The sequence below is a fragment of the Rutidosis leptorrhynchoides genome, chromosome 6 (genome assembly GCF_046630445.1).
Source record: "Rutidosis leptorrhynchoides isolate AG116_Rl617_1_P2 chromosome 6, CSIRO_AGI_Rlap_v1, whole genome shotgun sequence".
NCBI lineage: Eukaryota > Viridiplantae > Streptophyta > Magnoliopsida > Asterales > Asteraceae > Rutidosis > Rutidosis leptorrhynchoides.
This window is the reverse complement of record NC_092338.1, coordinates 48,082,499-48,143,446: the sequence shown is the minus strand read 5'-3', so window position 1 is coordinate 48,143,446 and position 60,948 is coordinate 48,082,499. Positions and strand designations below refer to the sequence as shown.

General features: G+C 34.9%; 2 protein-coding genes and 1 non-coding gene across 3 annotated transcripts; all 3 read right to left on the bottom strand.

Moving 5' to 3' along the window:
* Positions 1–10,516: 10,516 nt before the first annotated feature.
* On the bottom strand, positions 10,517–13,327 carry LOC139852817 (ran-binding protein 1 homolog b-like). The gene is made up of 4 exons (XM_071842154.1): positions 13,105–13,327; positions 12,856–13,007; positions 11,041–11,166; positions 10,517–10,870 (listed from the first exon to the last, which is right to left on the bottom strand). The coding sequence occupies exons 1-4, from the start codon at positions 13,257–13,259 to the stop codon at positions 10,794–10,796; spliced, it is 510 nt and encodes a 169-aa protein (XP_071698255.1). The 5' UTR covers positions 13,260–13,327; the 3' UTR covers positions 10,517–10,793.
* A 5,289-nt stretch (positions 13,328–18,616) lies between these two features.
* Positions 18,617–19,462, bottom strand: LOC139853613 (uncharacterized). Its single transcript, XM_071842993.1, has 2 exons — positions 19,145–19,462; positions 18,617–19,099 (listed from the first exon to the last, which is right to left on the bottom strand). The coding sequence occupies exons 1-2, from the start codon at positions 19,460–19,462 to the stop codon at positions 18,617–18,619; spliced, it is 801 nt and encodes a 266-aa protein (XP_071699094.1).
* A 39,082-nt stretch (positions 19,463–58,544) lies between these two features.
* On the bottom strand, positions 58,545–58,638 carry LOC139856497 (small nucleolar RNA SNORD25). The gene has a single exon (XR_011761975.1). It is a non-coding gene; the product is annotated as a small nucleolar RNA SNORD25 (small nucleolar RNA).
* Between the last annotated feature and the right edge of the window lie 2,310 nt (positions 58,639–60,948).

Here is a 60,948-nt window from a genome sequence, read left to right as displayed (position 1 = left end):
AGCAAAGTCTATGAATTTGAATCTCAAAATTTTGAACTATACAATTACCCTTCGACTGTTCTCGATGATTCGCGAACAATTATATGTAAATAGATACCTATATATACTATAACCTGAAAGCGTAATAAGGTATTAATTGTATGATACCGTACATTGAACTTATTGGTTTATATATCAATTTGAATATATATGATAAGTTGGAATAGTAATTGTATGAATAACTTGCGACGTATATTTAAAACGTGGTTATGAATATTGAATATAATTAGTTCTAGAAAACTAAATTTTATAATATTTATATATGAAATGATAAAAATTTACTATCAAACGATGCTTTTTCTATTTAAAAATTTTACGTATTAAGTCGTTTTATTTTTATGATATAATTTTTGTAATTTTTTTTAAGAAACGAAGTTAAATTAAAAATGTACAATTTGTAAAGCATAACGTACAACAACGTGTAGCTTAAATAGTTGAATTTAAATTAATTCATTTACTATTCATTGAATAGTATATGAAACGAAATTAATTAATTTACTATTCACATTAAAGCGACATGATAGAAATTATTAATTATAAGTTACATAATATAACCCTGAAGTATTTAATAAATACGACTTTTTTTAAACATTTACGATTCAAATTTGATTCTAAATATATTATTATATTATTATATTTTATTTCAATATTATTATATTATTATATATATTATATTTAAATATGTCGACAAGGAAAACAACAAAAATGATTATTATTTTATTATTTTATTATATTATATTAATGTTTTATTATATTATTAAATTTAAAATATCTACATCTATATCTCTATATATATACGCATATGGATAGATAGATGGATTACACTCAATCATTTTTTTTTATAAAACACACTTGTTACTTCATAGTATCAATATTTTATTATTATACTTAATATTATTATTATCAATTTTATTACTATTAGTATTATTATTTTTATGATACAAAAATAATAATATACATAAAATACAACGACGGGGTTATGTTCGGGTGATTTTGAAAACGAGTTTCAAGTGGGTTATAGCTAAGGAGGTTATGGATAATGTTCGGGTGTATTGTTCGTTAATCTCAGACCAACTATGCATTCGTTGTTGTCATTGCATCTACATATTTTGCCTACAATATTGAACCACAATATTGAAATGTGAGTTTCATAAGAACCCTTTTCTCTCAATATTTTTGGGCTGAGAATACATGCAAATGCTTTATTAACTGATTTACAATATTTATATGGGTGAGTTTCATACGATCCCTTTTTAATTGCTTTTGCAATATATATTTTTGGGCTGAGAATACATGCACTTTATTTTAAACATAATGGATACAAGTACATACTAAATTCTACACCGAGTTTGAACCGAAAATCCCTTAGCTTTGGTAACTGTTAACTGCCAGTTATAAGAACTGGTGGGCGCGAGTAGTAGTATATGGATCCATAGGGTTTGACATCCCCGTCTGTTCCAGGTATAGAAATCCTATCCTGAACTATAAAACAGACGTATGCTATTTGAGTGTATTGTACATGTTGGTTGCATGTTAAACGAGGGGTACTTATTATATAGACGTTAAAGCTTAGTTACCAGGGTGCTCATTCTTGTAGAATATTTTGATAACCATTTATGGAAGAAACAACTGAAATCTTGTGATCCATCTTTATATACAGATTATGCGAAACATATAAACTATGAACTCACCAACCTTTGTGTTGACACTTGTTAGCATGTTTATTCTCAGGTTCCCTAGAAGTCTTTCGCTGTTTGCTTATATGATATACAAGCTATGTGCATGGAGTCTTACCTGACATATTTTTCAAGAAAACGTTGCATTCACCAATTCATCACCATGTACCTTATTTGACTGTATTGTCAACGAAAGCACTATTGTAAACTATTATATACGGTGATTGTCTATATGTAGAAATCATCAGTTGTCGAAAACCTTTGATTTAAATATACATTTATGGTGTTCCTTTTCAAAAGAATGCAATGTTTACAAAACGTATCATATAGAGGTCAAATACCTCGCAATGAAATCAACGAATGACGTGTTCGTCCATATGGATTTGGAGCGATCGTCACAGTTGGTATCAGAGCGTTGGTCTTAGCGAATCAGGTCTTGCATTAATGTGTCTAACTGATAGATGTTAGGATGCATTCGTAAGTCTGGACTTTGACCGTGTCTGCATGTAAAAAGTTTTGCTTATCATTTCTTGTCGGAAATTACCTGTTTATCAATCTTACGTCTTGACACGTGTTTTTGCATTTATTGCATACACGGTGTATATACAAATCATATCCTATCATATCTACTACAGTGAATCTTATTTGGCGCTTTTCGAAATTTCCTCCGTAAATTACGGAATCCTTTTACTATATATACGTATGCGAGAAGACGAAGGTATCATCCAGTATTCAACCCTCAATTTATACCAAGAATCATTTCATAACTTTCTGTGAACACGTAAGATGGCCTCCTCGAATAGACCAAGTCCCTCCAACTCCGAAGACAGCGTGACGGGACCGCATCGACCGATCAACTACCGTGATTTCTTTAGAAAGTGGAGATGGGTTAGCGAAATACTTACCCTATGGAGAAATGAAGAAGGTACTCCATACCACGAGCCGAACCTACCGCCTAACGTCGGAGTACTCGATCCACTTACTGGCGAACCTGTTCGCAACACCGTTTATACTCTTTTTGCGAGAATTTTTCATCTTGAAGCTACCATTAACGGAACCAGAAAAGATATCCGACCTCACACCGATAACCAACCAGGGTTAGTAGAAGAAGTTAAAGAACTTCGAGCTCGAGTGTTAACTTTAGAGAGCACGGTACACAATTTACAAACACCAGCAGTATCACCAACACCAGTAACATCACCATCCTCAGCACCAACAGCACTAGTACCACTGACAACAACACCAACAGTACCATTACCACCACCAACAACATCCACATCACACGCCTCAACATCACGATCTGTACCTCGGATATCAACATCATACGCACCATAGATACCAAGGAGTATCAACAACAATAAACGATGAAGTATTGATTCATAACTTCATCGGAGAAACATTCTACGGCGATTATGTAATTTCTAAAGTTTAGAGATTATCTATTCAAGCCTTAACCATAAATCAGATAGATTAGAAACCTTGATCGGAATAGTGAATGATTTACAAGTTAGACTTGTTATATCACAATAACAACAATACCCTTAGCCTCACCAACACAGTCAGTGCTGTCAATATCGTTAGAATCGTCAGCACCTCTAACATCACAAGCTCCTCTAGGTCAAGAATTACCGTGGACATCATTACGAATCAATAACGCGTATATTGAATCAACGAGTTATAAAATAATAACTCATTCCCTCCGAAGAAATTATATGTATATCTTATATATATATAAATTTTAAACCCTAATAAATCTTTCTGTGCTAAGCTATTATGTATGAAACTTAACTACTCTGTTAATTCATATTACTAATATGATATGATGTACAACCTTCGTTAACTACAATCTCTGTTTCAATTCAATGAATTTCGTTTCATAATAAACCAAGTGTATTATTCAATAACATGGTTGATTTTACACTTTCATCTTCGATGCACTCGAAACTTTCTAGAAAACATCAATTGCACCTTGCAAAGTTAGCAAGAATTCCACGAATACCAACATCCTTTATTGAGGAATATTAATAAGAATAAATAATGAAGTATTGATTTCATTAGTGAAATACTCCGCGAAAATTATGCAATCTCTAATGTTTTAGAGATTATTCATTTCTAATTCAAGCCAAAAATCAAATGAGCTTAATATGATATTAACTCATTAAATCTGTATTACATCTGAAGAAAATATACATACATATATTTTCATAAAGACTGTAATAAAAATTCTTTTGTACAAAATGTTAATTGTGAAATCTTTAACGGGTAGGTAATACTCGGGAAATATATAAGTTCGCAATTAATATGTTAGATTGTACATTCTTCAACTTTGATTCACAAATCTATCAATCATGCTCACAATGATACCCAATCATCTCATACAAATTCAATTACACATTCTGATATTGACGGATCAGAATCCAATTCATAACTCTGAACCGGTGACATCATTCTTAGATCTCTACATCTTTCAAAGCTATACTTTGACTTCAAAACCGTGCAAGATCCTTTAGCGTTGTTTTTACCGAAAATAATCTTGCAATTCCTTTTCAAGGTATCTAGTGTTATCACCCTTGCAACCAGTAAATTTCGACCTTTCAGATTTGTAACCTTGACATATATGATATTGTTACCGGGGAACCTTTTATGTTCCACCACATTTACCAACAACTTCATTTGTTCTTGACCTTCTGAAAAATCCGTATACTCATTATAACCCTATCATGTACTCATCCACATCTCTTAACAATAATTGCCATACGAATTAAAGGAAATTAGCAATCAGTATTTTGAAATCTTGCAGCACCTCTACGCCAACAGTTACATACTTTGAATGTGAAGTTTCTGAAAAACACCCTGAACTGCGAACTAGTTCTAGAAATGCTGATGAAGCAGCAAAAACTGTAAACGACTTTAACAGTCAAAAGTTTGATGATAAAGAATGGTATGATGGTAAAGCTGAGAAAAGAGGAGGTTGGAACTGGAAAACGGATTGAGCAAAGTATGAAGGAGGATAAATCACAAAGATTGAACCTGCCTTCAAAGAATTCAAATGATTCAGTATCTGCCGAAGCCATTAACGAATACCTTACTCCTTACTCTAAAACCCTTACGGATAATATTCTTCATCATCATCTTATCTTGAATATTCTAAGATATCATCGTATCTTTCATTATAAATATCCTCAATATTTCTGAGGATAATTTCGTGACTATCTGAAATTATTCATTCCTTCACGCTATCTGTGTTACATCATAAAAGAAACTGTGTTAGTTTCTAAATTCTGAAAAATTCAAGTTTAAAATATGAATGTTATGAAGTAGTGTTGAGAACTGAAGCATGAATTAGTATAATATAATGACGTCAGGCCAACGTGATTATATTACAGTAAGTCATGCTGAGTTTCTAATGGAACGTGATGAAGGTTCACAGATCCCACCCTCATCATGAACCATGTTACATAACTCTTTCATTCTATTTAACCTCTAAAATTATCAAGAAAACATATTTCTTGATGATTCGGCCTTTTCCAGATATTCTGGTAATTTGACAAATCAAGATCGTGCCATTACAATTTCTTTCCTTGAACATTAATTATGTTCATTCCGAAATCCATACCTACGAATTCTGGACCATTATTCGCTTGACTTAAAGTCGGGAAGAGAGAACGAAAGCATGGAGCTCCGAAATATAACGGAGGATATAAAACCCTGGAACAACCCCGAAATTACAAACCGTGTATATCAATACGTATAGCAATATAAAGACACGGGAGAATGAAAAACACTATAACCCCAAGGTAATGGTAGCAGAAAGTAACTTCCTCTAGTGGTAGATGAAAAAGAAGAATGACAGATATGAAAGTTAGGAGTATATCAAGAATCAGAACTGGATTAAGCATTTCACAATCTATTGAAAGTATGAAATAAGGAAGAAGATTATAGGAGTGGTGAAAATAAATGAAACGGAAGTGGTCAATTTATAGCGAAATATCAGATATAGCAATCGAGGTAGATTACGCATTCAATCAAAGGAAAACTTAATTTCCCTAATTCCCGAAGAATCAAATCTTATTTAGATTATGAAGATTTTCTATTCCTTAAATTCCGGAAATCAATCGTTACTACATCAAAAGTTAAGACGAATCTCTATTCCTTCAAATTCACTATTATGCGATAACTTCTCTCTTACGCTTCGAGTAATCGGATTGTTATATCCATATTATTCAACGGTGATAAAACTCTATTTATCGACTCATATACGTCATGAAAACATTGTTATTGTTAGCCATTACGACCTCACTCAAATTTCGGGACGAAATTTCTTTAACGGGGGGATACTGTGATGACCCGGAAATTTCTGACCAAATTTAAACTTAATCTTTAACGTTTCCGACACGATAAGCAAAGTCTATGAATTTGAATCTCAAAATTTTGAACTATACAATTACCCTTCGACTGTTCTCGATGATTCGCGAACAATTATATGTAAATAGATACCTATATATACTATAACCTGAAAGCGTAATAAGGTATTAATTGTATGATACCGTACATTGAACTTATTGGTTTATATATCTATTTGAATATATATGATAAGTTGGAATAGTAATTGTATGAATAACTTGCGACGTATATTTAAAACGTGGTTATGAATATTGAATATAATTAGTTCTAGAAAACTAAATTTTATAATATTTATATATGAAATGATAAAAATTTACTATTAAACGATGCTTTTTCTATTTAAAATTTTTACGTATTAAGTCGTTTTATTTTTATGATATAATTTTTGTAATTTTTTTTAAGAAACGAAGTTAAATTAAAAATGTACAATTTGTAAAGCATAACGTATAACAACGTGTAGCTTAAATAGTTGAATTTAAATTAATTCATTTACTATTCATTGAATAGTATATGAAACGAAATTAATTAATTTACTATTCACATGAAAGCGACATGATAGAAATTATTAATTATAAGTTACATAATATAACCCTGAAGTATTTAATAAATACGACTTTTTTAAACATTTACGATTCGATTCTAAATATATTATTATATTATTATATTTTATTTCAATATTATTATATTATTATATATATTATATTTAAATATGTCGACAAGGAAAACAACAAAAATGATTATTATTTTATTATTTTAATATATTATATTAATGTTTTATTATATTATTAAATTTAAAATATCTACATCTATATCTCTATATATATACGCATATGGATAGATAGATGGATTACACTCAATCATTTTTTTTTATAAAACACACTTGTTACTTCATAGTATCAATATTTTATTATTATACTTAATATTATTATTATCAATTTTATTACTATTAGTATTATTATTTTTATGATACAAAAATAATAATATACATAAAATACAACGACGGGGTTATGTTCGGGTGATTTTGAAAACGAGTTTCAAGTGGGTTATAGCTAAGGAGGTTATGGATAATGTTCGGGTGTATTGTTCGTGAATCTCAGACCAACTATGCATTCGTTGTTGTCATTGCATCTACATATTTTGCCTACAATATTGAACCACAATATTGAAATGTGAGTTTCATAAGAACCCTTTTTCTCTCAATATTTTTGGGCTGAGAATACATGCAAATGCTTTATTAACTGATTTACAATATTTATATGGGTGAGTTTCATACGATCCCTTTTTAATTGCTTTTGCAATATATATTTTTGGGCTGAGAATACATGCACTTTATTTTAAACATAATGGATACAAGTACATACTAAATTCTACACCGAGTTTGAACCGAAAATCCCTTAGCTTTGGTAACTGTTAACTGCCAGTTATAAGAACTGGTGGGCGCGAGTAGTAGTATATGGATCCATAGGGTTTGACATCCCCGTCTGTTCCAGGTATAGAAATCCTATCCTGAACTATAAAACAGACGTATGCTATTTGAGTGTATTGTACATGTTGGTTGCATGTTAAACGAGGGGTACTTATTATATAGACGTTAAAGCTTAGTTACCAGGGTGCTCATTCTTGTAGAATATTTTGATAACCATTTATGGAAGAAACAACTGAAATCTTGTGATCCATCTTTATATACAGATTATGCGAAACATATAAACTATGAACTCACCAACCTTTGTGTTGACACTTGTTAGCATGTTTATTCTCAGGTTCCCTAGAAGTCTTCCGCTGTTTGCTTATATGATATACAAGCTATGTGCATGGAGTCTTACCTGACATATTTTTCAAGAAAACGTTGCATTCACCAATTCATCACCATGTACCTTATTTGACTGTATTGTCAACGAAAGCACTATTGTAAACTATTATATACGGTGATTGTCTATATGTAGAAATCATCAGTTGTCGAAAACCTTTGATTTAAATATACATTTATGGTGTTCCTTTTCAAAAGAATGCAATGTTTACAAAACGTATCATATAGAGGTCAAATACCTCGCAATGAAATCAACGAATGACGTGTTCGTCCATATGGATTTGGAGCGATCGTCACAGAATAGTCCGTATTTTCTAATATGTTGTCGTAACTCGTCAATATTTCCCCAAGGAAAATCGTGAAGACCACTTAGCAACAATTGGCATGAAAAGTTGTGATTCATGAGTTCACACGAGCCGTACACCTCATGCTTTCCTTGGAGCACAGGTTGAACATATATTCAACATGAAAGATATCCATATCACTTAAAGGTGACGCTGGTAGCCATAAAAATGAGAAACACACCTTAATATGGTGGGACCATGTGAAAAAGAATCGAGCTTTTGCCTGCACGTCTAAGGCATAGATGTGGAAAAGATGAAAAAAAATACTCAAAAGGAAGTTACTTCTTGATAACCACATGTAGGAAGTAAGCATTCGTTGATTATCATACACTTCAACAACTCCATGAGTGTTAAAGAGTTAATTCATGAATTTGATAAGTTGCATATGCGGTTTGACGCCAACGAAGAGGAATAACAAACGATTGTACGGTTTTGGGGAGCCTCACGATCCGAAATTTTTGATGTTGTACGCTTGCAACAATAACGGGCATACAGTGGTGTGTGTCTTTTAGCCCTAAAAATTGAAAAGTAACAAGGAAAAAGTAAACGTAAACTCACCCTCACTCATAATCAATGTAACACATAACTAAAGTTGTGTGAAAATGACAATAGTTAATAAATATAAATAAATTAGTTAAATTTAAGTTCACAATAAAATTTACTAAAATAACGAAAACTCTTATAGAAACAAACAAAGACGTTTTCCAAAACAAAACGACATCAAACAAAATACAAGAGACTGATGAGGCACGTAAATAGAAAGCAACAAACCACGAAAACTGTCAATACCGAGCCTTATCCAAACTAACTAATCCATCAACCGAACAAACCAAAACAAAGCTACATGATCTAAACCATAAAACATCCAAACTAAACACAAAAATTAACGAAACCTAATCACAAACTAAGCAAAATGAGACGATACAAACCAAGAAAAAAGTGCTCTGATCCACTTTTCTCACATGCCGTTTACCGTCTCGAGTCGAAGTTCTTGCCGGAACGATTATCAAACTTGTAGGTTAAAACATTTGTGTTACCATCTCAAACCAAAATTCCCATTGAGGGAGGAAGTTTTCCACAGTCCACAAGGTTTTGAAAAAATCATTTTCCAATCGGCTCGGCTAAAGCATCCGAAGAACCAACATGAACTTCTACAAGATCTTGTACAAATTTTGAACAGGCGTCACTAAAGTCGATACCGTCTTCGTTATCACGAAGCTTGTACGTCTCCTTTCCAATCCTTTTGAACCCACAACCCCCAACGGGTTCAACACCCTTCTTTTTGTTATCGTTCAAATATACCACTTTCTACAAAAATCTTGGCAAGACGAATTAGTGCAATCATAGTATTTTCTACCACCCCGACCATATTAGACTAGTACAAACCCGTCCTCAACTCGATCGCAATTAACATTCGCTTTCTATGACTTGTTCTTGCTAGCCATTTTCTTCATGATAAACCTCAATATCGACCTCGCTACCATCCGCGCAATCAGCCCCACTTGTCTTCGTACCAACATTACCCGACTTGAAACACGCCCAAGACCCCGAGTCTTTACTTGGCACGGCAGCAGCATTTATAGAACCGAATTTGATACCCGAACCATCCACACACTTGTTAGACACACAAGCCAAATCCAAACGGGAATAAATGATGGGTCGGAAACCGGGTCAGACTGTCCCCCGAATGCTTCGACGCCAACAGACCGCGTAACCTTAACCGTAACATTTTCAATCTGCGAAGAATAAAAACTCTCTGGACCCTGTTCGAATCCACACTTTTTTTGTGACCAACATTCTCGTTTTACAATACTTCGCTTGAAACAACATACCGATTAGCTGAAATTAACAATTATTGATCTATAAATACTGAAACCATGTTGTATACATTAATAAATCTGTATACTCTTAACATTGTAAATTTCATTTCATCGTTTTATTTTTAACCTCATTTTTCAAGCTTTCATTATGGAACCATTAAGTAAACAAATATCACCCAAACAATATTTTTATTTAGAACCCCAACAAAGCATATGCTTGAGCTGGGTTTATATCACTTGAGCTATTTAAGAGTTTTGGTAAATGAAGAGGATGCTGAACAGACCTTGCGAAATTTGAAATAGCTTGACCATTCAAATTGGGCTTGATTTGTAGTTAAGTGGGTTAAAATAAACAGACTAGACCAAAACTGATAAAATAAGCCGAAATAATTTATTTAGCTACTGAAGTTTTGCAACTTAACATAAAAAATTAATGAATGAATGCAATGACCAACAGATGGACTATCCCATGTGTAAAAACCCTGATATTTTAACCGGAACCAATTTAGAACAAAACAAGACCAACACATCAGACCCTTTGCTGTATCACCCAAAGGTTTACCAGACCCCACAGACGTATAATTTGACTCCCGAGACAATGCGCTTGACATTTGGTTTAGTGTGATTTTGACTCTGCCTGTGCAGCCTTCGCTGCATCAGATGACTCTTTGACTCTTTTACTGCTCTCTTGTTCAGCAACATTTTAAGCAGCTTCGTTCTCCTCCTCGTCCTGTTGAGATTCAGCCACGTCTTGAACTGTTTTCATGAACTTTTGGCAATCTAAAGAACAACAAAGAGTAAAAAAAAAACGTATTACAGTTCAGAGAAACATATTCTTAATCTGTTAAAAGCTATCAATGAAACTAACCAACACAGATCAGAGAAACATACGAATCACACACAAATGCAGATCAACATCAATAAGCTCAAGCTATAAGAACAAAACTTACTGTTAACGGACGCGAATCTAATGCATAAAAGCTCATCTTTGAGTTCACTATCAGAGAAATCAGCAGCATGCCACACACATGACTTATCATTCCCAGTGTGCTCTTGAACCGAAGTACTCTTAGTAACTACAACAATCGTAACAATTAATTAAAATTAAAATCACACATTATATAAACATCTATCTATATACTTATATAAACAAGAGATTAAAATAGCCTACATGTCATTAGCACCTTATTAATAGGATATTACGCCATGTGGAATTTACACATGTTAAATCTTAACAATTTCTGATTTTATTAAAAATAAATACTATTAAAATATTAAAATTAGTTAATTGGTACATTTAGGAACGAATTAGCCAAATCATTATCAATGGTATTTAAAATTCCCAATAAACAACTGATATGTATTTTTTTAGGAATAATTATACATTATGCATTAGTACACAAAGCTTACGTTAAATTTTTTATACCCTCAACAACCTACTGTCACTTATAAGAAATCCAGAAATTTAACCTCTAGATTGCCAAGTTTATATTGGCACTTAGAATACTATACTACTTTGTATGTTGATCATCATAATGTATAATCATTAGTAATTGATTATTAGTTATATGTTTTTAGATAGGTGTGATTCCCATTTCAGTTTGCAATGTTCAAATTCAACAATGTATATAGAAACTGATAAATCGGTTGAACTAGAATATTGCAGGTTAACGCTATTTGAAATGGTTTTTGAGCAGCCGTGTAACGAACGGGCTTAAATCTAAAAGAGAGATTTGATTAGGTTACACGTCATTAGCTCCTTAAATATTGCATATTAAACCAAGTCTAATTTCCACATGTCACAATTATTCATATATACCCTTATCAACCTTTAAAATTACATATATACCCAAGTAAATCATATAATATCATATATACCCAATTTAAATACTAAAACTATTATCTGTACCCATTTAATTTTTAAAATTTCACTAAACCCGATTTTACACAATTTAATTCCTATTTGATCTCTACTCCTATATACTACTACGATCATCAGAAATTTGATTAGGTTACATGTCATTAGCTCCTTAAATATTGCATATTATGCCAAGTGTAACTTCCACATGTCACAATTATTCATATATACCCTTATCAACCTTTAAAATCACATATATACTCAAGTAAATCATATATTATCATATATACCCAAATTAAATACTAAAACTATTATATGTACCCATTTAATTTTAAAACTTCACTAAACCCGATTTTACACAATTTAATTCCTATTTGATCCCTACTCCTCTATACTACTACGAGCATCAGAAAAACTACAGAAATTTATTCATACACACATGTCATATTATTGTAGTATGTTCATACACACATGACTTATTTAAAACGGATTTTGAGTAGCCGTGCAACGCACGGGCTCAAAACCTATTTATCTTACAAAAAATAAATAAATAATCAAAGAACTTATATATGCGACTTAAAACATTGAGACAACTTACGTTTGACTTTTATATATATAAATATATATACACATATTTTAAAGTCAAAAACTTTCGTTGACCAGTTTGTATCTATAATCGCTATTATTGTTAATATAATACAAATAAGTAACACTAAACTAAACTAGGTCAATTTTAATCGGTTTGACCGACTTTTGATCGATTTTAAATGAATTTTTGACTTTTGACCAGCGTTGATCCGAACTATCACGCATTTGACCCGACTTTTGACTGTTGACCGGCTTATTATAGTACGGGCGGGGTCGAGATATGCTAGTCACCAAAACGCGGAACGTAAACACTGCATACCTGAATGATTAGCACATATTTTTAGGGTTTTTGATTGACGCATAACGAGGCGAAATTTCTTAGTATCCTTATGTTGTAACAGCTTAACAGATCCAGCACCTCTTTCTTTCCACTGATTTCCATCATTATCAAATCTATGCAACTTTGCCTTACTGAAATAATAATAATAAATTATAATTAAAACTCAGAGGTTATGACAGAGCAATAATTCAATTATTTAAATAAATAATTTAATTTGAGAATAGTTACAGATCGAGTATAGCGTCTTCGTTTTCTTCACCGGTAATAACAGCGATTGGTTCGAGATGGACGATCGGAGCAACCAGTGCTCTGATGTATTCGTCTTCAACTGCGGCGGCGGCGATATTGTCGACATCTGGTTGTTCAGGATCGTTGGCAGCCATTGTTGTTGAGAAAATCAAAACAAGTTAAGAATAAACCATTAAGTGGCGCGAGTTTTACTAATGGAATTTCGGTTAGTTTCTCGAAGGTAGGTTTTATTTTGTTGCAGGGGTGCGAGGTTTATATATGGGTGAGATCCCAACCAATTTTTACAAATATACACCAAACATGATTTATAGTGTTGTACAATATAATAACGTAAAACATGTTTAGTTGTGTATTTATAAAAATTGATTGTGTATATATCACTACCAGTGGTTAATAGATATAAGCAAGTTATTGCTTGAAATTAAGGCCAGCTTAGATTGATAATTTTTAATTATTTACCACATAAAATAAATATATTATTCATCTACGACGAATTGCGTTGAGAAAAATTGACTATATCTTATATTTTCCCGCACAATTTTTTATTTCTTAATATACCACCAACATACATACACTTTTGAACATATACCCGTGTTTAATATTAACTTTTTTTTTTTTTTGAAAGATCAACTTTATTAAAAATCAAAACATAATTACAAAATGAATATGCATAGAAGCCTTATACAACTCTAGGAATATGTTTTCACTTAAGATTGCTATACATGAATACAGGAAAAGGAAAAAAAAAATAACTCGAAATGAATGTGACAATTTAGAGGCGTCAGTGGCAGGAAAACTCCCTAACCCATTCACTTTAACCAAGGAGGAGAACGTCACTTGAAAAACAAGCTGGGCAGCCGACGGGACACAGTGCTGAGAAATCCAGTGACAAAGCACCCCGGGGCAGCCCATTTTATCTCCGTCTAGGCTTAAGATGAAACAACCCAACCCGTATTTAATCCGACCCATATTTTTTTTCTTTTTAACGTATTAATATTAACAACATTTAGGTCCCAATTATGTTTCCAAAAACATCTTTAATACAATAATAAGTTCGATAACTTTAAAACATTTAATACATGAGTTTAAATAGCCAAACGGGCATACACGACCCGACTATTTTAATGTCCAACAAAACCGAGCATGGTGATTGGGGATACGCTACCCAATCCTAATCAATCCAAAAGCACGCCTTCTAAAGTAACCTACGCAAGTTCACTAGTGTCCACGCTGACCCGAGCCACCACTTCGCGAACCTATAAAAATGTAAACAACGAGAGGGTAAGCTATGAAAGCTTAGTGAGTATAAACATACTATATACATACATATGCATAAAATGAATACGTACAACCAAACACAATAAGTAAACACATAACGCATACCGAGTATAACTAGCAAGCCATACCTAACGTACCACCAAGCCAAATCCGTAATATTAGCTACAACACATAAATAAGTATATATATGCGTATATACAAAAACACATCCGATAATACCACAAGGTTAACCCCTTAACCCTAAACCATGAAGGTTGGCCGAACAACCCGAGCCTTAGTGAATTCACACTACCCGAGATTCACTTCCTTCACCATTCCATCAACCGAGGTTGGCCGAACTACCCGAGCCTTAGTGAATTCGCACAACCCGAAATTCACCACCTCATCACCAAGATGACCGAACTACCCGAGTCATCATGAATCCGCACCACCCGAGATTCATCTTCTCAACATCAAATGCTATCAAACCCATCGCCAAGGGTTTATCCAATACGCTAGCCAAATCACAACACCAAGGGTAATAACCCTAAACGCATAAGCGTATCACATGGACCCGAAGCACAAGAGGAGTCCATTCTCCCACACATACATAGAGTAAACCCAAGCAAGGGTCGCCCTACACGCACGCACCCATCCTATGCATACATACGCATATAATATATTTACACTCACCTTGAAGCCTTGATGGATGCACAAATCAAAATCCGCAAACGCCAATGGAACTTACCTATTCCATTATCACATAATAAACAACACAATTAGGATGGATTACAAACCAACCCATATTGACAACTAGTGTAAATTCGACCCAAATGCACTTTCAAGCACAAACCGCACTCAAACTAACCAATAATCACTAACACAAGTGAGAATGATCCTAATATACCAATTAAACCCATTCATAAGTGTTAAATACCAATCTTGCCCATTTTAACACCTAAACCCTAATTTTGACCCATTTCAAAATTAGTCAACCCAAATACACCCAAAGTGGCAACACTTCTATAATCACTAACACTAGTGATTATACATCACCTACAAGCCTTGAACATGGTTAAATCATTAACCAACTCAAAACCCGCCAAGTATCAACAATAACAAGTTTCCATAAACCATCTTCATCATCTAAATGGGTTTTACAACTAACAATCTCAAAACCCTAACATTGAATCTCAAATCATACAATGAAACTCAGAGTTAGAACTTACCAATACCGCCAAAGTGATGCCGTTGACGAGTGGAACAACTTTAACACTTGAGATTTGACCCGAAACACCATTCTTATTCTCCAAATGGAGCTCTCTCTCTCGCTAAACTCTATCCTCTCTCTCCAGGGTTTGAAGGTGAGAGTGTTGATGTGTGAAAATGGAGATAAGATAAGCCTTGGAACTGATTTGGATATAAAAACCGTCCATAAGTGAAATTACCAAAACACCCTCAAAAGATTCCATTAAAATGGGTTAAAATGTCATTACAGCGACATTTCGCGTTTCGCGACACTTCGTCGCGTTTCGCGATACCAGGACGCGATAAACAGCACTCAAACGCGACAGAAGGGACAGAATCATGTATCAGAAGTTATCGCGTTTCAACCATGTTTGTCACGGATCGCGACACACCAGATGAAACAACCCAACCCGTATTCCATACGATAATTTTTTTTTTTTTAAATGATAAACCGTTAGCGCCAAATTAACCGGTTACATATAACCCATTAAACAACATCACAAGTTAAATGTTCACAAACGGCACGAAGGCCCTTAACAATGTAATACAAGTCTGACGCATTCACAAATGATAGTTTTAAACCAAACAACACTTCGAGCATGGTTTGGGGCTAAACTACCCAAAACACTAGGCCAACTTCAAAAGCTTCAACAAGCATCATCAAGGGACACCTAGTGCCCAACAACCCCTTTTCCCTTATCCGCACCTGCATCTAAAAAGATAAACAACGAGAGGGGTAAGCTAATGCTTAGTGAATGCAATAATTATACATGTTCATATATAACATACTTACTTACAATCACTTACACAATACCGCATACAAGCTAGCATTTCAACAACCATGCAAACATCATGCATAAACTACTATCCGCATTTCACGATAAGCTAGCAACATTAATATCATATAGTTCACAATTTAATATGCTAAACACAAATTCACACAACCATGGTTAACCAATCGTACAAGGGGACGGTACTCCTAAAAGACCGTCGGAGTTCATAACATCCTTTAGTGTTACCTAAACACCACGTAATCACTAATTCCCCGGGTGATGTCTTAAACACCGCGACTAACTCACCCTCATGACAAAGTGGCGTCTTGAACACCGCGACGATTCTACATGTCAATCAAAACAATGAGTGGTGTCTTGAACACCGCGACAATTCCACTCCCATGACAATGTGGCGTCTTGAACACCGCGACAATACCACATGTCAATCAAAACAATGAGCAGTGTCTTGAACACCGCGATAATACTACTCGTTACTTAGAATGTGGTGTCTTGAACACCGCGACAATGCCACATTCATACTACACAAATAAATACATTATATACGCACACGCATAATTATTCCACTCACCTTAATACCAAGATAATGATTATGCACTTCCGAAACTTCAAAGCAACGTACCTAATACATTAAGTACACATTTAATTCACAACTTGTAGAACTAACCACAATACTTACACTTGAGCATTTAATGACCCAATTGCATTAAATAACTCAACTACACCAAAACCGCCCATAAATGGCCAAGACTCATCTTTAATCACTAAAGCTAGTGATTCAAAGTCTACTAACTTTAACTAACACCGACTTAGGGTATTTCATACCCATTTCGCCCAATTAGGTCAACCATTACTCATTTGACCTGTTTTAACACTTAGACTCACAAATCAAGTCAAACTAAACTCATTAACAATTTTTTCATCAATTTAAAAGTGTAATAGTGACTAACAACACCATTTGACACTTACAACCTCAATTCACAAGATCAAACCCTATGTTATAGTCATTTGGGTTTTCCTTACATCAACATAACCCAAGCTCACCCATTTAACCCCCAAATGGGTCTTACAAGCCTCTAATGGCCAAACCCTAGCCATAAATTAACTAAAACTCAAAACATGGAGTTAAGACTTACCAACACTATCCACTCGTAGCTAGGAACGAGGAGAACAACTTTAATTCTTGCTCCAAGAATTGATTCACAAATCTTCACTCTCAAATCTTACTTAGAAATCAATTGGGTTTTATGTTTTGAGAGTAAATGGAGAAAGAAAATAGAAATGAAATGAATAAAATGGATAAGTGGTGGAGATTTTATGCTCCCATCAGATCTACACGCGAAATTATCAAACTACCCCTAAAACTCTTTTAAATTAAACAAGATTCGGAGTCAGCCTGTCAGAAACGTCGCGGCGCGACCCTGATTACCGCGGCGCGACGAACAACGTAAAAATGTGAGCTGTTTAAACTCCTCCTGACTCAGATTCTAGTTATTGGTCGCGGCGCGACCTTCTTCTCCGCGGCGCGACATATAAAAGAAAAATCGACCCTTCTTAGCGTGCCTCCTGACTCTAGTTTGCTTGAGGTGCCGCGGTGCGGCAATGGTCATCGCGGCGCGCCATTAGGCGTGGCCTGACCAGTTTATCGGCAACAAACTAACAATTAATTATTTGACTTGTATGCTTCGTTCTCGCTTCCTATACACGTCTAAACTTCATCTTTAAGTCTCACATGAGTTAACATCAACAAAAGCCCTTGCATATGCTTATATATGCATATATTCTAAATATATATATATATATATATATATATATATATATATATATATATATATATATATATATATATATATATATATATATATATATATATTCACACATCAACTAACACAAATTATTTCATTTCATCACATAAAGAATGAGTTGTAAGCGTACAAACGATTAAATATGTACCTTTAGACATGTACGGGGAAAACGGGATGTTACACCAGAACGCGACAAACCCCCTTCAAACTCGACAGTTTACCTGATGTACTCCAATTTCACTTTTACAACATCCCAAAGTCAAACGTGGTCAACTCATTACATCCAAACTATCAAATACTTAATCTTAGACTCCGTATGATGCCTCGAGCATCATGTTTAGAAAAATTGGGTGTTACATAAGATCAAGGGGATCGGAGAAAAACCTGAGGTCAACCGATTCCATCTCTATCCACGGGGTTTACATCAAAGATCGGTGGGTTACTCATCCAAGATAGCCACTCGAGGTTTAGTTTATTTCCACGGTTTCTTAACCATATGAAGCTTTGTTCTTGTAGGTCGGAGATAATTTTTGGGCGGCACGCTTTTGATTTACCAAAGGTGAGGTCATTCCGGTTTTTCCAAATGTAATAACAAGTGATCCAAACGATAGCTTGCCAGATTTGTGAACCGGTGTGTGTGGAGAATGAAGGGTGATGAGCTTTAGCAATATCAGTGATGTTATTTAAGTTTAAATGGTCAAGATTCCACCATTTGCGGATCCTTTCCCAAATGTCCTTTGCGGTGTTGCAATTCAAAAGGAGGTGACGTAAAGTTTCGATATCATTATCGCACACGAGGCATCTAGTGGAGTGAAGATCAATGCCTCGAGCATCGAGCTCCGTTCTTACAGGAAGTTTATTTTGGGAAGCTCTCTAAACGAAAATACCAATTTTTTGAGGAACGAGTTTGTTTGTTACCGTAGGAGTTAGTGATGTAGAATGACCAATTTCGAACTCAGTTAATAGGTTGACCAGGGACTTGGAAGAATAAATGTTTCTATTACAGTACTTCCAAATCCACTCATCGTACTCTTTTTCGGTGCATGATATGTCATTCACAAGGGTAGTAAGCGAGATAAGATTAGAGGCAACACGCCATTTTGGATTAGCAGCCCAGGCCCAGTTGAATTGGGTTGAGTATCTTGCAGCAGAGTGGGCCGAGACAGTAGGTTGGGCAGCACAATGGTTCTGCTGATCGAAACCAAGGGGGTGCATGAGTTGCAGAATCTGCAACATTTCTCCATGTAATCCTGTCAGCAACCGAGCAGTTTTTATTGGTTTCCAAACGATATAGCCTCTGATACAAGTCTTTTAGAGTAGTGTTCATGCACCATTTGTCGCTCCAAAAATTAGTTTCAGTCCCTTTACCTATTACTTTCACAAAACCGTTAGAAATATCACACCCTAAATTGCTTAAGGTGTGCTCAATATTAATAATATTAAACCAAGTTCTTCCCGAGTATTTTTTTTAAGACATTTTCCGGTATTGAGGATATACAATTTAGACCGCCATGTTTCCCGCACATATTTTTTATTACCCTTACCCAAAAAGAGTTTTCATTGTTTAAAAATTTCCACCACCATTTTATTAAAAGGGAATAATTTTTATATTTAAGGTGTCCCACTTCTAGCCCTCCTGAATCGTATGGTAATAATATTTGGTTCCATTTTATCCATGCCATTTTCCTATTTTCCGAAGACCCACCCCAAAAGAAATCTCGACGCATACTTTCAAGATCATTAATAACACGTACCGGGCTTTGAAAAGAGATAAGTAGTATAAAGGTATGCTACTAAGTACCGACTTGATTAAAGTGAGTCTTCCACCATATGATAGAGTTTTGGCTTTCCAATTTGAGAGTTGAACTTTGAATTTTTAGAAAATGGGTTGCCAATTTTGATGTAGTTTGAGGTTTGCTCCGATTGGTAGTCCAAGGTAATTAAAAGGGAAAGATCCCACTTTACACCCGAACCAAGTTGCTAGTAAATTTAATTCACTTTTTGACAAAGCGACTCCATACACGAAACTTTTACTAAGATTTATTTTCAAACCCGAAAAATCTTCAAAGCATTTAAGGATTTTAAGAATGTTTTTGACCTCCATTTTATTCCATTCTCCAAAAAATATCGTATCATATGCGTATTTTAGGTGTGACACGGTTACTTTATCATTTCCAACCTCGACTCATTTTATTAATTTTTCTTTTAAGGCCACATTTAGGAGGTAGTTTAAACCTTCGCTTGCAATAATAAAAAAAACGGAGATAACGGGTCACCTTGTCTTACTCCCCTTTTGGGGAAAAATTGGTCAGTTGGCGAGCCATTTACAAGGACCGAAATGGATGTCGAATTTAGACATGAAAGGATCCACTTTACCCATTTGTGCCTGTGACGATCGCTCCAAATCCATATGGACGAACACGTCATTCATTGATTTCATTGCGAGGTATTTGACCTCTATATGATACGTTTTGTAAACATTGCATTCTTTTGAAAAGGCACACCATAAATGAATATTTAAATCAAAGGTTTTCGACATCTGATGATTTCTACATATAGACAATCACCATAAATAATAGTTTACAACATCATTTCTGTTGACAATGCAGTCAAAATAAGATACATGGTGATGATTTGGTAAATGCAACGTCTCCTTGAAAAATATGTCATGTAAGACTCCATGCACATAGCTTGTTTAACATCTAAGCAAACAGCGGAAGACTTCTAGGAAACCTAAGAATAAACATGCTAACAAGTGTCAACACAAAGGTTGGTGAGTTCATAGTTTTAATGTTGCTCATAATCTGTATATAAAGGTGGATCACAAGATTTCAGTTGTTTAATCCAGAAACGTTTATCAATAGATTCTACATAACAGAGCACCCTGGTAACTAAGCTTTAATGTTATAATGATAAATACCCCATTCGTTTTAATACACGCAAACCAACGTGTCCTAAACTCAAATAACACACGTCCGTTAAAAGGCTAGCGCTCTAGCTCGGACGGGGATGTCAAGTCCTATGGATCCATATACTGTTATTCGCGCCCACCCGTCCATATCCTATGTACTGGCAGCTACTAGTTACCAAAGCTAAGGGATTTTCAGTTCAAACTCAGTGTAGAATTTAGTATGTACTTGTATCCATTGCGTTTAAAATAAATTGCATGTATTCTCAGCCCAAAAATATAGATTGCAAAAGCAATTAAAAAGGGAGCAATGAAACTCACGCATATAAATATTGTAAATCAGTTTATAAAGCATTTGCATGTATTCTCAGCCCAAAAATGTAGAGAGTAAAAGGGATCTTATGAAACTCACTGTTTAATATTGATATACAATATTGTAGAAAAACACGTAGACGCATCGGAGATGATAAACACGAGGTTTGATTCACAAAAATACCCTCGAACATTACCCATAATTTCCTTGGCAATAACCCATATTTTTCTTAGCTCTAGCTCGCTTGGAAACACGTTTTGAAAATTACTTGGACAGCACTCCGTCGTAATATTTTATGTACATTATTATTTTTGTATCGCAAAAATAATAACATTAATAATAAAAATAATAAGATTAATAATAATCTTATTAATAATAATAATAATAATAATAATAATAATAATAATAATAATAATAATAATAATAATAAATAATATTACGGAGTATATCTATATTTGTGTATGTGTGTGATTATCTCGAGCCAAAAACTGCAATTTATAGCAATCATACCTGAAAAAGTACCACATGCGATCGCATGGGATTTGTGCTTCAAGGCCATGCGATCGCATGGAACCCTGGGACAGCTCACAAATTTTTAACTTCTTGTTTGTCGACATAATTTTATATTATATATAATATATTTAATTTATATAATTAATTATATATTATATTAAATTCACATGCATAGTTGACTTGTAATTTTTGTTCTGATAAGTCGTATGTCATCACTCGACTTATGTCCCGGTTCCGGTTTTTCGAACGCCCTTTCGTACGCTGAGAAAACTAGTACTTTTCGTTTCGTGACTCGTACCTTTGTCAAAATATAAACTTAAATTATCCCTAAATTATATCACTCAAAGTGTATCTTAAACTTTCGAGTGTTTTGGTCATTTACTTTTATAAATTATCGTCTCGTTATTTGTTAAAATACATTTTAAAATAGTGTTTACTGTAGCAAAGTTAAGGTAGCAAAGTCAATTTTTACTGTAGCAATTCACTGTAGCAAAGTCAATTTCACTGTAGCAAATAGTGATTTTCGCAAACACTGTAGCATTTTGGGTACTGTAGCAATTTGAAAATACTGTAGCAAATTAGTGTTTTACTGGTTCATCTTAAACGCTTTAGTTAACTTATCTGAATATCAATTGAATCAATAAACGAATGTTACTATCGTTTACCAAATAACTTTAAATCATATATATTCAATTAGATATATAAACCAATAAGTTTAATGTACGGTATCATGCAATTAAAACATTGTTACCTTTTCAAGTTATAGTATATATGTATCTATTTACATATAATTGTTCGCGAATCGTCGAAAACAATCGAAGGGTTTTTAAATATATAAAAGTAGTTCAAAAATTTTGAGATTCAGTTTTACAGACTTTGCTTATCGTGTCGGAAATGTTAATCATACAAAGATTAAGTTTAAATTTGATCAGAAATTTCCGGGTCATCACAGTACCTACCCGTTAAAGAAATTTCGTCCCGAAATTTGAGTGAGGTCGTCATGGCTAACAATAAAAATATTTTAATGACGAATATGAGTTGATAATAAAGTTTTATCTATGTTTGAATAATATGGATAAAATAATCCAATTACTCGAAGCGTATGAGAGAAGTTATCGTAATCAAGTGAAATGGAGAATAGAGATGCGTCTTACCTCTTGATGTAGTAACAATTGATTTCCGAATTTTAAGGAATAGAAAATCTTCATAATCTAAATAAGATTTGATTCTTTAGAATTTGCCGAAATTAGGATTTTCTTTGATTAAATGCGTAATCTGCCTCTATTGCTGCGTCCGATATTTTGCTATAAATTGACCTCTTCCGTTTCATTTATTTTCAACACTCCTATAATATTCTTTCTTATTTCATACATCCCAATAGATTGTGAAAATGCTTAATCCAGTTCTGATTCTTGATATTTTCCTGGCTATCGTATCCTTCATTCTTCTTTTTCATCTGCCACCAGAGGAAGTTATTTTCTTCTACTATTACCTTGGGGTTATAGTATTTTTCATTCTCCCGTGCCTTTATATTGCTATACGCATTGATATACACGGTTTGTAATTTCGGGATTGTTATCGGGCTTTATATTCTCCATTATATTTCGGAGCTTTATGCTTTCGTTTTCTCTTCCCGACCTTAAGTTAAGCGAATAATGGTCTAGAATTCGTAGCTATTCATTTCGGAATGAACATAGTTAATGTTCTAAGAAAGAAATTGTAATGGCACGATATTGATTTGTCAAATTATCAGAATATCTGGAAAAGACCGAATCATCAAGAAAAATATTTTCTTGATCTGTTTAGAGGTTAAATAGAATGAAAGAGTTATGTAACATGGTTCATGATGAGGGTATGATCTGAGAACCTTTATCACGTTCCATTAGAAACTCAGCATGACTTACTGTAATATAATCACGTTGATCAAGTGTCATTATATTATACTAACTCATGCTTCAGCTCCCAACACCACTTTCAAAATATTCATATTTTAAACTTGAAAGTTTCAGAATTTAGAAGCTAAAATAGTTTCTTTTATGATATAACACAGATATCGCAAGGAGAAAATTGATTTCCGATACGAATGATTATGAAATTATCTCCAGAAATATGGAGGATATTTATAATGAAAGATTCGATGATATCTTAGAATTTCTAATATCAGAGGATGATGAAGAATATTGTCCGCAAGGGTTTAGATTCGGAAGCAAGGTATTCGTTAATGGCTTCAGCAGATACTGAATCATTTGGATTCTTTGAAGGCAGATTTCGTCCTTGTGATTTATCCACAGCATCTTTCATACTTTGCTCAATCCGTTTTCCAGTTCCAAACTTTCTCTTTTTCTGAGCTTTGCCAGCACACTATCCTTTATCATCAAACTTTTTACTGTTAAGGTCGTTTATAGTTTTTGCTGCTTCATCAGCATTTTTTCAAGATTTCGAGAACTAGTTCGTAGTTTAAGGTGTTTTTCAGAAACTTCATATTCGAAATCTGTAAGTCTAGAAGATAGATGTTATCTATATATAACTGTTGTCGTAGAAAATACTGCGAGATTCAAAATACTGGTTGCTAATTCCTGGTAGTTGGTATGGCAATTATTGTTACAAGATGTGGATGAGTACATGATAGGGTTTTAATGAGTATAATGATTTTTCAGAAGGTCAAGGATTAATGAAGTTGTTAGTAAATTTACTGCTAATGTGGTGGAACATAAAAGGTTCCCCGGTAACAAAAACGTATATGTCAAGGTTACAATAAGGTTAATCTGAAAAGTCAAAGTTGACTGGTTGAAAGTGTGATAAAACTGGATACTTTGAAAAGGATGGCAAGATTATTTTCAGTAATAACAATGCTAAAGGATCTTTCACATTTTTGAAGTCAAAGTATAGCTTTGAAAGATGTAGAGATCTAAGAATGATGTCACCCGTTAAATCTTGACTTGGATTCTGATCCGTCAATATCAGAATATGTAATTGAATTTGTATGGAAACGATTGTATATCGCTGTGAGCATAGTTAATAATTTTTGAATCAAAGTTGAAGAATGTACAGTGTAACATATTAATTGTGAACTTATATATTCCCGAGTATTACCTACCCGTTAAAGATTTCACAATTAATATTTTGTACAAAAGAATTTTCATTACAGTCTTTATGAAAATATATGTATGTATATTTCTTCAGATGTAATACAGATTTAATGAGTTAATATCATATTAAGCTCATTTGATTTTTAACTTGAATTAGAAATGAATAATCTCTAAAACATTAGAGATTACATAATCTTCGTGGAGTATTTCACTAATAAAATCAATACTTCATTATTTATTCTTATTGATATTCCTTGGTGAAGGGTGTTGATATTCGTGGAATTCTTGCAAACTTCACAAGGTGCAAATGATGTTTTCTAGAAAGTTTCGAGTGCATCGAAGATGAAAGTGTAAAATCAACCATGTTATTGAATAATACACTTGGTTTATTATGAAATGAAATTCATTGAATTGAAACAGAGATTGTAGTTATCGATGATTAAGCCGTTAATGAAGGATGTACATCATTGCATATTAGTAATATGAACTAACCGAGTAGTACCTACCAGTTAAGATTCACACGTAATAGCTTAGTACGAAAATATTTATTTTGATTTCAAAATTCATATATATTAAATATACATAAAATTTCTTCAGGGGAAATGAGTTAATACTTCATCGGTTATTGTTGCTGGTATTTCTTGGTAACTACAGTGCGTATGACGTTGATGCTCGTGGAATAGATTGTGAAGTTGAGGTTTGCGATGCGGATGTTGTTGGTGGTGGTAATGGTACTGTTGGTGTTGTTGTCGGTGGTACTGTTGATGCCGGTGATGCTGCTGGTGTTTGTAACCTTTGCACCATATTCTCCAAAACCACTACCCGAGCACGAAGCTCGTTGACTTCTTCTACTACACCGGGATGATTGGCGGTTCGGACGAGCGGATGAATACGATCCAGAATTTGAGATAGTATATTATCGTGATGAGATACTCTGGAAATGAGAGAGAAAATGGTGTCTCGAACAGGTTCGCCAGTAAGTGCTTCAGGTTCTTCGCCAAGAGGGCAATGTGGTGGATGGAAGGGATCACCTTCTTCTTGTGTCCAATGATTAAGTAGGCTACGAACCCATCCCCAATTCATCCAGAATAGATGATGGCTAATTGGTTGATCCATTCCGGTTACACTGTCTTCGGAATTCAGGTGAATATCCATATCGGAATAGCTGTCAGAGTTTGAACTAGATACGGGATCCATCTTGTAAAAATAGGGAGATGATTTTTGATATGAATTAGATTATAGAATTTAGTTTGGTATTCTTCAATACATAATTTACATATGTATATATAATACCAAATTCCATAAATCACGGAGAAATTTTCGGAAGATATCAGGAAAAGTTTACAGTAACAGATACGCTAAGATATGAATTTTTGTCTATACACTATTTATGCAATAAATGCAGGAAAACGTGTCTGGACTTAAGAATGATAAGCATGTAGTTTTTGACAAGAAATGATAAGCAAAACTTTTAACTTGCAGACACGGTCGAAGTCCAGACTTACTAATGCATCTTAACAACTATCAGTTAGACACATTCATGCAAGACCTGATTCGCTAGGACCAACGCTCTGATACCAACTGTGACGATCGCTCCAAATCCATATGGACGAACACGTCATTCATTGATTTCATTGCGAGGTATTTGACCTCTATATGATACGTTTTGTAAACATTGCATTCTTTTGAAAAGGCACACCATAAATGAATATTTAAATCAAAGGTTTTCGACATCTGATGATTTCTACATATAGACAATCACCATAAATAATAGTTTACAACATCATTTCTGTTGACAATGCAGTCAAAATAAGATACATGGTGATGATTTGGTAAATGCAACGTCTCCTTGAAAAATATGTCATGTAAGACTCCATGCACATAGCTTGTTTAACATCTAAGCAAACAGCGGAAGACTTCTAGGAAACCTAAGAATAAACATGCTAACAAGTGTCAACACAAAGGTTGGTGAGTTCATAGTTTTAATGTTGCTCATAATCTGTATATAAAGGTGGATCACAAGATTTCAGTTGTTTAATCCAGAAACGTTTATCAATAGATTCTACATAACAGAGCACCCTGGTAACTAAGCTTTAATGTTATAATGATAAATACCCCATTCGTTTTAATACACGCAAACCAACGTGTCCTAAACTCAAATAACACACGTCCGTTAAAAGGCTAGCGCTCTAGCTCGGACGGGGATGTCAAGTCCTATGGATCCATATACTGTTATTCGCGCCCACCCGTCCATATCCTATGTACTGGCAGCTACTAGTTACCAAAGCTAAGGGATTTTCAGTTCAAACTCAGTGTAGAATTTAGTATGTACTTGTATCCATTGCGTTTAAAATAAATTGCATGTATTCTCAGCCCAAAAATATAGATTGCAAAAGCAATTAAAAAGGGAGCAATGAAACTCACGCATATAAATATTGTAAATCAGTTTATAAAGCATTTGCATGTATTCTCAGCCCAAAAATGTAGAGAGTAAAAGGGATCTTATGAAACTCACTGTTTAATATTGATATACAATATTGTAGAAAAACACGTAGACGCATCGGAGATGATAAACACGAGGTTTGATTCACAAAAATACCCTCGAACATTACCCATAATTTCCTTGGCAATAACCCATATTTTTCTTAGCTCTAGCTCGCTTGGAAACACGTTTTGAAAATTACTTGGACAGCACTCCGTCGTAATATTTTATGTACATTATTATTTTTGTATCGCAAAAATAATAACATTAATAATAAAAATAATAAGATTAATAATAATCTTATTAATAATAATAATAATAATAATAATAATAATAATAATAATAATAATAATAATAATAATAAATAATATTATGGAGTATATCTATATTTGTGTATGTGTGTGATTATCTCGAGCCAAAAACTGCAATTTATAGCAATCATACCTGAAAAAGTACCACATGCGATCGCATGGGATTTGTGCTTCAAGGCCATGCGATCGCATGGAACCCTGGGACAGCTCACAAATTTTTAACTTCTTGTTTGTCGACATAATTTTATATTATATATAATATATTTAATTTATATAATTAATTATATATTATATTAAATTCACATGCATAGTTGACTTGTAATTTTTGTTCTGATAAGTCGTATGTCATCACTCGACTTATGTCCCGGTTCCGGTTTTTCGAACGCCCTTTCGTACGCTGAGAAAACTAGTACTTTTCGTTTCGTGACTCGTACCTTTGTCAAAATATAAACTTAAATTATCCCTAAATTATATCACTCAAAGTGTATCTTAAACTTTCGAGTGTTTTGGTCATTTACTTTTATAAATTATCGTCTCGTTATTTGTTAAAATACATTTTAAAATAGTGTTTACTGTAGCAAAGTTAAGGTAGCAAAGTCAATTTTTACTGTAGCAATTCACTGTAGCAAAGTCAATTTTACTGTAGCAAATAGTGATTTTCGCAAACACTGTAGCATTTTGGGTACTGTAGCAATTTGAAAATACTGTAGCAAATTAGTGTTTTACTGGTTCATCTTAAACGCTTTAGTTAACTTATCTGAATATCAATTGAATCAATAAACGAATGTTACTATCGTTTACCAAATAACTTTAAATCATATATATTCAATTAGATATATAAACCAATAAGTTTAATGTACGGTATCATGCAATTAAAACATTGTTACCTTTTCAAGTTATAGTATATATGTATCTATTTACATATAATTGTTCGCGAATCGTCGAAAACAATCGAAGGGTTTTTAAATATATAAAAGTAGTTCAAAAATTTTGAGATTCAGTTTTACAGACTTTGCTTATCGTGTCGGAAATGTTAATCATACAAAGATTAAGTTTAAATTTGGTCAGAAATTTCCGGGTCATCACAGTGCCCGAAGCCCATGAAATGCATGACGTCGGTAAGAAAATCTCAATCGATACAATCAAATGCTTTTTCAAAATCAACTTTAAAAATATAACTTTTTGTTTTTTGTTTGCTTTTAAATCATCAAGCGTTTCGAGTGCGATAAGAACACAATCTAGGATGTTTCTATCTTTTATGAATGCACTTTGTTCGTGTCCAATTAGTCTTGGAATTATTTTTCAAATTCAGTTTGCAAGAATATTTGAAAGAATTATATATTAACTTTCAATGAGACTAATCGGACGATAGTGTGAAAAATGAAGAGGATCGTTTACCTTTGGGATGAGGGTGATGAAAGATGCGTTGCAACCATTGCTTATGGTTCCTGATTCCCAAAACGTGTTCAAAGCTTCCAAGGGGTCACCTTTTATGATATCCCAAAACTTGGTATAAAAGAGAATGTTGAAACCGTCGGGTCTCGGAGCTTTATTATTTCCACAACTTTTTATGGCTTCTAAAGTTTTTTCCTCACTGAATTTTGTTTCGAGTTCCTCAAACCACAATATCCTCAATAATTAAGATGAGAGCATTGATAAAATTATTTCGCCACCATATCTACCATAACCTCCGAGTAACTAGAGACAACTTGCCACATCATATACGATCGAAATAATAGGAAGTAATCTGTATACCACTAAAATTTACATGTACACCATTAATATAACTTTAGACGGTTATACATTAAAACATCATAATATATGTTTAATGATGTATGAATAACTAGTGACGTCTACTTCAGAGCGGGTATTCGCTTCACCTGGATATAACAGGAAAAAAAGAATTACGCTAAAATAAAAAAGAAAATTACTTCGAATCCATCTGTATTCGGGTTTAAGTTACGTCATTGTGAATAACTTCGAATCATAATCCTATTGACATACACAACTAGCAACAAGTTTTTTTCCTTTGTTTTTCATATTTTGGTAACTAACTGACATGATGTATAAATGTACTCAAGATAAAATAACTTTTATGACGAAAAACTATATTCATCTCTACATCACAATTAACAAAAAAAGAAGATAATACCGACTCTCTGACAGCCCCACACCGACCGATCCCACGACTAAAATGTGTCGGGATAGAACTCATTACCTACACTTTATGATGCATGTTCCCCAACAACTAGGTTACCATCGAGGAGACTACACCCCCATTAACAATGCTTGTTCTACTGGAGAAACGAACAAAGCACATACACCGATTAATTACTCATGATAACCAGTGACTATTATAAAATCAAAACTTAATGAGATCCTATACAACTTAAGTGGTACTTCACTACTTTGTATTTTTTTCTAACGAATCACTATTTATTTTCATAAAAATCACTAATTTTAAAATATATGAAGGCGCCGAAGTACCCGTCAAAAATAACTTAATTACCTTAAACTAGTTAGGGCAAGTAAGGTTCGTTCCACGGGAGATTGTCGTTAAAAGCAAGCAATTTTTAGGAGTTAGTTTTTGATTAACTAAAGCACGTTTACTAATTAAGAAGATTAAACAAGAAAACTTAAGCTTTAATGGTTTAAAGCAAAAAACATAAGCAAAAGATTATAAATGTAAAGTTGTTAACAATGGATTAAAAACATTTATCCCTTCCAAATTCCAATTAAGTATCATTCATTCAAACAAACATGTGTGCTCTCAAGTTATTATCTAAATCACATAGACATGAACTCTTAAATTCGTCAAAGTAATTATCTTGGGCACGATTATGTAACCTAAACGCTTATCTTTATCCCTAATCTAAATTAACACTAAGTGATCAAACACAATTGTTAAATCACAATAATACGTCTTGCAATAATCAGAATCAACCAACTTGCATTAAACAATCTCTTGAACGGTTTGTAAAATCATAAATCAAAAGAGTTTTTCATTGTAATATTACAAACCACACACATAATTGAATGAATAAACAATACATTAAAAGTTCATTGGAAGGAATAAAGAATAGAACTTAGTGGAGCATGATGATTATGAAGAACATGATGAATCTTTGATGAACCATGATGAACACGCCTTTGATCCTTGAAAATATGATGATCTTTGGTGTTAGGTTTAGGTTTTGAAGCTCAAAAACTGATGCAAAAAGTCCCCAATTTGTGGCTAAGGGTTTCCCTTATATAGGGAGTGAATAGCTTGTTCCAAAGCAAAAATATCTCAAAATCCAGCATCAGCGAAATTGCATTGGCGTAATTTACGCCGAACTGGCGTAAATTACGCCCATATTTGTACTGGTGTAAAAGCTTGGTGTAATTGTACTTCAAAAAGTGACTTTTTCTGACTTTTGAAGTTTGCCTGGCGGTCTGGCGTAAATTACGACCATATTTGTACTGGCGTAAAAGCTGGCGTAAAAAGTTCTGATGTGGCGTAAATTACTCTAGTGTTAAAATTCTGATTTTTCCAACTTTTTCCACAATTCGACTTCAAATGCCGTTTTTCGCACCTTTTTGCACTAACTTCTTTTCATACCTACAATACACGAAATTTCATCAAAGTACCTTGTTTTTCACTTAAATGTAATCACTTTTATCATGTTTAAGTACAAACGATCGTGTCAAACAATGACCGATCAAACCCGTCACACTTGGCTTTTGCTTGTCCTCAAGCAAATCTTTTTTTAACTATAAGACAACAACACCCAGATGATCTTCTTTTTACCATTGAAACAACTTTTAGCAAAACAATTTTAACTATTAATTGAGATGTAAAGGCAACTCGGGTCAATCATTCAATACCTCAAACAGTTTTTCCACTTCTAATACATCAAACCAAAAAATGTTTCTCATAGCACATTTCCTCAACTTACTAATTCCAATGCTATGCATAACATTATAAGCCTCAATCATTTCCCAAATCAACAAATGGATCAACACTTAGAACTAAAATGGGTTAAATTACATTCGGAATAGGTTTATTGGGTTAGCCATGACTCAGATAAAAATTGGTTTAAAGCGGTTACGAATGTCAAACCAATCAAACTTTATAAGGTTTAGAAATTTTAACGGGACCCTCATTCGTACAAAGATAAATTAAACTTAAATCGGAATGTCAACTATAACTAGAATCATGCATATGTTTGTGTTTTTATCCTCCTTAACTTCGTAACTAACCAAACTCATGCCCTTGTCTACATTAGTATTAAGTGCATAAAGGTTCGTTAAAAACGATTAATTTCAATTAGACCAATGAACCTCCTAAGTCTAGTTAGAAATACCTTATACCACAAGCCAGGTGAAGCGGATATTGGTTACATTGCCCATTTTTTATGAGGCATTACATGAAAGGTATAGGTACTTTTGTGAGGTTATCAGAAGTCTTACTTTGATTTTGACTCTACACTTCAACGAGAACGAATTTTATGCCTCAATGGTCCATGCTTTATAAGGCACTCTTTTTACAATTTTTGGCATACTCTTCTTCTACTCTCTTTTTCAGATTTTTTTAAATATGCCTCAGTGGTGCATGCTTTTTAGGGCACTCGTTTCACAATTTTTGGCATATTCTTTTTTTTTAATTCGTCTCTTTCAACTTCCTTTTCTTCTTCTTACATGATAGCGCACACAATATAACATATTTCGAACATTTTTTATGTAACGTTGAATGCGTGGTGATGGTGACAATGATATATAGATATATTTAGGATGTAGATGATGGGTGTTGGATATATGGTGAATATCATTGTCATAGCTTGTGATGTAAGGACTTCCGATCGACCTTTGCCTAGGAAAGAGTAAACTCTACAAGGATTGCACCAGTGACGATTATTATGGTTATGCACTTATGTACCAATGAGTAAATCGTGAAATCCAATGTGGAACCTAGGAAACCACTCTGAGTCGAATTAGTCAAAAAGCCACAAACACTATAACATGATAGCCAGTTATAATTGAAATTATAATTTAAACCAATTATGTCTTAGCAAAAATGAGTTGCGTTGTCATCTAATATTACTACGTCTAAACAAGATAAAGTAGGATTAAATTCGACATTAATAACCAAAAATTAAGGGTATGAATGGGAAGTTGGTTTTTCGTTGGTTTTCATTCTAAAGGTTCAGGCTGCTAATGGTAATTACTTGATTATAGTACACAATCGTGTACTAACGATTTGGGTGGACTGGCTTAAAAATGGTGTAAAATAAAAAAATGGTTTAAAAAGAAAATCCTAAAGTGTTTCTTTATCATTCATGTTCCCTAGAGTACAACCATGGAATCTTATTTCATCATTTTTTCTTTCTTTCTTCCATGAGCATTCATATTCTTAAAGTCTATCGGTCGAGGTCAATAAGGTCAAATGCATTTGATAAATTGTCGAACACTATCATTCCTCACCGACCAAGTCCTAAAATTCCAAGGTAATTCTTAATCATTATGGGTACTCTCATGGGTCAACATCTCAATTATAGCCTTAAAATTAAAAATTTGACCACCTAGGCAATTAAAAACCATTTACTCCATAAAACATTTGAACAACTAACATTTTCAAGTTAAGCCAAATGTGCAAATTTCTTCCCCCCTCCCCCCCCCCCCCCCACACACACACTCTTAAATCATGCTACGTCCTCGTATGCATGTTTAAATAATTTTTAAGTACAAATGAGGAATTTGAACAAGGAGAAGAAGAAAAAGAACAATATTACCTAGGGATAAAATCAACTTCCATAACAACCGTAACAAGCACACTCACTCCCTATTTCATCACATAACATGTTTCCGTCCATCCAACTTTATTCTTACAAAACAAAAACAAAAGAAAACATAAAATCTAACGAGCCCACTTTCGTAGGGATCCCGCTTGCACTTAGCGTGTGCAAGAAGCCTTTAAACCACCCGATTCCCTCAGGTGAACGAGTTTTTTCTCGTGAGGGCTTGCAGTGAACATACCCACAAAGTTCATATAACTAAATAAATAAAATAGAAATAAAGTAAAAATGAAATAAAAGAGACTTACAAACTCTACACATAGTTCGTGCAGTTTTTATTTCCGAGTCGTGCACGCGACTCGTTCTCTACTTCAGCTAATTCCGGGACTGTAGAAGATTCCTCCTTCTCTCGCTTTGTGAGAATCTTCATTAACTCTAACTTTTTTCAACTTAGACTCCAACCATGCATCATCTTCCTTGGCGACTTGCATTAACTCAAATAATTTATCTCTTTCTTTAGGAGACAAGTTACACACAAGACGGTTACTCAAATTTTCGTCTCCTCTACTCCCAGCGTCATGGACCCTTCTATGTAATTTCCTCATAGAACGATCAATCACCAGGTCCTCCACATATTCCTTACACTCACTATCATGCCTCACAGAACTATGTGCCAGGTTTACATTATTTCCACCACACTTAGGCCCTTCAAGATCCTCTAAATTAGAAGACACCTCATACTCAACTTGAGAATTCACCTTCACATTCTTATTCAATTTTATCTAGTGACCTCCAAACTTTTCAACCAGTATTTCTACGGTTCCCCCCATTACTTTGACTACCTTCCCATCGGACTCTTTAGATTCTTCAAGTGTATCATCAGACACATTCCCAACACACATATTCTCCATTTTGTTACCACTAGATACATGCTCAATTGATTTTCTCATGGATGGTGGTCGGTAAGGCTCAATCATCTTCGAAGTTACCAAATGTTTCATCTTATCATCTTTCTCAATAAATGTGGACACTGCCATCATAGTTTCTTTCGTCGGTAATAAACAAGTGGTACTAATAGACGAACTCAACTTAGTTTCAAGAACTTGACTCAGATTTTTCAACTCCGTCTCAAGATTTTGTATCGACTCTTGTTGACTCATCAAAATTTATGCGTTAGTTATTATTTGAGATTCCATGATTTCACTCGTCATACCCTATTCGCAAGATTTCCTTACCTCATCTTTCTCCTTCACTTCCGGTGCATACTTTTGAACCTGTTCATGGTTAGTATCCAACAAAAAATATTCGTGGACTTTGGTGGACGATGAACCTTTAAGGGTTGAATCAAAACCCCGATCACGCTTCTTTATTTGGGGACGACTCAATATGGAGTCCAACTGGTCGACTAGCTGGTAAAAAAACCGAAAGAATTCGGGATCGTCCGACCCTGCCTCATCTTGTTGATCCGAAGAAGTTCGTTCTCAAATCATGCTCGCCCAACAAGAAATTGCTTTAACTCAAAAAAAAAAAAAAAAAAAACGTGAGTCGTCTTTAATGAAAGTAATGAATCACGCCTTTCGAATTTTCAACACAACCATCAACCCGAACATGCCAAAGGAAGACCAAAAAATTCTTCAAAAGGTTCGACAAAAAATGAAGATGATCTTGTTATCCGACGAAGACAAAGAAAACGAAGACGAAGACGACGACCCGACACCTATATAGTAGTTTCATTTTTATAATATTAAGTTTGGTTTTTTTATTTAATTATGTGACTTTTTTATTTAATTATGTAATATCTTTTATTTTTAATTATGTAATGTTTTTATTTTTAATAATGTAATGTTTTTATTTTATTTAATAAAATATTATTTGTTTTATTTAATAATTTAAAATTGGTTAAAGTTTGAGATGGAGTGTATGATTGTGAGGGTTTAGTGAAAGAATTGTGAAAGGAATATTAAAGTATTTGTGCTGATGTATCGGAGAAAAGTTATGTTAAACTTTATAACCATTGCAAGTGGCCTAAAAGTGTCACAAATTTAATATATACTTTACTATACAGATAAAATTTAATAGGGTCAAAGAACCCGATTTGACACAAGCTAGACTCACCAAGGATGATAATTATTTAATTGAGGGAACATCCGAGTTTATTTATTTTAAAAAAACCAACGTCGTTTGGTTCAATTAAATAACGTTATTATTATTATTATTATTATTATTATTATTATTATTATTATTATTATTATTATTATTATTATTATTATTATTATTATTATTATTATTATTATTATAACTTAAAAGTTTTAAAACTTACAAAAAATTAGTGGGAAGCCTAGAGACAATCTGTGCCCCCACACCTCTAGCAATAGCAAAACCTATCCTAGCAAAAATATGAGCAGCAGCACCGGCACCAATATCTTGCGCCATCGAACTCTTCTGAACCTGCTTTAGCAAAGAAACAGCCTCCTTCTCTAATTCCCCAAGGGAAGAAAATGAGAAAGGAATGAAACCATAACCAATCGCCTGACAGCTAGATTCGTACTTGACCCGCTTCCGACGAGCCGCATCAACCACAGCACGTCCAGGGACAAAGTCAGAAAGCCCTGACTGTGTCAAAGGAGAAGACCCTGTCAAGTCAACACAAACATCGCGACCACAATTCCAGGAATAAAGTAACACATCTGCAGGTCTGAGGGCCCTATCGTTCCCTCCAGACAACCCAATGTCAACCTCCTTTCTCGCTGAAATCCCAGCTCGATAACAAACATCAACAAGGGAATCCCGAACAACATTATGTCGATGCTTAATACCCACAATACCAGCACAAGACACCGCGTGATTGAAATGTCCCGTTCTTATTGATTAAAACGTTCCATATTAATTGATTTCGTTGCGAGGTTTTGACCTCTATATGAGACGTTTTTCAAAGACTGCATTCATTTTTAAAACAAACCATAACCTTTATTTCATAGATAAAGGTTTTAAAAAGCTTTACGTAGATTATCAAATAATGATAATCTAAAATATCCTGTTTACACACGACCATTACATAATGGTTTACAATACAAATATGTTACAACAAAATAAGTTTCTTGAATGCAGTTTTTACACAATATCATACAAGCATGGACTCTAAATCTCGTCCTTATTTAAGTATGCGACAGCGGAAGCTCTTAATAATCACCTGAGAATAAACATGCTTAAAACGTCAACAAAAATGTTGGTGAGTTATAGGTTTAACCTATATATATCAAATCATAATAATAGACCACAAGATTTCATATTTCAATACACATCCCATACATAGAGATAAAAATCATTCATATGGTGAACACCTGGTAACCGACATTAACAAGATGCATATATAAGAATATCCCCATCATTCCGGGATCCTCCTTCGGACATGATATAAATTTCGAAGTACTAAAGCATCCGGTACTTTGGATGGGGCTTGTTGGGCCCGATAGATCTATCTTTAGAGTTCGCGTCAATTAGGGTGTCTGTTCCCTAATTCTTAGATTACTAGACTTAATAAAAAGGGCATATTCGATTTCGATAATTCAACCATAGAATGTAGTTTCACGTACTTGTGTCTATTTTGTAAATCATTTATAAAACCTGCATGTATTCTCATCCCAAAAATATTAGATTTTAAAAGTGGGACTATAACTCACTTTCACATATTTTTACTTCGTCGGGAAGTAAGACTTGGCCACTGGTTGATTCACGAACCTATAACAATATATACATATATATCAAAGTATGTTCAAAATATATTTACAACACTTTTAATATATTTTGATGTTTTAAGTTTATTAAGTCAGCTGTCCTCGTTAGTAACCTACAACTAGTTGTCCACAGTTAGATGTACAGAAATAAATCGATAAATATTATCTTGAATCAATCCACGACCCAGTGTATACGTATCTCAGTATTGATCACAACTCAAACTATATATATTTTGGAATCAACCTCAACCCTGTATAGCTAACTCCAACATTCACATATAGAGTGTCTATGGTTGTTCCGAAATATATATAGATGTGTCGACATGATAGGTCAAAACATTGTATACGTGTCTATGGTATCTCAAGATTACATAATATACAATACAAGTTGATTAAGTTATGGTTGGAATAGATTTGTTACCAATTTTCACGTAGCTAAAATGAGAAAAATTATCCAATCTTGTTTTACCCATAACTTCTTCATTTTAAATCCGTTTTGAGTGAATCAAATTGCTATGGTTTCATATTGAACTCTATTTTATGAATCTAAACAGAAAAAGTATAGGTTTATAGTCGGAAAAATAAGTTACAAGTCGTTTTTGTAAAGGTAGTCATTTCAGTCGAAAGAACGACGTCTAGATGACCATTTTAGAAAACATACTTCCACTTTGAGTTTAACCATAATTTTTGGATATAGTTTCATGTTCATAATAAAAATCATTTTCTAAGAATAACAACTTTTAAATCAAAGTTTATCATAGTTTTTAATTAACTAACCCAAAACAGCCCGCGGTGTTACTACGACGGCGTAAATCCGGTTTTACGGTGTTTTTCGTGTTTTCAGGTTTTAAATCATTAAGTTAGCATATCATATAGATATAGAACATGTGTTTAGTTGATTTTAAAAGTCAAGTTAGAAGGATTAACTTTTGTTTGCGAACAAGTTTAGAATTAACTAAACTATGTTCTAGTGATTACAAGTTTAAACCTTCGAATAAGATAGCTTTGTATGTATGAATCGAATGATGTTATGAACATCATTACTACCTTAAGTTCCTTGGATAAACCTACTGGAAAAGAGAAAAATGGATCTAGCTTCAACGGATCCTTGGATGGCTCGAAGTTCTTGAAGCAGAATCATGACACGAAAACAAGTTCAAGTAAGATCATCACTTGAAATAAGATTGTTATAGTTATAGAAATTGAACCAAAGTTTGAATATGATTATTACCTTGTATTAGAATGATAACCTACTGTAAGAAACAAAGATTTCTTGAGGTTGGATGATCACCTTACAAGATTGGAAGTGAGCTAGCAAACTTGAAAGTATTCTTGATTTTATGTAACTAGAACTTGTAGAATATATGAAGAACACTTAGAATTTGAAGATAGAACTTGAGAGAGATCAATTAGATGAAGAAAATTGAAGAATGAAAGTGTTTGTAGGTGTTTTTGGTCGTTGGTGTATGGATTAGATATAAAGGATATGTAATTTTGTTTTCATGTAAATAAGTCATGAATGATTACTCATATTTTTGTAATTTTATGAGATATTTCATGCTAGTTGCCAAATGATGGTTTCCACATGTGTTAGGTGACTCACATGAGCTGCTAAGAGCTGATCATTGGAGTGTATATACTAATAGTACATACATCTAAAAGCTGTGTATTGTACGAGTACGAATACGGGTGCATACGAGTAGAATTGTTGATGAAACTGAACGAGGATGTAATTGTAAGCATTTTTGTTAAGTAGAAGTATTTTGATAAGTGTATTGAAGTCTTTCAAAAGTGTATAAATACATATTAAAACACTACATGTATATACATTTTAACTGAGTCGTTAAGTCATCGTTAGTCGTTACATGTAAGTGTTGTTTTGAAACCTTTAGGTTAACGATCTTGTTAAATATTGTTAACCCAATGTTTATAATATCAAATGAGATTTTAAATTATTATATTATCATGATATTTTCATGTATGAATATCTCTTAATATGATATATATACATTAAATGTCTTTACAACGATAATCGTTACATATATGTCTTGTTTAAAAATCATTAAGTTAGTAGTCTTGTTTTTACATATGTAGTTCATTGTTAATATACTTAATGATATGTTTACTTATCATAGTATCATGTTAACTATATATATATCCATATATATGTCATCATATAGTTTTTACAAGTTTTAACGTTCGTGAATCACCGGTCAACTTGGGTGGTCAATTGTCTATATGAAACATATTTCAATTAATCAAGTCTTAACAAGTTTGATTGCTTAACATGTTGGAAACATTTAATCATGTAAATATCAATCTCAATTAATATATATAAACATGGAAAAGTTCGGGTCACTACAGTACCTACCCGTTAAATAAATTTCGTCCCGAAATTTTAAGCTGTTGAAGGTGTTGACGAATCTTCTGGAAATAGATGCGGGTATTTTTTATTCATCTGATCTTCACGCTCCCAGGTGAACTCGGGTCCTCTACGAGCATTCCATCGAACCTTAACAATTGGTATCTTGTTTTGCTTAAGCCTTTTAACTTCACGATCCATTATTTCGACGGGTTCTTCGATGAATTGAAGTTTTTCGTTGATTTGGATTTCATCTAACGGAATAGTGAGATCTTCTTTAGCAAAATATTTCTTCAAATTCGAGACGTGGAAAGTGTTATGTACAGTCGCGAGTTGTTGAGGTAACTCAAGTCGGTAAGCTACTGGTCCGACACGATCAATAATCTTGAATGGTCCAATATACCTTGGATTTAATTTCCCTCGTTTACCAAATCGAACAACGCCTTTCCAAGGTGCAACTTTAAGCATGACCATCTCTCCAATTTCAAATTCTATATCTTTTCTTTTAATGTCAGCGTAGCTCTTTTGTCGACTTTGGGCGGTTTTCAACCGTTGTTGAATTTGGATGATCTTCTCGGTAGTTTCTTGTATAATCTCCGGACCCGTAATCTGTCTATCCCCCACTTCACTCCAACAAATCGGAGACCTGCACTTTCTACCATAAAGTGCTTCAAACGGCGCCATCTCAATGCTTGAATGGTAGCTGTTGTTGTAGGAAAATTCTGCTAACGGTAGATGTCGATCCCAACTGTTTCCGAAATCAATAACACATGCTCGTAGCATGTCTTCAAGCGTTTGTATCGTCCTTTCGCTCTGCCCATCAGTTTGTGGATGATAGGCAGTACTCATGTCTAGACGAGTTCCTAATGCTTGCTGTAATGTTTGCCAGAATCTTGAAATAAATCTGCCATCCCTATCAGAGATAATAGAGATTGGTATTCCATGTCTGGAGACGACTTCCTTCAAATACAGTCGTGCTAACTTCTCCATCTTGTCATCTTCTCTTATTGGCAGGAAGTGTGCTGATTTGGTGAGACGATCAACTATTACCCAAATAGTATCAAAACCACTTGCAGTCCTTGGCAATTTAGTGATGAAATCCATGGTAATGTTTTCCCATTTCCATTTCGGGATTTCGGGTTGTTGAAGTAGACCTGATGGTTTCTGATGCTCAGCTTTGACCTTAGAACACGTTAAACATTCTCCTACGTATTTAGCAACATCGGCTTTCATACCCGGCCACCAAAAATGTTTCTTGAGATCCTTGTACATCTTCCCCGTTCCAGGATGTATTGAGTATCTGGTTTTATGAGCTTCTCTAAGTACCATTTCTCTCATATCTCCAAATTTTGGTACCCAAATCCTTTCAGCCATATACCGGGTTCCGTCTTCCCGAATATTAAGATGCTTCTCCGATCCTTTGGGTATTTCATCCTTTAAATTTCCCTTTTTTAAAACTCCTTGTTGCGCCTCCTTTATTTGAGTAGTAAGGTTATTATGAATCATTATATTCATAGATTTTACTCGAATGGGTTCTCTGTCCTTCCTGCTCAAGGCATCAGCTACCACATTTGCCTTCCCCGGGTGGTAACGAATCTCAAAGTCGTAATCATTCAATGATTCAATCCACCTACGCTGCCTCATATTCAGTTGTTTCTGATTAAATATGTGTTGAAGACTTTTGTGGTCGGTATATATAATACTTTTGACCCCATATAAGTAGTGCCTCCAAGTCTTTAATGCAAAAACAACCGCGCCTAATTCCAAATCATGCGTCGTATAATTTTGTTCGTGAATCTTCAATTGTCTAGACGCATAAGCAATCACCTTCGTTCGTTGCATTAATACACAACCGAGACCTTGCTTTGATGCGTCACAATAAATCACAAAATCATCATTCCCTTCAGGCAATGACAATATAGGTGCCGTAGTTAGCTTTTTCTTTAATAACTGAAACGCTTTCTCTTGTTCATCATTCCATTCAAATTTCTTCCCTTTATGCGTTAATGCAGTCAAGGGTTTTGCTATTCTGGAAAAGTCTTGGATGAACCTTCTGTAGTAACCAGCTAGTCCTAAAAACTGGCGTATGTGTTTTGAAATTTTCGGGGTTTCCCACTTTTCAACAGTTTCTATCTTTGCCGGATCCACCTTAATACCTTCTTTGTTCACTATGTGACCGAGGAATTGAACTTCTTCCAACCAAAATGCACACTTTGAAAACTTAGCGTACAATTCTTCCTTCCTCAATACTTCTAACACCTTTCTCAAATGTTCACCGTGTTCTTGGTCATTCTTTGAGTAAATAAGTATGTCATCAATGAAAACAATGACAAACTTGTCAAGGTATGGTCCACACACTCGGTTCATAAGGTCCATGAACACAGCTGGTGCATTAGTTAAACCAAACGGCATGACCATAAACTCGTAATGACCGTAACGTGTTCTGAAAGCAGTCTTTGGAATATCATCTTCTTTCACCCGCATTTGATGATACCCGGAACGTAAGTCAATCTTTGAATAAACAGACGAGCCTTGTAGTTGATCAAATAAGTCTTCGATTCTCGATAGTGGGTAGCGGTTCTTGATGGTAAGTTTGTTCAACTCTCGGTAGTCGATACACAACCTGAATGTACCATCTTTCTTCTTGACAAACAAAACAGGAGCTCCCCACGGTGATGTGCTTGGTCGAATGAAACCACGCTCTAATAGTTCTTGTAATTGGCTTTGCAGTTCTTTCATCTCGCTGGGTGCGAGTCTGTAAGGAGCACGAGCTATTGGTGCAGCTCTTGGTACAAGATCTATTTGAAATTTAACGGATCGATGTGGGGGTAATCCCGGTAATTCTTTCGGAAATACATCGGGAAATTCTTTTGCAATGGGAACATCATTGATGCTCTTTTCTTCAGTTTGTACTTTCTCGACGTGTGCTAGAACAGCATAGCAACCTTTTCTTATTAGTTTTTGTGCCTTCAAATTACTAATAAGATGTAGCTTCGTGTTGCCCTTTTCTCCGTACACCACTAAGGGTTTTCCTTTTTCTCGTATAATGCGAATTGCATTTTTGTAACAAACGATCTCTGCTTTCACTTCTTTCAACCAGTCCATACCGATTATCACATCAAAACTCCCTAACTCTACTGGTATCAAATCAATCTTAAATGTTTCGCTAACCAGTTTAATTTCTCGATTCCGACATATATTATCTGCTGAAATTAATTTACCATTCGCTAATTCGAGTAAAAATTTACTATCCAAAGGTGTCAATGGACAACTTAATTTAGCACAAAAATCTCTACTCATATAGCTTCTATCCGCACCCGAATCAAATAAAACGTAAGCAGATTTATTGTCAATAAGAAACGTACCCGTAACAAGCTCCGGGTCTTCCTGTGCCTCTGCTGCATTAATATTGAAAACTCTTCCGCGGCCTTGTCCATTCGTGTTCTCCTGGTTCGGGCAATTTCTAATAATGTGGCCCGGTTTTTCACATTTATAACAAACTACATTGGCATAACTTGCTCCGACACTACTTGCTCCGCCATTACTCATTCCGACACCATTTGTTCCTTTCGTTCTATTAACTCCTGGTCTGTAGACCTCACACTTCGCCGCGCTATGACCATTTCTTTTACACTTGTTGCAAAATTTGGTGCAGAACTCCGAGTGATACTTTTCACACCTTTGGCATAGCTGCTTCTGATTGTTGTTGTTGTTGTTGTTGCGGTTATTATTGTTGTTGGGATGATTGTTGTAGTTGCTGTTGTTGTTGTTGTTGTTGTTGTTGTTGTTGGTCCGTTTGTTGTAGTTGCGATTGATGTTGCGATTGTTGGGATAATTGTTGCGATTATTGTTGTAATTGCTGTTGTTGTTGTATTGGTGATTCTTATCACCGTTTTCCTCCCACTTTCTTTTGACTTGCTTCACATTAGCCTCTTCAGCAGTCTGTTCTTTAATTCTTTCTTCAATCTGGTTCACTAGTTTGTGAGCCATTCTACATGCCTGTTGTATGGAGGCGGGCTCGTGTGAACTTATATCTTCTTGGATTCTTTCCGGTAATCCTTTCACAAACGCGTCGATATTCTCTTCCTCATCTTCGAATGCTCCCGGACACAATAGGCACAATTCTGTTAATCGTCTTTCGTACGTGGTAATATCAAATCCTTGGATTCGTAACCCTCTAAGTTCTGTCTTGAGCTTATTGACCTCGGTTCTGGGACGGTACTTCTCGTTCATCAAGTGCTTGAATGCTGACCACGGTAGTGCGTACACATCGTCTTGTCCCACTTGCTCTAAATAGGTATTCCACCATGTTAACACAGAACCTGTGAAGGTATGCGTAGCGTACTTCACTTTGTCCTCTTCAGTACACTTACTTATGGCAAACACCGATTCGACCTTCTCGGTCCACCGTTTCAATCCGATCGGTCCTTCGGTTCCATCAAATTCCAAAGGTTTGCAGGCAGTGAATTCTTTGTAGGTGCATCCTACATGATTTCCTGTACTGCTAGATCCAAGGTTATTGTTGGTATGTAGCGCAGCCTATACTGCGGCTATGTTTGAAGCTAGAAAAGTACGGAATTCCTCTTCATTCATATTCACGGTGTGTCGAGTAGTCGGTGCCATTTCCTTCAAAATAGTCAAATGGAACAAGTTAATCATACAGAATATTAAGAGTAGTTAATAGTATTTCGTAGCATAATATGAACTCATTTATAAAAGCTTTTTCTTCATATTAGCGTTTTATAAGTTTAAATTCGGGTAGTACCTACCTGTTAAGTTCATACTTAGTAGCTAATATACAATTCAACTACTACAATTCTATATGAAAAACTGATTATAATAATATTTCGTGTTCAAACTTTTACACAATATTTTACAAACTTACAATACCGCTTATTTTACATATAGCATGAAATATAGCACACAATAAATTTGATACAAGATGGTTGTGAAGATAATTCTAGCTAGTACACAAGTCGTTCAGCAAAGGCAATAAAGACACGTAATTCATACGTCCAGAAACAAGTCATGCATTCTGGTTTTACTAGGATTACTTCCCATCCTTGGTCTTGTGGAACATAACCGTTATGGCCGTTGATAAGACAGCGTGTTGTAACGTCGTCAAAGGGACGAGGGTTACGTAATGTCCAACAGTCCCGTAACAATCTAAAAACCTCATTTCTTACCCCAATTACCGACTCCGTCACTTGTGGAAACGTTTTGTTTAATAGTTGTAGCCCGATGTTCTTGTTCTCACTTTGGTGAAAAGCGAACATTACTAATCCGTAAGCATAACATGCTTCTTTATGTTGCATGTTAGCTGCTTTTTCTAAATCACGAAGTCCAATATTCGGATATATTGAGTCAAAATAATTTCTTAACCCATTGCGTAAAATAGCATTTGGGTTCCCCGCAATATATGCGTCAAAGTAAACACATCGTAACTTATGGATTTCCCAATGTGATATCCCCCATCTTTCGAACGAAAGCCTTTTATAAACCAAGGCATTCTTGGAACGTTCTTCGAATGTCTTACAAACTGATCTCGCCTTAAATAGTTGTGTCGAAGAATTCTGACCGACTCTAGACAAGATTTCATCAATCATGTCTCCGGGTAGGTCTCTTAAAATATTGGGTTGTCTATCCATTTTGTGTTTTTATACTGTAAAATAGACAAGAGTTAGATTTATAAAAAAAATACTTATTAATACAAGCAATTTTTACATATATCATAAAGCATAAGCACACTATATTACATATATTACACCACACGAATACAACTATCTTATTCCGACTCGCTTGTTTCTTCTTCTTCGGTTTTGGTTCGTTTTGCCAAGTTTCTAGGGATATATGATGTTCCCCTAATACGAGCCGTCGTTTTCCACATTGGTTTAGAAAAACCTGGTGGTTTAGAGGTTCCCGGGTCATTGTTACAACTTAAGGACTTCGGGGGTTGACGATACATATAAAGTTCATCGGGGTTGGAATTAGATTTCTCTATTTTTATGCCCTTTCCCTTATTATTTTCTTTTGCCTTTTTAAATTCAGTTGGGGTAATTTCTATAACATCATCGGAATTCTCGTCGGAATCCAATTCATCGGAGAATTGGTAATCCTCCCAATATTTTGCTTCCTTTGCGGAAACACCATTGACCATAATTAACCTTGGTCGGTTGGTTGAGGATTTTCTTTTACTTAACCGTTTTATTATTTCCCCCACCGGTTCTATTTCTTCATCCGGTTCCGATTCTTCTTCCGGTTCCGATTCTTCTTCCGGTTCCGACTCTTCTTCCGGTTCCTCTTCGGGAGCTTGTGAATCAGTCCACGAATCATTCCAATTTATATTTGACTCTTCATTATTATTAGGTGAGTCAATGGGACTTGTTCTATAGGTAGACATCTATCACATAATATCAAATGTTAAAAATATATAGTTTCCAACAAAATTTGTTAAGCAATCATTTTTCAATTAAACACGGTCGAAGTCCAGACTCACTAATGCATCCTAACAAACTCGATAAGACACACTAATTCAAAATTCCGGTTCTCTAAGACCAATGCTCTGATACCAACTGAAATGTCCCGTTCTTATTGATTAAAACGTTCCATATTAATTGATTTCGTTGCGAGGTTTTGACCTCTATATGAGACGTTTTTCAAAGACTGCATTCATTTTTAAAACAAACCATAACCTTTATTTCATAAATAAAGTTTTTAAAAAGCTTTACGTAGATTATCAAATAATGATAATCTAAAATATCCTGTTTACACACGACCATTACATAATGGTTTACAATACAAATATGTTACAACAAAATAAGTTTCTTGAATGCAGTTTTTACACAATATCATACAAGCATGGACTCCAAATCTCGTCCTTATTTAAGTATGCGACAGCGGAAGCTCTTAATAATCACCTGAGAATAAACATGCTTAAAACGTCAACAAAAATGTTGGTGAGTTATAGGTTTAACCTATATATATCAAATCATAATAATAGACCACAAGATTTCATATTTCAATACACATCCCATACATAGAGATAAAAATCATTCATATGGTGAACACCTGGTAACCGACATTAACAAGATGCATATATAAGAATATCCCCATCATTCCGGGATCCTCCTTCGGACATGATATAAATTTTGAAGTACTAAAGCATCCGGTACTTTGGATGGGGCTTGTTGGGCCCGATAGATCTATCTTTAGAGTTCGCGTCAATTAGGGTGTCTGTTCCCTAATTCTTAGATTACCAGACTTAATAAAAAGGGCATATTCGATTTTGATAATTCAACCATAGAATGTAGTTTCACGTACTTGTGTCTATTTTGTAAATCATTTATAAAACCTGCATGTATTCTCATCCCAAAAATATTAGATTTTAAAAGTGGGACAATAACTCACTTTCACATATTTTTACTTCGTCGGGAAGTAAGACTTGGCCACTGGTTGATTCACGAACCTATAACAATATATACATATATATCAAAGTATGTTCAAAATATATTTACAACACTTTTAATATATTTTGATGTTTTAAGTTTATTAAGTCAGCTGTCCTCGTTAGTAACCTACAACTAGTTGTCCACAGTTAGATGTACAGAAATAAATCGATAAATATTATCTTGAATCAATCCACGACCCAGTGTATACGTATCTCAGTATTGATCACAACTCAAACTATATATATTTTGGAATCAACCTCAACCCTGTATAGCTAACTCCAATATTCACATATAGAGTGTCTATGGTTGTTCCGAAATATATATAGATGTGTCGACATGATAGGTCAAAACATTGTATACGTGTCTATGGTATCTCAAGATTACATAATATACAATACAAGTTGATTAAGTTATGGTTGGAATAGATTTGTTACCAATTTTCACGTAGCTAAAATGAGAAAAATTATCCAATCTTGTTTTACCCATAACTTCTTCATTTTAAATCCGTTTTGAGTGAATCAAATTGCTATGGTTTCATATTGAACTCTATTTTATGAATCTAAACAGAAAAAGTATAGGTTTATAGTCGGAAAAATAAGTTACAAGTCGTTTTTGTAAAGGTAGTTATTTCAGTCGAAAGAACGACGTCTAGATGACCATTTTAGAAAACATATACTTCCACTTTGAGTTTAACCATAATTTTTGGATATAGTTTCATGTTCATAATAAAAATCATTTTCTCAGAATAACAACTTTTAAATCAAAGTTTATCATAGTTTTTAATTAACTAACCCAAAACAGCCCGCGGTGTTACTACGACGGCGTAAATCCGGTTTTACGGTGTTTTTCGTGTTTTCAGGTTTTAAATCATTAAGTTAGCATATCATATAGATATAGAACATGTGTTTAGTTGATTCTAAAAGTCAAGTTAGAAGGATTAACTTTTGTTTGCGAACAAGTTTAGAATTAACTAAACTATGTTCTAGTGATTACAAGTTTAAACCTTCGAATAAGATAGCTTTATATGTATGAATCGAATGATGTTATGAACATCATTACTACCTTAAGTTCCTTGGATAAACCTACTGGAAAAGAGAAAAATGGATCTAGCTTCAATGGATCCTTGGATGGCTCGAAGTTCTTGAAGCAGAATCATGACACGAAAACAAGTTCAAGTAAGATCATCACTTGAAATAAGATTATTATAGTTATAGAAATTGAACCAAAGTTTGAATATGATTATTACCTTGTATTAGAATGATAACCTACTGTAAGAAACAAAGATTTCTTGAGGTTGGATGATCACCTTACAAGATTGGAAGTGAGCTAGCAAACTTGAAAGTATTCTTGATTTTATGTAACTAGAACTTGTAGAATATATGAAGAACACTTAGAACTTGAAGATAGAACTTGAGAGAGATCAATTAGATGAAGAAAATTGAAGAATGAAAGTGTTTGTAGGTGTTTTTGGTCGTTGGTGTATGGATTAGATATAAAGGATATGTAATTTTGTTTTCATGTAAATAAGTCATGAATGATTACTCATATTTTTGTAATTTTATGAGATATTTCATGCTAGTTGCCAAATGATGGTTCCCCCATGTGTTAGGTGACTCACATAGGCTGCTAAGAGCTGATCATTGGAGTGTATATACCAATATTACATACATCTAAAAGCTGTGTATTGTACGAGTACGAATACGGGTGCATACGAGTAGAATTGTTGATGAAACTGAACGAGGATGTAATTGTAAGCATTTTTGTTAAGTAGAAGTATTTTGATAAGTGTATTGAAGTCTTTCAAAAGTGTATAAATACATATTAAAACACTACATGTATATACATTTTAACTGAGTCGTTAAGTCATCGTTAGTCGTTACATGTAAGTGTTGTTTTGAAACCTTTAGGTTAACGATCTTGTTAAATGTTGTTAACCCAATGTTTATAATATCAAATGAGATTTTAAATTATTATATTATCATGATATTATCATGTATGAATATCTCTTAATATGATATATATACATTAAATGTCTTTACAACGATAATCGTTACATATATGTCTTGTTTAAAAATCATTAAGTTAGTAGTCTTGTTTTTACATATGTAGTTCATTGTTAATATACTTAATGATATGTTTACTTATCATAGTATCATGTTAACTATATATATATATATATATCCATATATATGTCATCATATAGTTTTTACAAGTTTTAACGTTCGTGAATCACCGGTCAACTTGGGTGGTCAATTGTCTATATGAAACATATTTCAATTAATCAAGTCTTAACAAGTTTGATTGCTTAACATGTTGGAAACATTTAATCATGTAAATATCAATCTCAATTAATATATATAAACATGGAAAAGTTCTGGTCACTACAGTGATCCCCGTAAATATCTCCAGTAAAAACCCTAGAACAGGCAGAGCATGCCGTCGAGATAGAGAACAATGGAACACCCAACCGGTAGCACAACACACATCGGTAAGTCTTAGCGTTCATCGTCTGACCCAACCCCAAAATAGGGACTGCCCTCAGCCAAGCAGAGGTGTGATCACCCTGCTGTGATTTCCATAAGGCCGATTGTCGGGGAGATAACGAAAAAGTGGATTCTGCAGAAGCGGTAACCTTTATGAAATAAACATCTGCCAATTTCTTCATGAGTTTTGGGGTAGCGACCTCACTCGGATTACCTAAAATATCAAACCCAACCGTTATATTAAACATACCCAATGCATCTTCAAAAGCACGACCAAGACCAACAATACCCGCATGACATAGGAGCTTAGTCTGCAACCCAGCAGACTGTAATCGAGAAGCCAGAAAAGCATAATGACGAACATCTCCCGCAGAATAAACACCAAGCCCTCCAAATGCAAATGGCAAGGTGACAAGCCGCCACTGCCAATCACCAAACCCAGGCCCTGAAGCAGTAACAATACGCTCAAAGGAAGATTGAAGAGCTTCATCGAAAGCGCATTGAGCCGCCTCAAATATACTAGGAGGACAAGTACGCAAGGTAAAGTAGAGTTTAGAAACTCCCGTACATGCCCTAAGCAACAACAACTCACACTGAGGATCATCAAGCTTAGCAACCTTATCCATAAGCGCAATGGACTTGGTCACCCTTTGCATCACCATTTCACTACTAAAACCAGGATCGGAACAAGCGGGGGCCCCAAGCAACTTAACACCATTTAAAGGTAGAGCAATATTAGGAGGAAAGACACCCACTTGCCTGCTGCGAGGGTCCTCCGTAGGCCAGAAAACTTCTGTTTTTTCAACGTTGAGATGTAGTCCAAAATGAGGCCCATCCTCCATAATCAAATGCAAAACCTTCCCCACCACCAAAGTGTCCCCAATAATAGTGCCATCATCCAAATACCACGCCTGAAGACAAACCTCAAAATTATCTCTGATTTTAGAAACCAAGGGTTGTAAGACCAAAGCAAAAAGCAGCGGACCAAGGGGATCACCCTGTTGCACCCCCTGAGAAGACCATAAGGTGTGGTTCCCATAGTACAATCTGGCTGGATTAGAGTAGCAAAATTCAACCCACCGAGAAATGCTCGGACAAAGGCGGCGAACTTCACGTAACATGACCGTACGATCAAATAGATTGAATGCATTTTGAAAATCAATTATTATTATTATTATTATTATTATTATTATAAACTTAAAAGTTTTAAAACTTACAAAAAATTAGTGGGAAGCCTAGAGACAATCTGGGCCCCCACACCTCTAGCAATAGCAAAACTTATCCTAGTAAAAATATGAGCAGCAGCACCGGCACCAATATCTTGCGCCATCGAACTCTTCTGAACCCGTTTTAGCAAAGAAACAGCCTCCTTCTCTAATTCCCCAAGGGAAGAAAATGAGAAAGGAATGAAACCATAACCAATCGCCAGACAACTAGATTCGTACTTGACCCGCTTCCGACGAGCTGCATTAATCACAGCACGTCCAGGGACAAAGTCAGAAAGCCCAGACTGTGTCAAAGGAGAAGACCCTGTCAAGTCAACACAAACATCGCGACCACAATCCCAGGAATAAAGTAACACATCTGCAGGTCTGAGGGCCCTATCGTTCCCTCCAGACAACCCAATGTCAACCTCCTTTCTCGCTGAAATCCCAGATCGATAACAAACATCAACAAGGGAATCCCGGACAATATTATGTCGATGCTTAATACCCACCATACCAGCACAAGATACCGCGTGATCCCCGAAAATATCCCCAGTAAAAACCCTTGAACAGGCAGAGCATGCCGTCGAGATAGAGAACAACGGAACACCTAACCGGTAGCACAACACACATCGGTAAGTCTTTGCGTTCATCATCTGACCCAACCCCAAAATAGGGACTGCCCTTAGCCAAGCAGAGGTGTGATCACTCTGCTGTGATTTCCATAAGGCCGATTGTCGGGGAGATAACGAAAAAGTGGATTCTGCAGAAGCGGTAACCTTTGTGAAATAAACATCTGCCAATTTCTTCATGAGTATTGGGGCAGCGACCTCACTCGAATTACCTAAAATATCAAACCCAACCGTTTCATTAAACAGACCCAATGCATCTTCAAAAGCACGACCGAGACCAACAATACCCGCATGACGTAGGAGCTTGGTCTGCAATCCAGCAGACTGTAATCGAGAAGCCAGAAAAGCATAATGACGAACATCTCCCGCAGAATAAACACCAAGCCCTCCAAATGCAAATGGCAAGGTGGCAAGCCGCCACTGCCAATCACCAAACCCAGACCCTGAAGCAGTAACAATACGCTCCAAGGAAGATCGAAGGGCTCCATTGAAAGCGCGTTGAGCCGCCTCAAATATACTAGGAGGACAAGTACGCAAGGAAAAGTAGAGTTTAGAAACTCCCTTACATGCCCTAAGCAACAACAACTCACACTGAGGATCATCAAGCTTAGCAACCTTATCCATAAGCGCAATGGACTTGGTCACCCTTTGCATCACCAGTTCACTACTAAAACCAAGATCGGAACTTGCGGGGGCCCCAAGCAACTTAACACCATTTAAAGGCCGAGCAATATTAGGAGGAAAGACACCTACTTGCCTGCTGCGAGGGTCCTCCGTAGGCCAGAAAATTTCTGTTTTTTCAACGTTGAGATGCAGCCCAAAACGAGGCCCATCCTCCATAATCAAATGCAAAACCTTCCCCACCACCAAAGTGTCCCCAATAATAGTACCATCATCCAAATACCACGCCTGAAGACAAACCTCAAAATTATCTCTGATTTTAGAAACCAAGGGTTGTAGGACCAAAGCAAAAAGCAGCGGACCAAGGGGATCACCCTGTTGCACCCCCTGAGAAGACCATAATGTGTGGTTCCCATAATACAATCTGGCTGGATTAGAGTAGCAAAATTCAACCCACCGAGAAATGCTCGGACAAAGGCGGCGAACTTCACGTAACATGACCGTACGATCAACTAGATTGAAGGCATTTTGAAAATCAACTAATAACATAGAGAGGCCAACATCAGAGTCACAATCCTCAATCAGCCGATTCACAGCATGAAGAATAGCCTCACCACCTGAAGAAACACCAACACCAAACTGAAGACCATCGAAGTAACTTCCCAAAGACTGGCCAACCATAGCAGCGCCAACCTTCGAAACAAGACATCGCCAAACAGTACCCACAGCTATAGGACGAAGACCACCGCCGGGCTTGACAAGCGGTGTGAGGGGAGCACTAGCAATATACTCTCCTAATTCCATAGGGCACCTTCCAGCTAGAAAGAGATTAACGACTCCAGTAATAGAGCCAACCAACTCATCCGAGACTGCCACAGCAGCACCACTCAAGCAATCCATAAGGTGTTGTGCACGTAAACCATCCCTACCTAGGGGTACTTTCGACTTTTCACTTTTTTTTTTACAAATTGCACAACAAAACTCCCACACTTTATCCAAAAAATCAAACCTACCCCCCAAATAGGGGGATAAATTGTCAAATACTCATTCTCATAAAAAATCTTAAACAAACTCCACCCAAATATTCAACGGGCCATATCTTCGCGTTCGCAACTAGTTAAATTTTTCCGCCACCATCGTTAAACTCAAAATAATTTTAGGAACACAATGTCATAGTTACACGCAAAACGGACACTTTTTAAAAAGCGCTAAATATTTGGAGTACTTTTCATACACGTTAATCTCCGTTAAATTTTTAAAATTCGACAATTCCATAGCGAAATGCTGAGATGCACATATATTATTAATTTAAAATAACATTTAAATCTTTCACGGGTTATACCTTTTAGTTCGACTCGAGTTGCGCTTCAACGACATCATCGTTAACCACAAAATGATTTTACAAACTAAACGCAATAAAATACATTGAAAATCGAGCCCCCGCTGCGAAGCGAGGGCTCAGAACACTAGTTTATATCTAAAATTTGATAATTTTACAGTTACACTTAGATAAATTATACTCCGTATTGCATTAAAAGAACATCTTACATTTGAAATTCTATTCATCATTGCATCACTTTTAAAAACAAATAAATCTATTTTAACATCATATCCAAACTCTAAAGGACCAAAACGAACGACAAATTATAGTGAATGATCCTAAACCACTCACCATCTGACACACATAACTAAACTTATTAACAACTACGTAATCCCTACATATCATAAGAATAGTTTCAATACTAAACTTTACGCATTATGACAACATAGGAATGTACTAAACCCAAAAGTACACATATTAAATAATTACATTCCGTTTTGTGCATGGTGAGAAGGCCACAACGAAAGCACTTATGCCACAAGGTCACTTACTTCTTAGGCCACTCACTATAGCCTGTGACTGAATCCGCCACCCACCGCCACCGGTCGCCACTCACTGACAACCATTGGCATCAGATCGCCACTTTGTCCGTCCGTTGGGCCTGCAACGGCACTCTCACGAATCATGGTAGGAGCCGTTGCAATTTTAAACGGTTATATTACCATTTCAAATTTTATTTTCATTTTTCTTTTTTTAATAAATCAATTATTTTACCCTTTAAATATACATACATTCACATCCATTTTTATCACTTTATGCTACGAAAAATCCGCATTTCGGAAACTCACAAACTCACGAATCATTTTGGAATACGGTTGTAGTCAACTATAATCGTGCCGCTGATCGCAAAAAAAAAAAAACAACGATCAAACAACCGACAAATGGCAAAAGAAGTCAAACTTTTTGTTGCACTTTACAAATAATTCAAAAAAGATTGGCCAAGTAGAGCTAATGACTCGTATGTCATTGAAGCTTCACGTGTAGAATATCGATCACGTCGGGTGTTAGTTTTACACACGATGAAGCATGGAAAGTACTTCGTAAGTATCTAAAGTGTACTATGCCGGAAGGCGTAATATTGAAGACGTCAACCACACCGGAACCACGAGTCATTTTGCGAGACGAGTAACCTTTAAGGGTTGATCCAAACCCAAATCAAAAAGAATTATTCGAGGATGATCCAATCCGTCGTCCACCCGGTCGACTAGCTATTAGAAAAAGTCGTAAAAGTGAAGGTTCGTCAGACGCCGCTTCTTCACGTTGCTCATCCGATAAGGTTCGTTCAACCATGATGATAGCCCACAATGATTTTATTAAAACTCAAAAAGAAAAACGTCAATCGACAATTATGAAACAAATGAGTCGCGTGTTCAAAGTGCTCAACACAACCATAAAATCATAGTTGCCTAAACGAGAAAAAAAGTTCTTCAAAAATACCGTTAGAGTATGATATAGGTATTAAGAAAAAACGAAGAGGAAGACGAAGACGAAGATACGGCATCTCTCGAATAATTTTATTTATTAAAATACTAATTTTTGTCTTATTATGTACTTTTTATTTATCTAGTATTTTATATTTAATGTAATGTTTATTTTTAATTAATGTAATTTTTATATTCATTTATTAAAATGTAATATTTAATTTATATTCCACATTTAAATATTAATTAAAAATGGGTAAAGTTTGATGGTATTTTTAGAAGACTTGTAAACAGTGTTTGTGCTGATATGAAGAAAGAAATTGTGTGAAAGGCTGTTACGATAGTTACTACACAAAAACAATATATGTATTGTCATATTGGTGCTTATGACGTAGTTACGAATTAATTACAAGTTTTTAGTTATATTTCATCCTAGTCAAGGTTGCAAAATCGGAAAATCGACCGAGTTTTCGTCAAAAAATCGTTTTGGAGTTGCTGCCGAGTTCTCCATTTGGAATCGGCTAAAAAATCGGTCAACGACCGGTTTAATCGGTCAACAACCGATAAACTGAGTTTCTCGGCATAAAATCGGTCAAATATCGGGTATCATAAAAATAATCTCAAAAGTCAACGAAAGTCAACCGCCGAAAACTCCACGAGTTCTCCGAGAACTGCAAGAAATGGTCCCGCCGAAAATTCGCCGACTTATGATTTCTTCAACCTTGATCATAATTAAGTTTATGCTTCAATTACTTTAATAATATAAAGAGTTAATTATATCATTGATCCTTGTGGTTTACAAAAAAATTATACCGATAATCCTTATCTTTTTAAAATTATATCGATAGTCCCTGTGGTTTCTAAAACGCATAGTGTTGGTCCCTAAACTAGTTTCCGTTAAAATATTCCGTTAAATCCATAAAATAAGAAGGGTAATTTGGTCTTCTTACATTTCCTCCCTATGCCTCCTTTATTTTCTTCTTTTTCTCCTTTCCATTTGCTTACACCAACATGAACCCTAATCTTATTTCTTAAATCTAAAATTTAAACCTAAATATAAAATATGATATATGCCAAAAACAAACATCATACACATAACGATTCTATTCACTGCCCTTTTACATCTGATCAAACAAACCCCTCAAACTAAATCTTATAGAAAATTAATTATGTAACCACACTCATTCTAATTTATGTAATCTTTGAATAGACACTTATCATTATTCTTCTTCTCAACTCTATTTTTTCTTACTTAATAATTAAATTCGTCCAATTTTTCGGAATAAACATACCCTATTTCTCGTGTGCCCGATAAGCAAGCGAATCAGACAACATTAAGAGTTCCGACACCAGATCCGGAATTGGGAAATCGATCGTTACATCTGGATTTGGTGGAAGACGACGACGGCGTTTGCAGCTTTTTTTAATGGCCGAAGGTCGGTGGTCAATTTGTGATCAACACCAGCGGATCTGGTAGTCAAGTGGCTTATATAAATTGAGGAATTTGTATCGGTTAAAGAGTAAGAAATCGATCTTGTTTTTAAGAAAAAGCAAATGATGATGACTCTTCCAAACCGAGAAATATAGAATAACCGGACGGCGGCGGCGGTTGAGTTAAGTTGGCGATTTGAGTTAGGATTGACATAGAGAACAGTGGATTGATTTACCTTCCAGTGGTAGGATGTCTTTTGCAATTTGAACAGTCTACTAGCAATTTTGATGAATTATTAGAGTTTTTTGGGTTATGAATACCGAATAGATATGATGTGTGATTACATATTTAACAGAAGAAGATAAATGATGTATAGGTTTTAGATTTAGCTCGTTGAAATGTCAAATTTATATTTAATTTAATACTTCATCAACGGCGTGACATACTGATTCATGGTTTAGTATATTTTAATTTTTGAAATAACGTAGAGAAAAAGTAGGGTATGTTGTAGTAGAAGAAGAAGAAAAAGGAGTGAAAAGTCAATGATACCCTTCTTATTATACTTTAACGGAATATTTTAACGAAAGTTAGTTGTAGGGACAAGCACTATGCGTTTTAAAAACCACGGGGACTATTGATATAACTTTAAAAAGTTAGGGATTACCAGTATGATTTTAGATAAACCACGGGGACTAATGGTATATATATTTAACTCTAATATAAAATTACATTATACATTTTGTAAAATTTATAGACTTTTAGTTTAAAAACATGAATTAAAATAATAATCTAAAAGTAAAATATCAATCACTTTGTAATAATATAAAGAGTAAACTCAATATTGATTTTATAACCTCCACCATTTATTTTAGTAATTGTAATATTAAGTAGTTGTTTATACAATAGGACTATTGTGGGCAGGGTGAGTACGATGGTGAAGGTGACTCAACCTTCGTCTGGTGGTTTAAGGGTCTGCGTTTGTCTTTGTAGAAACTTCTGGTGTTAAACATATCCATGAACTTATTATAGTGACGATGATTTTCGATTCTATTACCAAAGGGCATATTTGGGTTAACGAGATATCATACGTGTAGGTTGTGAGAGAATTCAGGCGATATCTTTTTCAGGTAACTTTGTGCAGGTTTCTAATGAACCGGTTTTGAAAGTGTGTCCTTAACTGTTTTGGATGGTAATGTTAGCTTTGATCAAAATGGTGGAGGTGTGTGCAATGGAGTGTTTGAGTTTGGTATTGCGTCTCCGGTGATAGCGGGTTCGAAGACGAGTAGTAACGACAACTTCTCGGTTAAAGATGGTTTGAGTTATGTTAGGTTACCTTCGGTTTCTTTCTCTTTAGATAAGATACAAACTGCTCTTGATTTTCATGGTTTTCGTAAGTGTAAACGAGCACGGGTTTCAAGTCCATGTGACGGGTCGGTGGGACCCGAGCAGGGTAAAAGGGTGTTGGGTCGGATCAAATGGTTGATTTGTAGATGGTTTAGGGTGGTCAGAATGTCGCTGATGAGTTGGTTAATGACGGCGTCGTTTGGGTCGAGTTGGATCATAGAGTAGATGGGTTGAAGGCGGGTGGTTACGCTGATTTGATTTGTGACAGGGCTGTTGGGCCTTGACTTAGGTCTATGTTGGAACTGGGTTTAGGAAAGGGTAGCTCATCGGGTAAAGCTTAAATTTTTTTTAGGAGGTGTTTGAGGGTCTTGAAGGTTTGGTTAGAGTGGAGGGCAAATTGATTGGTTCGAAGATGCTTCCGACGCAGAAAGAGTGTAAGAGGTCTCGGGCAAAGAAAGGTAAAGGGGTGGTGGTTCGAAAGGCTAAGGTCGATGGCTCGTGAGGTATCAGTTTCACTTCTTCGTCTTTTGGTTGGATAGAGTTTGTTGTGATTTTAATTTATGTGATCGTTTTGTGATTTCATTTTGTGTTGATGAGTGTTTATTAGCTTTTGGGTTTTTAGGCCTCGAGGCTTCATTTTTTTTTCAAGTCCTCGTGTTTGTATAAAGTTTCAGTTTTTTATAACGTTTCAGTTTTTGGCAAAAAAAAAATAAAAAAAAATTGCTTACAATAAAGGAACATTTATGAAGGACATGCACCAATTATGTTTAATCATCTCATCATTAAGATAAGGATGAGGATAGTAGAGACAGAAAAATTAAAATTTTGCAAACTACAAAACAATTAATTTTGATGGAGAAACTTAAAAGGCTCAGCCCCTTAGATGTTCATAAGTATGCGATCATGCTCGCAAAATCATTACAGGTCTGTAATGTATAAATTTGTTCATCATCGCTATTCATAGAATTCTCCAAAATATAAAGTATATTAACACAATAATTTAATACGTGTAACTATCAATAAAAAATAGTGATAGAAATTGTAGCTGTGCTAATTACTAATCTCAAACAAAAATCGAATGCGATTTAATAAAATTAAGAACAGCACGCTTGATATTGCTTCAAGGGAACGAGTCGGACAGAAACTGAATCAATTCACGCCGACCAGATAGCGAAGCCTAACAATTATATTCAAAAGTATGTTTAAATTGAAGTTGTAATAATCGAAAAAACACAGATCGAAACCCTAATTTCAGATGTTGCTAGAGTTTAATTGGAGACTGGGTTTATGTAGGAATGAATGTTGTTAGGTGAACGGCTGGGGTTTTTTAAAAGTCGTTAAACCTAGCAGCTACGATGGGCTTGCTGGATTTTTTTTAAAAAGCATGGCCCAAGCCCAATGCTATACCCAGAAGTATGCCCATTAACTATCTAGAGACTCGACTGCATATATTAACCTTGTACTCCGTAAGTTGTAACCAAAATGGTTAGTGACTTTTACTTTAAGCACGACTGCTTCTTTCTAACTACAGATAGTAATTCAACTAGTAAACTCAATGAATCACTTTTTTTTTTAATAGCAGTTCGGGATCATTAAGTGGACTAAACCACCCACACATTTTTCTCCCGCAGTTTCATAACCCGCCTCCAACTGCTGATCAGGAGTAAACCCGACCCAATCCGAGAGCATTGGCGGTAAAACCCCTCTTCCCCACTGCCCCTGCAACGTGATGTGCGAAAAACTCCCTTTCGTGGAATTCAAGGGTTAAGTGGCAACCTTATGTGCAATGCTGCACCCCACGAGAGTTGAACTCCATACTGCCACATGAACTACAACACAAGGTTATCAACTCTAATAAATAACTTTGATCAAACCACGCAGGCTTGCCAGAGTGGCCACCGAGTTGACCAATGAAGCACATCGCTCAGGTTCAATTCCTGGCTATACCAAATTGTTCAAAAGGAGTGTGACTAGAGGGTATAATGCACAATTTACCGGTATCAAATTTCGCGTTCCGGGGGCTTGATTACTCGAGGTTTTACCTTCTATGAGAGTCTTTCGATCAACTTGCTGAAAACTAAAGTGAACAAAAATATCATACATGATGGGTTATGGGTCACATTATATCCATTTAACATCCAACCCAACTCATACCTAAAAACAGTCGACTAAAAGCCCACTACTCCTAATGGGTCATGGGTCTAACATACCTAGTACAAACCACCAAGTACAACCCAGATATCTCATTCACCATCCATATTATTTCCAACGAATTACATAATAATAATAATAATAATAATAATAATAATAATAATAATAAGATATTGTGCATTTGTGCGGTTGGTCCCTGTGTTTCACATGAATGAATTTGTTGGTTCTTAGATTATTTTTTTCGAGATGGTTAGTCCATATGGATTTCAAAACGCGTGTGGGTGGCCCTTGTCAGTAATAACCATTAAAAACGTCCGTTAAATTATGTCATGTGCCACACATGTGAGGGTAAAAATGTCATCTAGTATTTCTTTCCTTTTCCTTTTCTAATTTCTTTTCTTTCTTTCTTCTCAATGTTTATGAAACTCAACAAGAACACCTCCAACGAATTATTTCTAATTACCATAGCAAATCAAATATCTAACAATCAAACATCATACAATAAACAACCTTTAAAATAAAACCCAAAAATTTAACATCTTGTTGTTGTGAAACAAAAGGTAAAAAATGGGTCGCTGCTACAACCGGGTGGGTACCAGTAGCGGTGGTGGCGGCTGTTGGTAGTGGTAACAATCGAAGGTCGTTGTTACAACTGAAACACCGACACTAAGTTTTGGTCATTTTATGCAGGTTTGGTTTCAAAATCTAGGGCTTTTCTTGTCTTGCATTAAAGCTTTGGAGTGTCGGGATTAATGGCTAGTGACATAAATAATTCCTATGATATGTTTTGGCAATCGAGTTTTGGTTTGAAGAGAGTGTAAGTACCAAATCCTAAATCTCATATCCACCTCTTAATAAATTGCTTTCGCAATAAGTGGTTAATCCCTTTTGTATATACATCTCTTAATAAGTTGAGTTCATTTAATGTATTGATTTTAATTTTATGGTTGTAAATGTAATGAAACATGGTTCTTATACACATATCTTAATAAGTTGAGTTAATTTAATGTATTGATTTTAATTTTATGATTGTAAATGTGGTTAGACATGGTTAGAACGGGGGAAGCAAATTTTTTTTTTTCGTTTTTTTGGAATTTTTTTTTTCGGCATCAAGATCA

What these genes read in the sequence shown, in the direction of transcription:
- LOC139852817 (XM_071842154.1), bottom strand. Translation starts at nt 13,259, where the DNA reads ATGGCTGCCAACGATCCTGAACAACCAGATGTCGACAATATCGCCGCC. An exon ending in GAAGACGCTATACTCGATCT is followed by an intron (nt 13,008 to 13,104) that starts GTAACTATTCTC and finishes TTATTATTTCAG; the next exon opens with TAAGGCAAAGTTGCATAGAT. An exon ending in AATATGTGCTAATCATTCAG is followed by an intron (nt 11,167 to 12,855) that starts GTATGCAGTGTT and finishes CGATTGTTGTAG; the next exon opens with TTACTAAGAGTACTTCGGTT.
- LOC139853613 (XM_071842993.1), bottom strand. Translation starts at nt 19,462, where the DNA reads ATGTTGCAGATTCTGCAACTCATGCACCCCCTTGGTTTCGATCAGCAG. An exon ending in CTACATCACTAACTCCTACG is followed by an intron (nt 19,100 to 19,144) that starts GTAACAAACAAA and finishes ATTTTCGTTTAG; the next exon opens with AGAGCTTCCCAAAATAAACT.